The 72,089-nt window shown below is 43.9% G+C and overlaps 1 protein-coding gene across 1 annotated transcript; it reads right to left on the bottom strand.

The window, feature by feature from the left end:
* Positions 1 to 21,126: 21,126 nt before the first annotated feature.
* On the bottom strand, positions 21,127 to 41,727 carry ASIP (agouti signaling protein). Its single transcript, XM_050917502.1, has 4 exons — positions 41,658 to 41,727; positions 38,744 to 38,898; positions 25,869 to 25,930; positions 21,127 to 21,303 (listed from the first exon to the last, which is right to left on the bottom strand). The coding sequence occupies exons 2-4, from the start codon at positions 38,895 to 38,897 to the stop codon at positions 21,127 to 21,129; spliced, it is 393 nt and encodes a 130-aa protein (XP_050773459.1). The 5' UTR covers position 38,898; positions 41,658 to 41,727.
* Positions 41,728 to 72,089: the final 30,362 nt, after the last annotated feature.

Genomic DNA, 72,089 nt, shown 5'->3' with positions numbered 1-72,089 from the left:
TATAATCTGAGAGAACTGGTCATTTACACACTACATCCAGTCTCACTTAACTTATGGGTTCAGTCTTCAACCAGCTTCAGCTGTGGCTGCTTCCAACTAACAAGAGTTGTTTTGAGCTCAGCATCCAGGATGTTTGAGATCTTAAAAGTGCACTAAACACCCTTAGTGTTTAAAGTTCCAAATGTAACCCTCGTGTCTTTATACTGCAGCAGGGGCTGCTAACAGGGAGTTTTGCAAGGGAGTTCTCCAGGTGAAGGAGGAGCAAATCCAGCATCTGTGGGATAAGTGACTGTCTGTAGTGTGTGTGTGTGTTTGTGTTTGGGGGCGGGGTTTGCTGTGTGCTGAGCTTGTGTTTGTCAGTCTGTTTGTTTGGTTGTTTGAAGGACCCTGTGCTGTGGCTGGCAGTTGGAGGCCATGAGCTTCAAAGGAAGGTTTGAAAGCTCGAAGCCTCTGGTAATTGGCTGAGCCTTAATCAGTGGGCAGGGCATTAACTCAGGCCAGGGCTTTATAAAGCCATGCACAAGTGACCAGGGAGCTTGTGACCAGGGGCTGCTAACAGGGAGTTTTGCAAGGGAGTTGGGAAGGGAGGAGGGGTCCCTTGTCGGTCCTAGCTGTTCCCCTGTAGTCCCCTTAAAACCTATAATCCAAACCATATTCCAAAGCCCCTTTCTTTAAACCACCCTTTCATTAACTAGGAGACAATGCAGGCAGAAGCCCAGCAGCAGAGTGGGGGCTATCCAGTTTATTGCAATGAATGTAGCATGTATGATTACCTGCCTTGTGGGTGGGTGGCGTATGTGTGCAGTTGGTGCAAGGAGCTCCTGGCCCTCAGAGACCACTTACGGACTTTGGAGGCCAGGGTGGCGGAACTGGAGGAGCTAAGAGAGGCAGAGAGGTGTGTTGATGAGGCTTTCCAGGACACTGTAGAATTGTCCCACCTCTGCTCAGACAGCCTCTGTGCTGTTGAGGAGGAAGAAAGGCCCAGGGAAGCAGAGCAGTCAATGGGAGCAGAGGGAAACCTTCCCATAGTTGGGACCCTCCTTCCAGATGGTGCTGGGGTTGCCTCTTGCACTGAGGTTACCTCTCCGGCGGAGGGAACTCCAGTTGCTAGGAAAAGGCAGATGTTAGTAATGGGAGATTCGATCCTTAGAAACGTAGATAGCTGGGTTTGTGATGACCGGGAGAACCGTATGGTGACTTGCCTGCCTGGTGCGAAGGTTGTGGATCTCTCGAGGCATCTAGACAGACTTATGTGTAGTGCTGGGGAGGAGCCGGTGGTCGTGGTACATGTAGGTACCAATGACATAGGGAAGGGTAGGAGAGATGTCCTGGAAACCAAATTTAAGCTGCTAGGGAAGAAACTGAAACCCAGGACCTCTATAATGGCATTCTCAGAAATGATCCCAGTTCCACGCGCAGGGCCAGGTAGTCAGGCAGAGCTTCAGAGTCTCAATGTGTGGATGAGACGATGGTGTAGAGAGGAGGGGTTTACGTTCATTAGGAAACTTTTGGGATGGGGGGAGCCTATACAGGAGAGATGGGCTTCACCTAAACCAGAGTGGAACCAGGCTGCTGGCACTAAACATTAAAAAGGTTGTAGAGCAGTTTTTAAACTAGGAGATGAGGGAAAGCCGACTGCTGCAGAGGAGCATGTGGATTGGACACAGACTTCTCTTAGGGGAGAGTCTGATGATAGGGAATCTCCAGGTTATAGTCAGGAACAGAGGACGGAAGAGGATAATGTAAAGGCCGGATCAGATGATAAACAGTCACATAAAAAAGAATCTGACACATCAGAAAAGGGCAGATAAATAAACAGGGACAAGTTTTTAAAGTGCTTGTACACAAATGCTAGAAGTCTAAATAATAAGATGGGTGAACTAGAGTGCCTTGTAATAAAGGAGGATATTGCTATAATAGGCATCACAGAAACCTGGTGGACTGACAGTAATCAATGGGACACAATCATTCCGGGGTACCAAATATATCGGAAGGACAGAACAGGTCGTGCAGGGGGAGGAGTGGCACTGTATGTGAAAGAAAATGTAGATTCAAATGAAGTAAAAATCTTAAGCGAATCCACATGTTCCATAGAATTGCTATTGATAGAAATTTCACTCTCTAATAAAAATATAACATTAGGGATCTATTATCAACCACCTGACCATGACAGTAATAGTGATGATGAAATGCTAAGGGAAATTAGAGATGCTATCAAAATTAAGAACCCAATAATAGTGGGGGATTTCAATTATCCCCATATTGACTGGGAACATTTCACTTCAGAACAAAATGCAGAGATAAAATTTCTCGATACTTTAAATGACTGCTTCATGGAGCAGCTAGTACGGGAACCCGCAAAGGGAGAGGAAACTCTACATTTAATCCTGAGTGGAGCGCAGGAGCTGGTCCACGAGGTAACTATAGCAGGACCACTTGGAAATAGTGACCATAACACAATAGCATTCAACATCCCTGTGGTGGGAAGAACACCTCAACAGCCCAACACTGTGGCATTTAATTTCAAAAGGGGGAACTATACAAAAATGAGGGGGTTAGTTAAACAAAAGTTAAAAGGTACAGTGACTAAAGTGAAATCCCTGCAAGTTGCATAGGCCCTTTTTAAAGACACCATAATAGAGGCCCAACTTCAATGTACACCCCAAATTAAGAAACACAGTAAAAGAACTGAAAAAGAGCCATCGTGGCTTAATAATCATGTAAAAGAAGCAGTGAGAGATAAAAAGACTTCCTTTAAAAACTGGAAGTCAAATCCTAGTGAGGCAAATAGAAAGGAGCACAAACACTGCCAGCTTAAGTGCAAGAGTGTAATAAGAAAAGCCAAAGAGGAGTTTGAAGAACAGCTAGCCAAAAACTCCAAAGGTAATAACAAAATGTTTTTTAAGTACATCAGAAGCAGGAAGCCTGCTAAATAACCAGTGGGGCGCCTTGATGTCGAAATACAAAAGGTGCACTTAAAGACGATAGTCATTGCAGAGAAACTAAATGGATTCTTTGCTTCAGTCTTCACAGCTGAGGATGTTAGGGAGATTCCCAAACCTGAACTGGCTTTTGTAGGTGACAAATCTGAGGAACTGTCACAGATTGAAGTGTCACTAGAGGAGGTTTTGGAATGAATTGATAAACTCAACATTAACAAGTCACCGGGACCAGATGGCATTCACCCAAGAGTTCTGAAAGAACTCAAATGTGAAGTTGCGGAACTATTAACTAAGGTTTGTAACCTGTCCTTTAAATTGGCTTCAGTACCCAATGACTGGTAGTTAGCTAATGTAACGCCAATATTTAAAAAGGGCTCTAGAGGTGATCCCGGCAATTACAGACCGGTAAGTCTAACGTCGGTACCGGGCAAATTAGTCGAAACAATAGTTAAGAATAAAATTGTTAGACACATAGAAAAGCATAAGCTGTTGAGCAATAGTCAACATTGTTTCTGTAAAGGGAAATCGTGTCTTACTAATCTATTAGAGTTCTTTGAAGGGGTCAACAAACATGTGGACAAGGGGGATCCAGTGGACATAGTGTACTTAGATTTCCAGAAAGCCTTTGACAAGGTACCTCACCAAAGGCTCTTTTGTAAATTAAGCTGTCATAGGATAAAAGGGAAGGTCCTTTCATGGACTGAGAACTGGTTAAAAGACAAGGAGCAAAGAGTAGGAATTAATGGTAAATTCTCAGAATGGAGAGGGGTAACTAGTGGTGTTCCCCACGGGTCAGTCCTAGGACCAATTCTATTCAATTTATTCATAAATGATCTGGAGAAAGGGGTAAACAGTGAGGTGGCAAAGTTTGCAGATGATACTAAACTACTCAAGATAGTTAAGACCAAAGCAGATTGTGAAGAACTTCAAAAAGATCTCACAAAACTAAGTGATTGGGCAACAAAATGGCAAATGAAATTTAATGTGGATAAATGTAAAGTAATGCACATTGGAAAAAATAACCCCAACTATACATACAATATGATGGGGGCTAATTTAGCTACAAGAAGTCAGGAAAAAGATCTTGGCGTCATCGTGGATAGTTCTCTGAAGATGTCCACGCAATGTGCAGAGGCGGTCAAAAAAGCAAACAGGATGTTAGGAATCATTAAAAAGGGGATAGAGAATAAGACTGAGAATATATTATTGTCCTTATATAAATCCATGTTATGCCCACATCTCAAATACTGTGTACAGATGTGGTCTCCTCACCTCAAAAAAGATATTCTAGCACTAGAAAAGGTTCAGAAAAGGGCAACTAAAATGATTAGGGGTTTGGAGAGGGTCCCATATGAGGAAAGATTAAAGAGGCTAGGCCTCTTCAGCTTGGAAAAGAGGAGACTAAGGGGGGATATGATAGAGGTATATAAAATCATGAGTGATGTGGAGAAAGTGGATAAGGAAAAGTTATTTACTTATTCCCATAATACAAGAACTAGGGGTCACCCAATGAAATTAATAGGTAGCAAGTTTAAAACAAATAAAAGGCAGTTCTTCTTCACACAGTGCACAGTCAACTTGTGGAACTCCTTACCTGATGAGGTTATGAAGGCTGAGACTATAACAATGTTTAAAAGGGAACTGGGTAAATTCATGGTGGCTAAGTCCATAAATGGCTATTAGCCAGGAAGGGTAAAGAATGGTGTCCCTAGCCTCTGTTCATCAGAGGATGGAGATGGATGGCAGGAGAGAGATCACTTGATCATTGCCTGTTAGGTTCACTCCCTCTGGGGCACCTGGCATTGGCCACTGTCAGTAGACAGATACTGGGCTAGACGGACCTTTGGTCTAACCCAGTACGGCCGTTCTTATGTTCTTATGATTCATTCTTTTCCCCCTCAAGGAAAGGGAAAGAAGCAGTGGGAAGGAGACACAATTTTCCAGGCTAGAAACCTTGCATCTCTGCACATGTGCAAAGGACAGAACAAGAAAGCTAGAAGGTCCCAGAAACATATAGAAGTCAGGCATGGCAGTTACTGTATGTGTTCAGTAGTGGTTTCTGAAGCACTATAGAAAGTTTGCATTGTGGCCAATCCACTTGGCAGGTCACACCCAATCACTCTCCGAGAGCTGAGCCAGTCAGAGAGCACAGGAGTAGTGATGGATGTGGGAAAGGTCAATAGGAGTTACAGACCGTTCTGTGGGTTCAGTGGCTGGTCCACACAGGACCAAGAAATGAGTCTACTGTGAGGGGTGGCTCCCAATGCCCATACTTCTCTGGATATAAGTGAGTGTCATTCCAGCTTTCCTAAGGGAAGCTCTCCTTTAGGCTAATGTTTGGTCCACAGTGATGTATTTTATGTACCTAGAGGGAGAGTCGGGAGGGGAGCATATGTCAATCCTAGGTTATGTCTACACAACCGTTAGGGAGGTATAATGCCCAGTGGGGAAGACAAATGCACTAGTTCTGCTCAAACAAGTATGCTACAATAACAGCATGGTAGCAGCCCCGGGCTTGCCACACAGTATAATCTTCCCTGGATATGTACTTGGGCAAGCTAGCCTGTGCTACCATGGCCTCACTGCAGTTTTGTGGTTTAGATGTAGTCCTGGGAACTACTCAGCTTGTGGAACATACATTTAACTATTGACCAATAGCTTTAAACTGGGATTCAGTCTTTAAGTGACCAGGCAGAGCTGAGCAAGGAAGAGTTTGTACAGCCTTACCTGGTCTCAGGATATGTCTATGCAGCAGTAGATGTCTATGTACATCTACCTGAGTGATTCCCAGCTCAGGTAGATGTACATGTGCTAGCTCTGCTTGAGCTATCCTGCTTAAAATAGCAGTGTGGCCAAGGCCGCACGGGCAGTGGCTCAGGCTAGCTGCCTGAATACATACCCAGGTTGTCAGGCCTCTATAGTCACGCTTCTGTCTTTAGTTTGTATTGTCTGCCCATGCTGGAATGCACCCTCCCAGATACTGTGTAAAAATACCCTTATGGGATGAAGATAGCATCCTACAGAGCAAGAGTCTTATAGAGATCCAGGGAACATGTATTTTATATGCTGAGCCCAATCCCTGTACCACTTTGGCTACAGGCTACAGGTTCCTGTTTCACTAGCAATGGAGTGGCCAGTCAGCTATTCACCCAAAGGCTGGAATGCTACTCACTGTAGCATTTGTTTGCTAGCAGGGTTCTGAAATGTCTGAAAGGCTGCCCTGAGATGCTGCTTTTTTCTCAAGCTCTGAAGAGTCCAGGTGATGCACACTAAGTCTTATGGTCATGCTGAAGCCTGAGAAATCATCTGAGAGGGAAGATCAGAGGGGAATGTCTTTATATGTGCTAAAGCACAGAAGTGTCAGTGTTACATGGAACCCTTCCAATGAAAATTTAAGTGTGTGACAGCAACAAAGGGGAAGGGGGGGAGTATGTATGAGGAACACCAGAAGATTTACTATCTAGTAATTTTTGTTTAAAAGTTGTTCATAGTATTCTGAATAATATTTACTATGTTTTCTGTAGGCAGGAAACATTTCTTTTACTAAAGAAACCTATAGGGCAGTGCTTCTCAAAGTGGTGGTCCACGGACCGGTGCCAGTCTGCGAGCCATCGGCTGCTGGTCCGTGACGAGTTTCCTCATAAGAGTGTCAAATAGAATAATAATATGGCACCAGTCCCTGGCACATTGGGAAAAAAAAATTGCCGGTCGCCCACATCGGATAGCTTGAGAAGCACTGCTGTAGGGTACTCTCTCTTTGAAGTTCACTGGGAGCTACTAACACTTACTTATCAAGGTTCTCTGTACAATGACCCTGAGGCTGAACTCTGTGTAATGCTTTCTGAAATGCGGTGCATTTCAATTTAGTTACTTTGTCACTAGATTTAGTGACTTTTTGGTTTCCCTAGTGAGAAAATAAGTGACCAGTGACACATCTAGTGACTTTCACTGCCACTTACAGTGACATTCAGAAAAAAAGTCACCAGTAGTGCTAATAAAATCCATTCCATGCTCTTCTTACTACATTTGGTTGCACACCAAGTTATGTCTCAACTGAGCATATACTTGGAAGGAATTGCATTTCAGAGTTTTTGGGCTCAGATCACTATAATCTGCAAGCAAGGCTAATTAAATCCTTTGCTAAAGCAAGGCGCACTTTGGAAAGAACAGCACATTAGCCAGAGTTTAATTTTAGTTGAATGTGTTCTTTCTTGCTGCTCCATAGTAGGTAGCACACCTTGTCAGGCAGGGAAAGATGGCTAATGAAGAGGACAGGGCTCTGGGCTCTCCCTTTCACTAATCTGTTGGCTCATATCCAGGCTTGGCTGAAATTAACCAGACCCCTAGAATTCTCTGAATTCTCTGGACAGAGTGACCCTTAATAAATCTGGGTCTGGCATTTTGAAGGCAGTGTAGTTTTGCTGCTGAAACAATGACTAAACACGTCTGTATCGCAACCCAGATTTATACGGCTCATGTCGAGCATCAAAGGAAGCACATACACTGCACTGACATCAGTGTGGCTACTGAAAGTACATCTCCATTGCAATACAAAACAATTTCTCTGAGCTCAGGTCAATCGACTCAGGCTTACAGGACTCAGGCTGCAGGGCTGAAAATAGCAATGTAGATGCTTGAGCTGGGGGTCAGGCTGGAGCCTAGGCTCTGAGACCCAGCCCCCTCGTAGGGTTTCAGAGCCCAGGTTCCAGCTCAAGCCCCAATATCTACGTTGCAATTTTTAGCCTCGGAACCGAAGCCCCATGAGTCTGAGTCAGCTGACCTGGGCCAGCCACTGTGTAGCCATATTGCAGTGTAGACATAGTCTCTGAGTGCAAGTCAAGGCAAAATTTAGTCCATAGTTACTATTACATATAGCGGACTAATTGGTAAACACTTACAAGCCACGTGTGAGTCAATGTAAATTCCATGACTGCCTGCAGTTTTGTCAAATGTGAATATGTCATATGCCATGTTACAGGCACCATTGTTTTCTGTGCTACACTGTTTTTTAAGGGACCAAACTGAGTTGCTTTATTGTCTTTCTCTCTTGGTTTTAAAATAGCTTATAAGTATCTTGCATTGTTACCGTTAGAATGTTTTGCAGTTAAAGCAAACAGTGGATTTCCTCCTCAGTGGTTGAGAATTGCAGAGCTGCCTTAAGTTGGATGTAGGTGATAATGGAGAATTCATGTGTGCAAGGTCCCTAGCTCCCTCAAATCCTGATTCCCACAACTGGTTGTTTACTTGGGAAATTCCCAGAGGATGGCAAACTGCACTGTCAGTTTGGAGAAATTAAGGTCATGAGATCACCAATGCTTTTTACCAGATTTTACCCTAGAAAATTGTTAAAGATAAGTGAGTGCACTCCATCCAATACAGCTGTCAGTTAGGGTCTGATTCAAAGCTCATTAAATCAATGGAAGTCTTTCCATTGTCTTCAGTGGGAGTTGGATTGAGCCATTAGTGAATACATATGTATGTTTCTCTGTCTTTATGTACATTAAATGAATGATACATGGTGGTGTAGTCCCATTATGCAGAATATACCACCGTGTTGTGTAATCTGTATGTGACACCTTTTGGTGAACATTTTAGTTACAAAATATATGATTGGTTTTCATATCCCTTGTCTTATAAAGCCGGGTTCGTTTAGCACCTGGAATGCAGCTGAACAAGCCTGGACAGAAGAGGCAGAAAGCTCCCATTTCTGGCTCTGGAGAGTCAAGTGATATATAGAAGGGCTTAAACTCGCGCCTCATGCATGACTGAAAGTTCTCTGTCCCGCCCCTTTATTGTACTGGAAATATTGGTTAGGAGCCAATGAGCTGAGCAATTTTCATTCCTACTAACTTTAGCGTGCGCGGTACCCTAACTCCCATTGAAATCAATGGGCATTGGGGGTGCTCGGTATGTCACAGGGGGTGCTCAGCTGAGAGGTTCTGAAGACCTCAGGATCTTAGGTTGGAAGCTTTTTGGGACAGGGAGTGACTTGGCTGCGTGAGCAGGTTCTCAGCACACTCTAGCGAGGGTGCTATCTAGGGTGGCCAGCTTTCTAATTTGTGAAAACCAGACACTGAGTGCCAAAACCTCCCCCACCCACTGCTCCACCTCTTCCTCCAAGGCCTCCACCACTTTCCCTCAAGGCCCTGCCCCCGCTCCTCTTTTCCCCACACTGTCACTCGCTGCTCTCTCCACCATTCTCACTCGGCCAGCTGAGCAGGGCTCAAGGGGTGGGGGGGTGACTGGGGCAGGATTTTGGAGAAAGCCATGCTCCTAGGGTGAGTAACTGGGGCAAGATGGGGGAGATGCACTCTGGAGGTGGGGGGTGATTGGGGAAGGACAGTGGAGGGAGATCCGTTCTTGGGGCAGGACGAGAGCAGCCAGTACCTCTCTCTGCTGGAGTCCTTGCTGAGTGTTTGTTTCTCCAGGCTCCAGCAGCAACTGCTGCTCTTTCTGCCCTGCCCACCGGTGCTGGAGGCAGGTGGTTACTGCAGGTAACTGGACTTTTAGTTTCCGGTCGGCGGCATTATCCAGACCCTGCCAAGTTCCCTTTTCAACTGGACTTTCCGTTTAAAAATTGGACACCTGGCAACCCTAGCCCTACCAAATTCACGGTCCATTTTTGTAAATTTCATGGTCATAACATTTTTAAAATCTTGATTTTCATGGTGTCAGATATTTAAATCTTAAACTTGTAACAAAACCTCATCTCATTTCACGTACCTCCAAAAGAGCTGCTTCTGCCTCCACCCGTACAAGAAATAGGGCCACAATGACACATTTTTATGTGGACACTTTTTATTTTTTTTTCTAGTCACAGTCTGACTGCTAAATTAAAATGGATTTAGGGCTGAAAGCCAGATCAGTAATTTAGGGTAGAATATATTACAAGGTTGTTGTAATTATGCCCAAAACAAGTGGTACAAACTCAAGGAATTTGGAGATAAGGCTGAATTTATTATAAATACATGTAATGAAATGCACAGTTAGAGCAGCCAGAGAACCTTACGCCTCTGCAGAGACTCCAGTAATTTAGATATGGAGCTATCGTTCTGTGAACATACATGGCCTCACTGGCACCTGACTGCCACCTCCCAATGAGACCGGCCGTGTGACCTCCAATGTGCCATCTGTCATCAGGTGGTCTGCCTGTGTGTGTCCCCTCCATGCTGTCCCAGCTCTGTGCAGGTAGTTGGCACAGCAGACCTTGTTCGAGCTGCCCAATAACCACAGACTCAGTAGTACTGAAGGAACTTGGTCAGGTTTATTGTTAACAAAGCACGGTCCTAGTATCCCAAAGACTCTACAGGACCATGTATGCTCGTCAGAATGGACCAGCTCAGTCAGTGGCGGGACTTTCCACTGCTCCCTAGCCTGGCCAAAGACACTTCCTCTGAGACTCCATTTTATACACCAAGACAAACAAGTTATGTATTGCCCCTCTGACATGGTCAGTTACCACCCTCTGCCTTGTACCTGTTGGTTTGATCAAAATATCTCTATCCATCACACTGTCATCCTGACTTTATCTTCAACAGGGGTCAATATGTTCCTGTTATCTCTGGGGAATGTGTTTGTACCCACTTGGTATCGGGGTGTTCTAGTACCATCTTTCTGGAATGTGTTTACATGAGTGTCCTATGCCCAGTACTTCTTAGGAATGTGTGTTTTTGCAATATGAGCCCTGTTCTTGCCAGATTCTGTGAGCCTGCAAGCAGGCAGAGCCTGACTTCTGCTTGCTTTGCTTCTTTGCTTTATATTAGCAGGCTTGACCACTACTTTAGTTCAGGCCTCACTCCGGGCCTCTGATATAAGGGCTTATATCTCAGGCTTTCTTTCTACCACACCATGTGTTGGATGGTTTTACACTGAGGGGAACTGTGGGGGAGTGTTTTTGGTGGTTGTTTTTGTCATTAGGGGAAAAATCACCACGCTGTCTCAGAGACAGCTATTTTTAATGTGTAGGAGAAAGCAGCTGCTGATGGAGATGGCTAAGTGACTCTGAGACTGGATTAACCCATCAGTGAACAGAGACTTCATAGTGCAGGGAACCCAGGGAATCAAAATTCTTGGAGGGGGTAGGGTTGAAGCCCCAAATCTTGATTGAGTCCCAGGTGTCCTATATGATGGCCCCATTCATATGCATTGAGGTGGAGGGAGGCAGTTAGCCACCATAAAACAGAGCTTCCTCAGGATCAGTTTTGGACACAGGCTATACAAGTGGCCACTTAGGTTCCTCCGTTTGGCCTTGCAGGCCTCCATATTGTCCTGTACCTGACCTATCCCTCTGACAGTGGGTTATTACACCCTAAATCAGCCTTTGATGCAACTGCACAAGAGACGATGCCTTGTTTGCAGGGCTTAGCAGGGATTATTGCATCTTGACTCCATTGACTCCATTTCTGAGAAGATCCTGAAGGATGAAATAGGAAATTGCTCAATCTTCTGTTGGCCTCTCCCATGTGGTGACTGGCAGGGTTCCTTGCTACAGCTGCAAAACCTGCAAGACCTTTGGAGCTACTGTGACCATTAGGATGGTTGTTACACGTGCTATCTGCTGTCTTTACCACTGAGGCTAGATTTCCTGGTCTCATGATTTCCCAGTGCCAAGCTAAATTAGGATCCTGGATGGGATCTACAGCATCTGGTTTAAATCCAGACCAGCACATCTGGTAGAGATGGAGACATACCTATGAGCATTCTCTCTCTTCAAAGGGCATTCCCACTCTTTGGGCCTAATCTAACTCCAACTGTAGTCAAGCAATGGCAAAACTCATTCACCTCAATGGGAGCAGAATAAGGCTTTGTCATGGAGTTTTACTGGGTTCATCTCTATGTCTGGATTCCCAGAGACCATTGAAGGCCTGAAGTGTGCTTTACTGCCCAGAGACTGTGACCATAGACTTTGCCAGAACTATTCATGCCTTTGTCACCTCCAGGAAAGTGCATTGGCCCTGCTTAGAGTCACCATTGGCAGAAGCTGGAGCTAGTGCAAAATGAGGCCATGCCTACTTTTGGAGTGGGGTCTTCCTTTTCCCCGGTGCACACTGTCTCTAGGTGCTCTTATCCACCAACACAGCTCCAAATACCATCGCCAATCTCCCTTTCTACTGATAAACTACCCCCGCCCTCCAACACACAATTGCATAACAGTCCTGAGCTTTGACTAGCTGCTTGAGTCAAAAAGGGGCAACACATCTCCTTGCAGACTCCTGTACCCAGTGCAGATGACTCTGTCACACACACACACAAGCTGACTAGGAAAAAGCACTTAAGCATGTGTTTAGGGAAGTACATAAGTGCAAGGCTCATGCTGAAATGTGATTAATTTCAGTGAGTTTTACCGTGCACTTATTTACTGCCTTGAACAGGGATGCTTTCCAGAATCATAGCCCCAGGCAGGAAGAGAATTTAATCTTTTGTAAATTGCTGAGACAGTGTATGAAAGAAAGCCCGAAGTGTCTTTAAAAATAAGAAAGGAAGGAGTATATTTCTACTTAACAGAGCAAATGCAACTGGGCAATGATCAGCAGCTGCTTAGGAATATTATATTTCACTTCCCTACTCATCTCATGGAGACATAACTTGCCACAGAAACATAGGAACTGCCAGACCGGATGAGACCAATGACCTATTTAGTCCAGTATCCTATGACAGGGACCAGGACCAGGTACTTTAGAGGAAGGTGAAAACCAGCATAAATGGACAGTTGTGGAATAACCAAACAATAGGGGATTTTTTTTTCTGCCTCTAGGCAGGTAGTGGTTGGCTTGTGCCCTGCATGCTGAGAGTTTATAACCCCCTATGTGTTTATCCTGTCCAATGTAAGTACAGATGTGCTTATCTATGTGCTGAACCTTTTTTCAAATCTTACTAATCTACTGACCTCACTGGTGTCTTGTGTCAATGAGTTCCACAGGCAATGTGTTTTTATAAATGCCTTTTGATTTCATTGATTGTATTCTTGTTCTTGCTGCTAATGAAGGAGTGATCAGGAATGCATGCTCCCTTCTCCCGGCTATTTTGTACACCTCTGTCATATTCTTTCTTATTCGTTTCCTCCTGAAAGCAGACAATCTTCATCTCTTCACTCTTTCATCATAAGGAAGCCGTTCCAGCTCTCTAGTCATTGTCCTTGCCTTTCTCTAGACCTCTTCTACTTCTTCTTTATTTGGGTCATACCATTTCTGTGCTCTCTCAAATAACTTATTGGATCATGTCCTTTTAAATGCTATGATAAACACAATACACCCAATGGATTTCCAGCTGCTTCTGTGAGAGAGGAAACATGGCACAGCTATTGCCTCTCATCCAGAAACCAGGCTGCGTTAACTTTTTTTGTGGGCGTGGTTCCAAATATATTCGTGCACCCCTATGGGGGCAATGGAACATGGTGCGGGGAGGTGGGTCCTTGGAGCAAGGGGCTAGCCGGGGCAATGAGGCTGCCCCGCTCCACCCACTGCGAGTGCACTGTTTACAAGCTGGCAGTCGCCAGATGCACACTGGCTCACCCAGCCCTGTGCCGCCAACGTGCCCCTTCCCCGTGAGGGTGGGTTCAACCCCTGGACCTGCTATGCCCAGCACCATCCCACACAAATGCGTAGTGACCTGAACACCACCGCAGTTGCCCAGTATCCCACACAGACCCTTCCCTACCCGGCACTCTAACACACACACATTGCCCCATCCCACTGCCCAGTACTCTTCCCCACAGCTGCACCACAACTGCACAGTGCCCCCCCAAGACCCCCACTGCCTAGCACCTCGAAATACACAATCGTTCCCCACTGCCCAGCACCTCCCACCCTTTCACATCCCAGCCCCCGTGCCCTGCTGAGCCAGCACAGAGCAGGGATTCCCCCTCCCAGCACGGTGCTAGGGGGCAGGACAGCTGAAGCTTGGGAACAGAGAGCGGCACCATCCCCCAGGGCCACCCCCAGTCCTATCCACCTGGCGCCGATGGGCCTGGCGGTGGAGGAGGCATTTCCTTATCTGCCTGGGCGGGGGGCAGCCTCCAACTTCACCAGCCCGCTGCTTCCGCAGAGTGGCAGGGAGAGGTGGGCCTCACCCCTGGGGAGCCCAAAGTGAATGGTCACCAGCTGGAGCAACAGAAGCTGAGGGCTCCTCTCCACCCCGGCTCTGCCTGCGGCTACCTGCCAATGACAAGGGCAGAAAGGAGCCCTCAGCTAGCCGCCAGCTGAAAGGAGCAAGCAGTGGGCAAGGGGCAGAGGTCAGGGTGTGGGGAGGAGCTGGCAGGCAGGGGCAGAGCCAGAGAGAGAAGCCCTGGCTGGCTGGTCGAGAGGAGGGAGGCAGGATGGGGTGGGGCAGGAGCCAGGGGGTAGAGAGGAGCCAGCTGCTCTGGGCGCAGCGCAAGTGGAGCAGGCTGGGCCGGGCTCCTTTTGAGTATTGGCCCGTTGCCAGTGGTGCCATTGTAAACCCAGTACTACCCAGAAAATGCTAGTAACTGGGGCTGGCTGCACCACCCTCAGGAGGTGTGATTGCAGCGCATGTAGACGTAACCACGATTGCTTTGATTTAGCGAGATCCGAGGTAACCCTAGTAACAGTAGCAGTGAAGCTGCAGCATCATGGGCTAGCCCTGCCTCCCCAGAACCTTGGGTACATACTTGTGTGTCTGCCATCTTACTCCTACAGCTCCACGGCTGTGGTTCCTTGAGCTAGGTTTGATCGGATATAGCAAAGCTAACTTGGGTATGAATACACGTGCCGCCGTCACACCCCTGATTTCAATGTAGACATAAGGGGGAACAGCCCAGACAGTGAATGAACATCCTCCATTGCCCTGCACCTTAGCCATTTGTTTACACCAGTGCAAAGTGAATGCAATATTGCTGACTGGTGATTTTGGGGTCCTTTTCTACCTGTCTCAGGAAAACTTGTCTCCTGAGGTTGGCAATGTTATAGAATGTAAAGTGGATGTCAAATGCTGCAAAGTCAGAAGGGTGGCACGTTGCACGCACCTTGCACTGGTTTAAATGATATCACGAAGTGGGAGGCAGTGGTGCATCAAGCACTCAGTATCTAACGGGTTCTGTATAAACCAATCTGGCAATATATCTGCCTAGATTGATGAGAGGTGACACAAATTTTGTGCATCCCATTTCTGCAGCCAAAGAATTAGCAGCAACATAGAACAGAGAAAAGTAGAGACTTTTTCAAAGCCATGCAGCTGGACGCAGCATGGGAGAGCATACCAAAGGGAAGAGGAAATTGCTAGAAAGAAAAGCTGAGTCATCTTCCAAAATCATATTCTCTGAAACAGTGGTTCTCAACCAGGGGCATGCATGCCCCTGGGAGTACAAAGAGACAGGGCTGCCCAAAGGATTCAGGGGGCCGGCCTGGGGTCTTCGGCAACGGGGGGCCCCTGCTTCAGCAGTAATTCAGCGGCAGGGGGTCCCTCCGCTCTGGGACCTGCCGCCGAAGTGCCCCGAAGACCCATGGCGGGGGGCCCCTGCTGCCGAATTGCCACTGAAGACCTGGCACTTCGGCGGCAGGTCCCAGTGTGGAAGGACCCCCCGCCGTGGGTCTTCAGGGCACTTTGGCGGCAGGTCCTGAAGCAGAAGAAACCCCTGCCACCGAATTACCGCCGAAGACCTGGAGCGGAAGAAGCTCCAGGGGCCTGGGCCCCACGAGAATTTTCCGGGGCCCCCAGAGCGAGTGAAGGACCCTGCTCCAGGGGCCCCGAAAAACTCTCATGGGAGCCCCTGCAGGGCCCGGGGCAAATTGCGCCACTTGTCCCCCCTCCCCTGGGTGGCCCTGCACAGAGGTCTTCAAGGGGGTACATCTACCTATGTGCCTAATTTTACAGAAGGTTACATAAAAATCACTAGTGGTCAGTAGAAACTAAAATTTTATACAGACAAATTGAGAGAAAGTCAGCAATTGTTCCGTAACAGTGTGCTGTGACACTTGTATTTTTATGTCTGATTTTGTAAGCAAGTAGTTTTCAAGTGAGGTGAAACTTGGGGTACGTAAGACAAATCAAACTCCAGAAAGGGGTACAGTCATCTGGAAAGGTTGAGAACCACTTCTCTGGAGTATACGAGCCTTGTTCTTCATATTTCACTTAGCCTCCAACTTCTGTATCAGCTCCAAACTTGGCTACTTTGTGCTCAATCCCCAAATTGCATGTAACAATCCACCTAAAACAGTGTCCTGGAGTAACTGCCCCTCCACCTTGAAAATAGTCCATTTGTGACTCCCCACTAGTTTTCCATTGAGCAACCTCATTTAACTCTTCCCCAATACTGGCCAAAAACTCTGAAATGCCGTACTTTGCTCTTTCTACTTGGCATGGCACAGATCTTGAAAGACCCCAGAAGGATTTTCAAGCACAACTTCCCTGCCTGCCCTCTGCATCAGGGAGAAGATTCTCAGCAGGTGTAAATCAAAGGAGATAGGCTGATTTACAGCTCTAACCCTCTGTCAATCTACAAACTTTATCATCCATGTGTCTTCAATACATCCCACTCTGGTCTCTTCATTTTATGAATGAGGCTCTTCCACCTCAGAGAAAATGGCATTAATTTCCCTCCTCCCTGTTTAAAAAAAGCTCTTCAAACGGAACATGGGAAGTAATTGCTAGGTATGTGTTTTATTCGTTTCCATACTCTATAAATGCTCATTCAATGTGAGCAGTTGCTGAATGAGTAATGTAATTAAGGCTGATACAATCAATACTATTACATTGTCAAGTTCATTTGTGCCATTAATAAAAACAATCAAGCCGCTATTTATTTTGTCTTAATGACTGTAAATACTTTGTTATAAAGTATGCATACACACATACACACACAAATAACTATGCATGAGATATGAGCCTTTACCTTTCCACTAACCACAAATAAGCAGCTTCAGATTACAATGTTAGAATTCCATGTTTGGGTTTTGCTAGAGGTGGTAAAACTTTTCAACTGAAAAATTTTCCTGTTAGAAAACGTGGTTTAATTTACATTGAAAATACGAATTTAGACAAAAATGTTTGATTTTTCCAGCATTTAAAACAGAAAAATGTGTTTCGTTTCAATTTGAAATATCATTTCAGTTTTTGGAAACTCAGAAAGTTTGGTTTTCGGTTTTCGGTTTTTGAATTTTTATCTCCCTTTCCTTTTTTTTCCCCTCCCCCTCCCCCCCCCAGAAAAATGGGATGAAAGGTAAAAGAGTGTGTAAAAGTAGAGGATACCCATTTTTAATACATATTTACTGTTTTTCAATTTTTGAAAGTTAGAAGACAGTAAGTGAGTGAAAATGAGTAAAGCCACTTTTCACGCTTTAACTTTTTTCATAGGAAAAATGGTGGGCTTTCCGATCAGCTTTAGGTTCTGGGGAGATCATAAATCAGCCATCAGATTTTGTATGGTGAAACCTCAGCCTTCTTGTTGAAGCCCTGGAAGTTCTCTACTTTCCCTGTTTTTCATCCTTCCATATCAGTGCATTTTGTATGGCACCCATCATTCTTCAGGCAGTCACCCATCATCCTTCAGCCAAAAGGCCACATGGACTCCCTTCAGAGCCATTAATGTGCATCCTTAATCAGCCCGAAGGGGCACCGTGGAGAGACATAAGGCCCTTTTTCCACCCCCAATGTGGACTGTCCTTTGGGTACACTGTAGCTGTATATGGGTGTGGGCTGCTGGAAGTCTCTCCTACCCTTTCTTAATTTTCTAGTGCTTCCTGGTTTCATTTTGGGAAATATACCTTTATGGCACCATACAGCTCCTTTTTTAAAAAAGAGGATTTTTTGAAACCATTTTAATTAATTTATCCTTTGGGAATCATTAAAAATAAGTGAATAAATATAGATTTCATGTCTTCCCTCATTTTTAGAGGAAAATATGCATTGTTTTCCAATTAGTTTCTAACCCTGGCCTTTTGTGGAAATCTACACTCAAGAGTATTAAAATGTAAATTAAAGGTATAATAACAATCAAGAAGCACATGCATGTACATTTCTTTATCAAACTGGTGTCTATGCTGCGCTGTGAAGATACTGCATAGCAAGCTGGTGCACCGTGACATCCCATGTGCACCCTGCTGCAGTGCAATGGAAGTCCTGGAGTGTAGCTTGGCTAACTACTCCTTGAAAGCATGGTGAGCCAAGCTGCACTGCAGGACTTTCACTGCACTCTAGCAGTGTCCATACAAGATGTTACTGCGTGGCAAGATAGTGTGCTGTACATTCAGATCCTGGCTTGCTGCACAGCAACTTACTGTGTAGATATGGCTTTAGTAAAAGTTCTGGGTGAAGGCTCTGTCAAGTTCTCATTGTATCTGAGCACTGCACTCAAAAAAAGCATTTTCTTTGCACTCCACATTCCAAAATGTCATCTGACCATTACTGTGGTTGTAATGGCCAATTAGGACATTTTCTTCTGGTCTGTGGGAATACCATTTAGGGACATTATAGGTCAGATTCTGTCAACCTTACGTTGAGTAGGTCTATAGCAGAGTAAGGTAATGCTCAATGTGAGCAAGGGTGCCAGGATTTGGCCCTATGTGCCTGCATCTAGTATGTATGTTTTTTCTGGACTCCTTTTTTTCCATGCCCAAATTGTGTATAAACTCCTGAAGATGTACATCAGATTAAAAGAAACAACTATGAACATTTTAATGGACTCCAACCTTGCAAGATTTATGGCAGCCAGTAGGCGAAGGAATGCACCCTGGGGGTTGGTCTGTCTCTGTTTAACCTCTCCTAGGTTTTTCTCTTTTTTAACTTTACAGAGAGACAGATTGACAGACTAATCACCTGCTCTCCGTCAACACCTGTCCTGTGTCTTGAGCTCTGGATTTTTAAGTTCGGGTTGGGAGAGGGAGGCAAAAATTTATGAGCAGATGTTGCCAGGATGGCTTCAGAGAGCATCTATGTCTTTCACGTTTTCTCTGATTGCCATAGAACATACAGCCCTGTATTTGGCAATATTGGCTGAAAAAGAGTAATGTTACCCCTGTTGGCATCTAGGCAGATAATGAGCAGATGTAGGCATAGGACCCTCTCCAGGCAGCTGTCATATGCTTGGGGAAAGCAGGCATGGCAGGAAGGCGAGGGTGAGGCATGCTGGACGGACCTGCATTCTGATATAGCAGGCTGACAGACTGCTCATACAAGCACTTCGGGGCCGGGGGGGGAAGCCCTGGTAGTGTTAGTTGGGCCAATGGTACCAGTGGTCCATTGATGGCTGTCGGTGTCCATGAGAGGAGGGAAAGGGCTGCAGAAAAGAGACAAAGATGTGGAAGACATAGAGTCTGCAGTCAGAGAAGAGAGCGGGTGGACATAGAGAGCTGAGGTGGGGTGAAGACCACCCTCAGATTAAAACCAGTTTCCAGCCCTGCTCCCTCTCCCCACCATGACTTCCCAGGTCTATCCTTGATGATATGGGGGAGGATGATTCCCCACTGACAGCATTATGCTGCTGAGTGTCACCAGAAAAGACACGAAGACTAGGAAGATCTCTAAGATCAAAAGCTAAACAGGAGTTCCCCTTACAGTGAACTACTGCTGGTAAGTAAGATCCCCAGAAGTCTGGGTGCCCTGGAACTGGCTGTGCTGGTGCTGAGTAGTGTCATAACACTGCCTGGTCCTAGCTGGGAGGATAGGACCAAAACCATGTTATATCCCGGCTTTACTCCAAACTCCCTGGTCTATACTCCATGTGTGGAGAACTGGCTAACCCTAAAGCCTACACTTACAGCATAGTATCCTGGTTCTAATATAACATGTGGTGCTATCCCCACAGGTAAACAACTTGGTGCTGTGGTAAGCAGACTATGAAGAGCTACAAAGGGATCTCACAAAACTAGGTGACTGGGCAACAAAATGGCAGATGAAATTCAATGTTGATAAATGCAAAGTAATGCACATTGGAAAACATAATCCCAACTATACATATACAATGATGGGGTCTAAATTAGCTGTTACCACTCAAGAGAAAGATCTTGGAGTCATTGTGGATAGTTCTCTGAAAATATCCACTCAGTGTGCAGCGGCAGTCAAAAAAGCAAACAGAATGTTGGGAATCATTAAGAAAGGCATAGCTAATAAGACAGAAAATATCATGTTGCCTCTATATAAATCCATGGTACGCTCACATCTTGAATACTGCGTGCAGATGTGGTCGCCCCATCTCAAAAAAGGTATATTGGAATTGGAAAAGGTTCAGAAAAGGGCAACAAAAATGATTAGGGATATGGAATGGTTTCCATATGAGGAGAGATTAATAAGATTGGGACTTTTCCACTTGGAAAAGAGATGACTAAGGGGGGATATGATAGAGGACTATAAAATCATGACTGGTGTGAAGAAAGTAAATAAGGAAGCATTATTTACTCTTCATAACACAAGAACTAGCCACCAAATGAAATGAATAGGCAGTAGGTTTAAAACAAACAAAAGGAAGTATTTCTTCACACAACACAGCTAACCTGTGGAACTCTTTGACAGTGGATGTTGTGAAGGCCAAGACAACAACAAGATTCAAAAAAGAACTAGATAAGTTCATGGGGAATAGGTCCATCAATGGCTATTAGCCAGGATGGGCAGGGATGGTGGTCCTAGCTTCTGTTTGCCAGAAGCTGGGAATGGGTGACAGGGGATGGATCACTTGATGATGACCTGTTCTGTTCATTCCCTCTGGGGTACCTGGCATTGGCCACTGTCAGAAGACAGGATTCGGGGCTAGATGGACCTTTGGTCTGACCCAGTGCGGCCATTCTTATGTTATAAACACTAGGTCCACTGTTGTGTTAACCAAACTTGTTTTAATGCGGCCAGTTTCATACTGTAGATGGACACTGACAACCTAGGGCATTCAGCGCCAGTCCTCCTCATAGACACTTGCAGCCTGTGGTGAGATGTCACATTTCTGAAAGAAACAAATTTTCCTTGAACTGGAACCTGTTCCCCTTCAGTTCTGTTTTAAATACTCTGTCAGCCCCTCAGGCTCCTTCTCCCCTCCCTCACATTCCCTGTAATGATTTACTTGTGGGCCACAGTGCTTGTTCCATGAGGTAAACCCCAGCGTTCAGTCAGGTCTGGGGAATACAAAGCCAGCGAGAAAGCTTCATAGACTCTATACTTTGCTTGCAATACACACGAGAAAAACAGGTTGAAACAAACTCTGGAGCAGTTAATGACAGAGTTCCAGCACGGCCTTCCTGCTGTGGGTTTAGCAGTTTGGATTTCCTACTCGGCAGTAGCAGACAGTCTGAAAAAGCCGGCAGTGGCAGAAGGTGCAGACATCACAGCATGGGGGAGAGGGTGGCTTGCAGTTTTTCCAAGTAGCCACACAATTAGCTGGGAGTGTGGGCCGGGGCCTGCGGGATTTTCTTTTCTGGGTCTTTCTCTGCAAGACAGAAACGAAAACTTTTATTAACTCTACAGCAATCCTAGATCATGAATAAAGCATCAATATCTGAGGGTCGCTCAGAATACTTTGCCCATCTACAATGTCTTTTTATGTGAAGATCTGAGAATATGTTTCAAACCTCACAATGTTGATATCAGCCCTGTTTTATAAACACAGAAACTGAGTCACAGAGAGGTGAAGTGAAACCTGGGAATAGAACTCAGCTTTTCTGGCTCCCGAACTGGTGCTTTAAGCACAAGTCTAACTGCCTCTCTAAGAGAGTTTGTCAATTTTTCGAGCTATATTTTTAGTCTTCTAAAATTATTCCATAAGAGCAGGGTAAAAAAACAGCCACCACCCTGCATGTAGGCATGTGCAAACTGCTAGTCAAGTATGCACCCAATTCCTGCATGGAAACCCCTATTTGCAAGAGCAAATGCAAGTTTTTAGGTGAGCAGACAAAATCTCTTGCAAATCTTCTAGCCTACTTGTGGAGATATTTTGCAAATGCAGCTCCTCTTGTCTATGAGTCAATACAAGCAGAATCTTTCTGTCCCAGCATGCAAAAGGGGGGAGGCATCTGGGACCCCAAAGCTCCAGGTACATAATGAGTGGCATTCCCATTATTAACCCTCAATTTTGTTCAGAGAGCTAAGACTGAGGGTATAATTTTCAGAAGTGCCTAAGTAATTTAGGAGCTTACATCCTATTTACTCTAGCAGGGCTGTCCCTAGGGGGGTGCAGGACCCGGAACATAAGTACCAAATTTCTAATCTGCCGGGGGGGGGGTGCTCCCCCCTGGCTCTGCCTAGGCCCCACCCCCACCTAGGCCCTTTCCCCATTCCATCCCTTCCCGTGAGGTCCAACTTCCCACCCTGCTTCTTCCCACCCCCGCTCCATACCTGCCCCCTCTTCCCGCCCCTGCCCTGCCTCTTCCCGGCCCAGTTGTGCCCCCTCCCCCAAGTTGTGCCCTCCTTCCTCTCCCCTCCCTCCCAGCGCCTCCTGACACCGCAAAACATCTGATCCGCGGCAGGCATTAGGCGCTGAGAGGGACGGGGAGGTGCTGATTGGCAGGGCCTGAAGGTGGGCAGGACGTGCTGGGGGAAGGGAGGGGGAGGTCTGGTAGGGGGACTCCTCCTCGCCTCCCCTCGCCTGCCTGCCTGCCTGCCACTTGTCTCCCCATTTGCCTCTTTACCATGCTTGCCCATCCACCTCCCACCTCACTTCCCCGCCCACCTCCTCACAATTTTATTGAAGCCTGGGGCCCCTCGAGGCATGAGCCTGGGGCGATCGCCCTGATTCATGGTATCCAAGGGATGGTCCTGACTCTGGAAGGCAAATGGAGCTGCATATGAAAATGGAACCTCCCAAATTGTTATTTTTTAGGAGGAAAAAGACTTAACTGACAGAGTTAAATCACAAGAATTCACCAACAAGCCCCTGAGGAGACGTTCCAAGGGGGAGGGACCAGGCAGGCCACTACTCATAAAAACGGAAGGAAAAGCAAATACCCTAGCTTCATTCTGGCCTCTGTGCCACGAAAAGCCATCATGCCTGCTAAAGAGGCCTGTCCTTTCTCTACCCTCCTCCTGGCTACCACTGAGGTGCAGGTATCCAGCAATGTCCAACATTTAAGACTTGACATTTACAAGCAAGGAACCTCCAGCCAAGCAGCAAGTCCATCAACTTTAATCAGCTGCGATGAGAAAACCATTGGCTAATCTTTTCAACCACGGACGAGCTACTTGAGGTGCCTTTCCCTCGGCATTCTCGCACTTGCTTTTTTCATTCTGGGTGGTGAGTGTGTGTGCACACACATGTGCGAGAGCATGTGTGCAATGACTGCACAGAATTTATCTGAGAATGACACCTCTAGAATAGTTCCATAAATATCTAAACCAGCCCTAGGTTAAACAACCTCGCTGGCTGAAAGAATACATCCCTATGTATTTTATGGATTAGGAGTTGTATATTGAAACTATTTTTATCTACTTTCTTGTTTGCTAGTTGAAATTAACAAGTTTTGCCACCCTAAAATTTACTGAATGCTTCATGTAACCTTATGTTGTGGGGCAGAGCTTAATTCCTAATCACCTGTAATTTGGGCAGGCTACCTTAATTGGCAACAGAGCTGTAGTCTCAACATTAACTTTAACCTGTGAGTGGTTTGAGCCAGTGCTTAATGGGCTTGTCACGTCAGTTATGAAAGTAAAAAAATTCCTTGAGCCCTAAGTGAAAGATAAATTCCCTCAAACTGTTAGCCGTACGCAGCTGAGCATTTCTGATTTCTTCCAGAGGAGAGCCAATGGTTCACTAGCCTGTTTATGGTTAATATCCTAGTAGCTAACATCCTCTCCCATTCCTCGAAGTTTATAGAAGTGCGCATTTTTCATTAAAAATAATCCTTTGTAAGGGCCTGATCTTGAGAGATGCTGAGCACATGCCCTGGACTAAGTGGCAGCAGCTCAGCTTGTCTCAGGATATGTGTCTAATTTTGGATGTGAATTTTATACCTTGCTGAAAACCTTTGGGCACATCAATTCACGCACAGAACTAAGTTTACACCTGCTGATTGGCTGTTGACAGAGACAGGCCAAGGAGGAGCTATTCCGATCTGGATTAGGGTTAGGCTATGGTTCACAGTTGGAGATTACATCAGAGTTAGGGTTTAGTTTAGGATCTGAGGTAGGGCTGTTGATTAATCACAGTAAAAGCAAAGCTTTACTAAAATTAACAGTCCTCTTATACAGCTTAAGTCAATTGATGCTAATTTATAATGAATATAAAAATGATGAAGATATACATTGCTTTTATAAATGGAATAAAGGAAATTGGAATAAAGGTTAGGCATATAACTCCGTTAGGGTGTGTCCAGGCTGCCAACAGCAATTCTGGGCCCCAGAGAAGAACAGTCAATGGGCCTGCTGGGTGTGCTCTTCTGGCACTGCCAGCGCTTTAACATGCCCACCTGACTGCCTTCACCACTGCCAGTACCACCCTGTGCATGCCTAGGAGCCCTGCGGCCCACCTGGGTGATTTAAAAGGGCCCAGAGGCACCCGAGCCCTTTTAAATTGCCCAGGCCCCTGGGCAATTGCCCCCTTTGTTGTCGTCGTCCCTCCCCTTCCCTGCCCCTGTTGGCAGGCCTGGGTGTGTCTACCTGTTTTTAAGGCCAAATGCTAAAGGAATTGTGTAGAAAAAGGAAGTTTGATTCCTAGTCCAGAAATAAAATAAATAAATAAGGCTAACTGCTAAATTTACATAGGTTTTGAAAAGTTTTGATAAAGAAATCTATGTGCATGCTTCTTTGGATTGGTGTTTTAACAATGCCAGTATTATACCGTAATATGCTGCAATGTATAATTCCATAAAATGGGGTTAGAAAACCCTTCAGACTGGCTCAGGAAAACATGATCTAGTTTAAGATTCATATGACTCCACAATAGGCTATGTGGTTGGTAACAACCTTCTGATTAGCTCAATGAATCAGCATTATTTAAAAGCTCCCAGAACCAGGCTTTCTCCCTTTTGACTTGTGGTGATTGGTTGGGTAAGCTGCTTTTTTCTTTTCTCTGCCTTTTTTCTTTTTTATATATATATATATTTTAAACTTTCTTGGACATCTCGGAAAGGGGGCTACAGAACAACTGTGCACCACACACACGTAATTAACTGTAAGCTTACATTTTCTCTCTCTGTTACTATTTTTTAGCTTTTGTGCCATGATTTAATTTCTCTAGACTTGTGCTAACTGCACAATATTTTTTCTAAAAATTCTGAAAAGTTATGAAATAATATATTAACACTTCTCTTTTATTCTGTGTGGTCTTCTTGCATTTATTTAATTTACTTAGAATTGTACTAGTGGTTTTGTACGATTATTGAATTGACTTTATTTAGTACTGTCAGGAGCCACAGATATCGATCAAAAACATACAATGAGGAAAAGTATAGAGTTATTACTTCTGCCATAATAAGCTTACAGCAGTGGTCCCCAACCTTTTTGTGGCCAGTAGCACATTCATGTTTTCCGAAGAGTGTGGCTGGCACCAACAATTTTTCAAGGCTTATTTTGTATTTGTACATTAAATAATACGAAAAACATCATATTTAATATAACATAATATATGAATCCAGAGAGAAGCCAGAGAGAAGCTGTGAGGACAGAGAACACCGGCGCCTGCAGCCTGCGGCCTTGGAGTTCTCTGTCCCCAGCAGGCGCGGGGCTGGGGCTTCTCTCCAGCTTAAGCCGCGGTCCTGCTCCTGCCAGGAGCCGAGAATGCCAGCGCCCGCAGCCTGTAGCCCCGGAATTCTCTGTCCCCGTCAGGCGCGGGGCCACGGCTTGTCTCCCCTTCTGGCACTAGGCGGGCCCTGCGCCTGCTGGGAACAGAGAACACTGTGCTCACAGCCTGAGTTCTCTGTCCCTGTCAGGTGCGGGGCAGTGGCTTCTCTCCCCTGCTGGGCACTAGGCAGGTGCACATAAATGCCCCGGTGGGCACCATGGCGCCCACGGGCACCATGTTGGGGACCACTGTCTTACAGTGTTAAGAGAATAGTCACGCACCTTGGATTCTTTCTTCTTCTCTGCCTCTTTCCTGCTTACTTTTCGGGATGTTTTGGTTAATTCTTCAAAGAGAAAATAAAACATAGCATGAAGTTAAGTGTGTATTTACTGTGAGGCATATGCGATTGTTTAATTTAGTTATAGAATACTGTTTTTGTGCTAATGTCTTTACTGATAAGAAATAAAGTAGCTTCACTAACTTATCTTCTCAGAGCACAGTGTTTGTAAACTCAGGAAGCCCTTCTGTAGGAGCCATCCTTATATAAACATAGTGGGTCTGAGCTCTGAGGCCATGTCTATACTACAAACTGTGATTGATGCAAGTTATATCAGCATATGGTGCCAGTTAGTATATCGCTTGTGTACATGCATATCTGGCTGGTTATGTCAACACAGCATGCACTCACCAAGTGTGTTTGTCAATGAATAGTGCAGTGGCTACATATCCCAGTGTGCAACTCGCCATCGTTTTGTGCACTGTCTTCTGGGAAATTTTTGCAGTGCATGGTGGGACAGAAACTAGGCATACAAGGGTGACTGAGAGCTAGGGGTCAAGTTCCCATCATGCATTTTCTCCATCCCATAATGCCATCCATAGCCCATAATTTTTGCACCTTTTTTAAAAGTCCCACAAACCTGGATGGCAATTTTGCTGGCAAACATTTCTGACTGAAGCTTGGATCCCGCACAGCTCTGTACTATTGTCATGAGCCCTGCAAACACAGGGTGAATGCGCCTCCAGTATATTCAGAGATGCAGGAAGACAACCACAGCGATGGGGAACTGACCATTTTGCAGAGGACAGATTGCTTGGGACATTGCGCAAACGAGTTCAAGGTTGTCAGTGGTGGTCATGGAGCAGTTGCAGATAAGAGTGCCATGCCTGGGCCTGTGAAATGAGAACTGCCTGGTGCGATCGCATTGTAATGCAAGTTTGTGATGATGAGCAGTGGCTGCAAGAATTTTTGGATGAGAAGCTCCACATACCTGGATCTGTGTGTCAAGCTTGTCCCAGCCCTTCAGCACAAGAACACTAGGATGAGAGCTACTCTGACCGCACAGAATGAAATGGCAACACTGGATTGCTACTGGTCAGAGGGAAATCATTTTGGAGCTGGAAAATCCACAGTGGGGGCTGTTGTCATGCATGTGTGCAGGGCCATTAATCATCTTCTGCTACGCAGGATTGTGACTCTCAGTAATGTGCAGGACACAGAGCATGGATTTGTAGCAGTGGGGTTCCTAAACAGCAGCAGTGTGATAGATGGCTTGTATGCACATCCCTATTTTGGCCTCAGTCCACCTTGACTGTCAACAGAAAGTGTGACCATTGTTGGATCACTGGGATGCTTCCCCGATATCAGTGTGAGCTGGTCATGGAAGGTGCATGTCATTTGCATTTTTAAGAACACAGGACTGTTCAGAATAGTGCAAGCCAGGACATTCCTTCCAGACTGGCGGATTACCATTGGTGATGTTGAAATGCCCGTAGTGATTCTGGGGGGATCTAACCTATCCCTTGCTCCCCAAGCTCATGAAGTCATACAGGGGCCAGCTTGACAGCACCGAGGAAACATTCAATGACAGATGAATGTGCTTTCAGTAGCTTGAAGGGCCGCTGGTGGTGTTTACTGACAAGATTGGATCTCAGTGAGAAAAATATCCCAATGCCTAAAGCTGCCTGTTGTATCTTGCATATCTGTGAGGCAAAGGGGGACAAGTTGCCTCCGGTGTGGAAGGCAGAGGTGGGGTGGCTGTCTGCTGACTTTGAACAGCCAGACACAAGGTCCATTAGAAGAGCTCAGAGTGAAGTTATGTGGCTTAGGGAAGAGCATTTTAAGAGTCAGCCAACAGTAATGTGGTGAGGTGGATTGTATTCTACCTGGCTCTGAAGTCTAGGGGTCTCTCAGAAATTGTGTGGTGCTTGGTGTACATTGATGAATATAACACTGTCTGTTAATGAAGCTATTAGTGTTGTGATGCTTGCTGCACATTCATAATTATTACACTGTTTGTCACTGGCCCTATGAGTTCTCTTGCCCTGTACAATAACTAATAGTGGTTTTCAGTACCGTTAGGCATTGTGCAGCAAATGAGGTGTAGTAATGATGATGAATTAATTTCCAAAAAATAGAATTTTATTGAGTACCAAAAGCAATGCAAAATATGTGCAATTTAAAAGAAAATGTAATAAAGACTTCTCAAATAAAGTATTTATTTATTAATAAATAAGAACAGAACTTAACACGGGAAAGAACATTCACGTCAATTTCAGTCTGTTTATGCTACAGGCACAGCAACTGTGGCTCTCACAGGCTATGTATGTGAAATTGTGCTTGTCCTTACTGTTGCCCAGAGTGCAGTAGTAGGGGTACAGATGCAGCCATGAAGAATATTAGGGGGTGTAGGACAATGCTATGGCGGAATTATTGTTCGACTGCAAAGGGAGGGGAGCCTGTGCTTACAGAACTTGCAGGTCAACAGAAGTCTGTAACATCTGACTTTAGTACAATTTAGATGGGGCTACTATAAGGTGGGTGCATAACTGGCTGGATAACCGTACTCAGAGAGTAGTTGTTAATGGCTCCCAATCCTGCTGGAAAGGTATAACAAGTGGGGTTCCGCAGGGGTCTGTTTTGGGACCGGTTCTGTTCAATATCTTCATCAACGATTTAGATGTTGGCATAGAAAGTACGCTTATTAAGTTTGCGGATGATACCAAACTGGGAGGGATTGCAACTGCTTTGGAGGACAGGGTCAAAATTCAAAATGATCTGGACAAGTTGGAGAAATGGTCGGAGGTAAACAGGATGAAGTTCAATAAAGATAAATGCAAAGTGCTCCACTTAGGAAGGAACAATCAGTTTCACACATATAGAATGGGAAGAGACTGTCTAGGAAGGAGTATGGCAGAAAGAGATCTAGGGGTCATAGTGGACCACAAGCTTAATATGAGTCAACAGTGTGATACTGTTGCAAAAAAAGCAAACATGATTCTGGGATGCATTAACAGGTGTGTTGTAAACAAGACACGAGAAGTCATTCTTCCGCTTTACTCTGCGCTGGTTAGGCCTCAACTGGAGTATTGTGTCCAGTTCTGGGCACCGCATTTCAAGAAAGATGTGGAGAAATTGGAGAGGGTCCAGAGAAGAGCGACAAGAATGATTAAAGGTCTTGAGAACATGACCTATGAAGGAAGGCTGAAGGAATTGGGTTTGTTTAGTTTGGAAAAGAGAAGACTGAGAGGGGACATGATAGCCGTTTTCAGATATCTAAAAGGGTGTCATCAGGAGGAGGGAGAAAACTTGTTCATCTTAGCCTCCAATGATAGAACAAGAAGCAATGGGCTTAAACTGCAGCAAGGGAGATTTAGGTTGGACATTAGGAAAAAGTTCCTAACTGTCAGGGTAGTTAAACACTGGAATAGATTGCCTAGGGAAGTTGTGGAATCTCCATCTCTGGAGATATTTAAGAGTAGGTTAGATAAATGTCTATTAGGGATGGTCTAGACAGTATTTGGTCCTGCCATGAGGGCAGGGGACTGGACTCGATGACCTCTCGAGGTCCCTTCCAGTCCTAGAGTCTATGAGTCTATGAGAGATCATCTCCACTCATCCCTCATGGAGGCAGTCCAAGAATCTGTGTTTGCTGCTGGAGAAGCCCCATTATGTCTGGGTGCTTCTCCTTTTCCTGCTGGGACTCCCGGGCTTTTCTCCTCTCCGCTCTTTCCTTCTCCATAGTGTCTGAAATATTCATCCTCCAGGCCCTCTGTTCATAGTCTGATGCAGCATTAGCTTGCAGGATCTCTGAGAACATATCTTGCCTGGGTCCTCTTCTTACTTCTCTGTACTATGGTCAGGCATTCCATGGGTGGGGAGGGGGGAACCCCTTGAGGCCGCAACGGCAGCAGCTGCTAATAAAACACAAAGAGGTACCATTGTGTTTATAGTCACAATGGAAACCGAAAGTTAAGTTTCAGAACTCCCATCCTTTGCTCCCCTAAAGTTTTAAACAAGACTTTCTTATTGACCCTTCAGCCTTGGAGCACATCTGCACAGCCCAGCCATGGTACGTGTGGCCCAGCAGGGCCATGGGGAGAATGAGGAAGGAATTGTTCGCCTCCATGAAACTCCAGTTTCTGAGGGTACAAGTGCAGGGCACCGGCACTGAGCACTGGCACCATTTCCCATAGGCAGTGGTGATTTTAGCTGGTATCTCCCTCCTGAGGGTAACATAGGCACAGAGAGCACAGCTGCTGCTGGTGTCCCACTTGGGCCCATATGCCACTAGCCTGTGTTCTGCAATGGTGCCTGCTGAAGTCATCATGGACTGGCATGGGAAAGTGTCCTACTGCCAAGGAAGAAATAAAGCTTCTCTTCTAGAAGCCTTCATGAGAGGATTGCAGAGTATCTCCTTGAAAGTTTCATTGAAGTCTCTTAGGAGGATTCAAGGAACATCCCTATGTACGCAAACAAAATGCTCAGCATCCGCCTTTTACCCCCCCAGTCTACTTCAACAGGAGAATGAAAAGCAGATATCAACTCTACTTCTGTTTGTTTTACCACTACTTCTTCTAGTACAAGTAAATTAATGAAAAGTTGATACCTGTGTCCTGGTAAGCTGGAGTCGGGTGCCATCTGTACATTTAAACATTGTAGCACAAAATGCATTCACACAGTTCCCTGAGATTCCTGCCCCTTCCTTGGGCGTGCCCGTGCTTGGCTGCCAGCACTGGCTAGTCGGAGGTGGAGCCTCAAACAGGTCCTGGCTCGTGGCATAGCCGGATCCCCTGTCACATGTCCACCACCCTCCTCTTCCTCCTCACTGTCCACAGCAGGGATCTGTGTCTTGGGCTCCTTGGAGGTATCCATGGTGCTCTGTGGGGTGGTGGCGGTGTCTCCATCAGGTGTGACATGCAACTTGTTGTAAAAGCAGCAGATCTATGGTTTGGCACCACATCAGCTGTTGGCACCAGATCAACCATTGGCCTCCCTGACCACCTGATATGCCTGACACAGTTCCTTCACTTTCCTACAGCAGTGCTGCTGATTCCTGTCATACACCTTTGCCTGCATCCTCCATGCATTTCTGCTTATAGGTGTCCACATTTCTAGAATGGGTCTGTAGCTGTGCCTGCATAGCCTCTTCTCCCCACAGACCCAGGAGATCCAATACCTCCTGTCTACTCCAGGCAGAAGCATGGCTGGAGCTTGTGACTAACATGATCAATTGGGCAGCTGCACACAACAAAGAAGAACTGCTCTGTTAGCTATGCTCGCCAAGCTAGGCCATCAGGAAAAGGCATTTCAAAAATGTGTGAGGTTTTCAAAGGGTGGATGGGCATAGGCCAGGGTTATAATAGACCAGGGATGGCTAAGCCTCCCCTAGTGTTACTGCGGCCGCTGGACGCTGGCTGCGGGGTTTTCACTGAAATTTTTGTTTATTATTATGCCCCATGCAGGTTCTGGGGTGGCTGAGGAGGCGGTATGTGCTGCTCAGCTTCCTGGGTTCATCAGTCATCTCCTTGGACTCCAGGGCGACTGCTGATAAAACCAGAAAGCTGAATAACACATACCTTCTCAGCCACCCCAGAACCTGCATGGCACATATCAAAAGCTCAGGTTCTTCAGGAAGAGATGAGCTTTTCCTGTGGAGTGGTTTGGGGTCTCAGGAGGGGAAGTGTGGTGCGGCTTGGAGGGCTCCTCTGGCCACAGCAGGGAGGGGCAGGTGTCAGAGCTCCACTTGGCCCGGGGGGTCCTCCAGCCATGGGGGGGCTCAGAGCTCCAGCCATGGAGGCATGGGGAGGGGAGGCACAGGGCTTCTCTGGGACTCTGGTCACAGCAGGGGCCTCTGGTGGAAGAGGTGGAACTGGTGGGGAGGAGGGCTAGCCTCCCCTAAGGGGGGCTCCTCCTGCTGCACGTGGGGATGGGGCTCGTGGTCTCCATGACCCTTGGGCTGTTCACAGTTGTGACCAAAACAGTCAGTATCAGGCACTGTGGGACAGCTGCTGGAGGACTGTTAGGTCTACATATATCATGCAGTCTCTACACTCACAATGCATCCACCACAGTACATTGACCCTGGCTCAACACCACTTGGGGAGGTGGTGTTACTGCACTGCCGTACCGGAGTGCTTGCACTGGTGGGACACAAAACTGAGTGAAAGCAGGGCAGGAGCTGGGTTGTGGAAATGGGGCAGAACCTGAGGGGTGGGGAGTGGATAGAAGAAGCTGGAGTTTGGGTGTGTATCGGGCAAGAGGCAGGAGCCAGGGATGGGAGGCAAACAGGAGCCGAGGGAGACAGAGACAGGGTGAGGGCACAGGGGCAGGACAGTCCATAATCCATTACAAGCACACTCCCCTCCAGAACCTGCAATTGAACCCAGGAGTCCTGACTCCCTACAGTCCTCTACTGCCAGTGCATAGCTGTGGAACTCACTGGCAAGGTGTGTCTCATCTCCCACCAAAGGCACGTCCCACATAGAGGAAAACAGCTTACTACTGTTAACAGCTACTCCATTAGCTCAAGTGGCCGATGTTTATGCTGTGGAGCTAAAGAGCCAAACCCTGCTGATGACCAAAGTCGATGGTCTATATAGTTCCACATGACAGAATTTTTTTCAATTTTTAAAGAAATAATTAATTGATTTATTAGGAAATGACACCCCCAAACTATGTTAAACGAGCAAAGTCAAGCACTCAGAAGTTAGGAATTGCCAGATTTGCCCATGTGTGAGGGGACTATTGTCCCCTTACTAACACTCAGTGGGGGTGTTTTGGTTGGATAGCTCCCAGTACCAAAAGAAAGGGGAAGGGTCGATGGGAAATCAGGACCCTGAGACTAACAGTCCCCAGGAACAATGCAGAGAGGCTAATGCTCCAGGTCAGCCTGATTGACAGGGCGGGTAGACTAATCACGGAGTCAAGAGGCCAGGGTGGGTCCCATCCTCTGTGTGAGCTGGAATTGCCTGGGCCAGCAGAGTGGGGCTGAGCTAAGGAGAAAGCGGGGCGCCAAGCTGAGCTGGGGAGCAGAGCAGTGCCAGATCCAGAGGCAGGGGTGGTGAGTTATATGGACCTGTGGTGCCCATGCTCCAGGAATATTCAGGGCCCGGGAGCCAAGCTCCACCAATGGTTGGGGCCAGGTCTCCACCCCAATCCCGCCTGCCGCCCCCACGTGCCTCCCCTGGAGTGTCTCCCAGCCCTGCCTGCTGCCCCCAGGCGATTTAAAAGGCACCACCAGCACAGCGGGGCTAAGGCAGCTTCCTGCCCACCCTCGCTCCACGCCACTCCCAGAAGCAGGCGGCATGGGGGTGTGTGTCTCTGTGCGCTGCCCCCGCCCCGACTTTGCAGTTCCCACTGGCCAGGAACTGTGGCCAGTGGGACCTGAAGGGGTGGTGCCTGGGGGCATTGGTGCGCGGAGGCCCCCCAGCACCGCCCGCCTAGAAGCCATTGCCATAGAGGTGTGCTGGTTGCTTTTGGGAGCTGCCCGAGGTAAGCGACGCACCCCCTCTCAGCCCCTCCTGCACCCCAATCTCCAGCCCTGAGCCCGTACCCCACACCCAAACTCCCTCCCAGAGCCTACACCCCACATGCCCTCCCACACCCCAAGCCCCTGCCCCAGCCCAGAGCCCGCAACCAATCTCCCTCTCAGATCCCGCACCCCAAACCCCCTCCTGCACACAAACTCACTCCCAGAGCCCGCACCCCAACCCCCTGCCCTAGTTCAGAGCCCACACCCAATCTCCCTCTGAGAGCCTGCACCCCAAACCCCTTCCTGCACCCAAACTCTCTCCCAGAGCCTTAGGCAGCTGGGAGGGGAATGGGGAATGGGACTTGGAGCCATTCTGGGCACCACCAAAGGTTATGCAAACCTGCCGCCTCTGTCCAGAGGGGCCAGAAAAGCAGCCCAGGGAGCAGGTCAGAGCTGGGAGCAGAGTCACAGAAGCAGCCCACACAGCAGACCTGTGCTGGGAGCAGAGCTGCAGCAACCAGAGCCACGGGGGGCCAGAGACGCAGCCCAGAGACCTGGAGGCAGAGCAGCAGCAGCCGCCATGCTGAGGCAGAGTGGAGCTGGAGCTGAGGCTGGAGCAGTCTGGAGCCGGGTGCGGTGAGCAGCTGGGAAGAGCGAGGGGGACCCTGGGCAGTGGGCCCAGCTCAGGGAGACGTCCCCAGCCAAGAGGCTCTGCAGGCTGGACTTGGAGGGGGATCGTAACCCTGACAGAGCAAGGGTGACACTGGGGAGAAGGGTCCTGCCACCAAGAGCCTGAGGGCGCGTGGCCACCACCAGAGCAAGTGTCCGACCTGCAGCATCCCTGCAGCACAGCCAGGGCCTGAGAAGGAGGCCTGGGACATGTGAGGAACAGACTGAACTTCCCTTACATTCCAGAGATGTTGGTTGTGATGCCCCTGTGCCAGAGAGCAGGGTGACGGGTTTTCCTTTAACCTTTCCTGCTTTTCCTTATTTTTTAAAATTGCTTGTTGTTTAATAAATTGTATTTGCTTTGAACGGTATGTAATGATCAGTAGGTGAGGGAAGTGTCCAGTATGGAGGGAGCACCCCAGAGTGGAGACCCTCTAGCCCCTGCCCTAAGTGACCATGAAAAGGTTGGGGGTTGAGCCCCCCAGGAATCCTGGGCCCAGCCTTGTTGGGGTTACCAAGACTCTGCCACATAGGTGAGTGGAAGGGGAACCCTCGAGGTCAGGGAGGCCTGTGGGTAAGGGGAGTGGGAGGGAGGACTCAGATCCTTTCGCTAGCCCATTTCACCGGGTAGTGTATAAGCCAGGAAAGTTCCGCACAATAGCGGGACCATTCCCCTGCTTACACATGCAACATTAATTTGGCTCCCTTCTGCATATGCATTGTGATAGTTGTTAATTATGTGCTCACACACTAATTTCCCCCTGGCTGTGTTCCTTATTCAGTGCCCAGAACTGACCTGCCCTGGGAATGAATGAGAGCTCTGTAGTGAACGAAACTGTTGACTGCAGGACTCCTGTATCTTTTTGTTTTTTGGAAGGCATGTAGTGAGTGAGGCAGACAGAAAGGATAGTCTTGTGGTTCAGGCTGTCAAATGCTGCCCCCGAGAACTGGATTCTATCCCTGCCTCTGTGTCATGTGGGCAACCTCGTTAGCTGGATCTCTTGCTGATACTAACTTCTGCTCTGGTTATCTCTTCTGTAATTCATGCTCCCATAGCTTCTCTTCAGGGAATACACAAAGGGCAGATTGCTTGGGAGCTGACAGATTCATAAACTACTCCATGCATGATTAACAGGCCTCCTGAGCTCCTTTTGAAAATGCAAGCCACCTAGTGGATACAAGCCTGAATGACAGACAAAGCTACCATGTCTAAAGTCACCCCATGCTTCAGAAGTGATACTATAAACTGCCATTGCACAGGGAGGAAGGTGAAACTGTTTAAGCATTACAATGAATGATTATTAATTATTACATCCATCGCTGTAGTGCCCGAAGAACCCAATCAAAACTGTGGCTTTATACAAATACAAAGGTTAATTAAAGTGTTTATATTTTCAAAATAAAAGACTGGGTGTTTTTTAGGATTATGAAATATTTTAGGGTTATGGAATATTTCTACAACAGGCAAAAATGCATGATTTTACTTTAAATACGTGCTGGTCTTGCTACTGCCTGTTCTGATTTAACAGCAAATATGACAAATGTGGACATATTTGTCCGAGTGGAGGATTTTTTCCAGTATCTGAATAAGTTTATCATGAAACACTGAACAAGTGTCATTAACATTCTGAGAAAACGAAAAGTTCTGATACCATATATGCTTGTTTGACTTTTCTTTTCACTCGAATCAGTGTTCAGCTGGAATGTCTACTCCTCATAAGCTCAGAGCAAATTCCATTCAGTTCCGTAGGTTGTCTGGAACTTACATCTTGCAATTATAAGAAAATAATAATGAATGTTTTGGCTGATGAAATGAAAATCTGGGACATGTCAGGCACCTTGACAAATTCATCACATGAAAAAATATGATGGTCCTAGTAAAGTCAGGATGTATACAGTGTATGAGAGGTAACCCTTGCATTGAAAATATAGGTGATCAAGAATGCCATCCATATATTCCAAAATCTGCATGCAAATGGTGGTCACTTGTGAGCACATTGATTCAATTTGTGTGCAGTACCAGTAACTGCACATGCAAATAAGATAAGTAATTGCACATTCATCTAATCAGCACTAACCAAGTCCAACCCTGCTTAGCTTGAGAGATGTGATTTGATACCCAAAGTAGAATCGCTGCAGGCCATTTATGAAAACCTGATATTGCTTGTTGATGGGGACCAAATCTATTTTTTAATTTTCCTACTGTAACTGAATTGGGATTTGAGAACAATAGGCCAGTTAAAATATTTTTCTTAACCCAATATTGTCATGGAATAATTTTGAACAATTTGCCTTGATGTTTCAACAACCTCCTATTGTGATGTCACCTGCTATCCATTGAATTTAAGTGCCTAGGGAATGTTGTTCCATATTTTCTCTGTGTTTTTAAATGTAAGGTGATATGAGCATAGAGCTAAGGACGGAAGAGTTGTGCTGTATAGAAGGGAGAGCATAAATAATAGGTAACACATTTGTATCATTCTGCTCACTGTGTATCCAACCAGAAATTACACGGCTTGTATCAGGCAAGTGGGACTGAGTTAATGAAGGCAGAAGCTTCATCATAAACACTGAAATTGGGTGTTAGAACCAGCTGATGATGCAGAGAAATTTCCTCAAATAACAGACAATAACCGAAGCTCTTCCCAGAGAAAAACATGCAACAGTGTATTTCTCAGTTGGACTGATGATGTTGGTGTTCCAACTGGGAGGGTGACTAGAACCCCAAATACAGGAACACATACATGTAGCCACCTTGCTCTGGCATCTCATCACAGCTCACAACCTAATACAGCTGTGTAGCTGACTATCCTTCAAAGTGAGAGAAGCAGGTGGAGCAACTAGTCACAATCATTTGATCACCTTCCCTTTAGATTTCTTTACAATTGATATTTTGTATGTAAATACTGTGACATGGAAAGGGGCCCGCTTGAGAACCCTGGGAATGTTGCATTCTATTTGACTAGTGACATTGTATAAATAATGGTAATAATTAATATCAGCGTATGCATCTTTAGTACCTTTCATTGGGCAGCTCAAACATTTCATAGGTGCTGCAGGCTGATGAAACTCTCTGGTGTCCTCTGCTGTTGCTTACACATATCACAAGCAACAGCTTGATCACACACTTCTTTTCTTAAATAGGCTAGGAGATAACCCAGGTGGGCCCCTCGCCTCCACTCTAGCCTGATCCTCCCAGATAGGCCCCTTTCCTTTGCTCTCTAGTCAGCTCCCCCCACCCCGTACCCTTGTCACCCCCACTCCAGCCATTCTCCTCCTTTCTCCCCCACTTTAGGATCCCACAATTGGGTCTTTCGATTCCAGTTCCAGCCGACCTCCCTGCTTAGCCAGGCCTCCATTTGTGCATAAAAAGTTGGGATAACACAGAGCTCAGACCACATGAGCAATGAAATGTGCAGCCCTCTAAGTATCATCTTTAGGGTTCACAACGTACCTCCAGAGGCAGGTATTATTAGTTCCATTTTCCGGACAGGGAAGTGGTGAGATAACTTGGTCATGGTCACAGACGGAGTCAGTGGCAGAGCCAGAACAGAATCCTGAGCTCCAGACTCCCAGCCTTTTGCTGTGTCAATCAGCACATGTTTGCTCCTCTGCACAGCACAGCAGCAATGCGATAAGCCCCTCAGATCCTTCCCTGCCAATGTGCCTCAATCCTGACTTGAGAGGACCCAATTCTCCACTGCCCAGCACCCTCTGTAGTAATTTACATTGGTGTAAAGTGAGTGACAAGTGCTATTAAACAATAATGAGCATGATTCACACCCCTTTTGCACTCACTTTGGTTTTATGGCTACATCAGGTTAATAATTCATAGATTGCATGGCCTGAAGAGCCATTGTGACCATCGCGGGCAAACTATGGCCCCTCAGAGCTTTGGATCCAGCCCGCAGGGTTGCCCCCCCATGGCGCCAGGGGCCCCGCACTGCTCTCAGAAGTGGCCGGCACCACTTCCCTGCAGCCCCCAGGCGGGGGAGGAGACAGCTCCGTGCATTGCCCTCGCCTTCAGGCACTGCCCCCCGCAGCTCCCATTGGCCAGGAACAGGGAACTGCGGCCAATGGGAGTTTTGGGGGAGGTTTTTGGAGGCGTGGCAAGGGTAGCGCATGCGTAGCCCTCTGCCCTCTCCCTCCCTCAGGGGTCACAGCACTTTCTGGAGTGGCATGGAGCCGGGGATAGGGCAGGGAGCCTGTCCTGGCCCCAGTGTGCACTGCTGCCACCCTAGAGCCACTTTAGGTGAGTGGTACCAGGCCAGAGCCTGAACCTCTCCTGCACCCCAGCCCCGAACTCCTTTCCCTAAGCCCCCTGCCTGCACCTTGCATCCCTCCTCACCCCAACTCCCTGCCGAGTCCCCTGCTGCACCCTGCACCCCTGTGCACCCCAATCCCCTGCCCTGAGCCCCCTCCTGCACTCCACATCCCTCCTGTCCCCAACACCCCTCCTCTGCCCCAACCCCCTGCCCTGAGCCCCCTCATACACCCCTCCTCTGCCCCAATCCCTTGCCCTGAGCCCCTTCCTGCACACCACACCCTCTCCCACACTCCCTCCCACATCCCAACCCCCTGCCCTGCATACAATATCCCCACCCAGATGTGGCCCTCAGCCCAAAAAGTTTGCCCACCCCTTTTGTAGTCAGATGTCAACCTGCCCCATCTTAATTTATAGCCACACTGTTTTCTGCAAAGTGCTTCAGCTTGCCACCAAACAGCATTTTACTAACCTACTATAGAGATGGATGGGAGATCTGGGAGTTTCATTTTGTTGCTGGTTGCCAGATTGGTGTCTCTGTTCTCCTCAAAGATCATGTGTGAATAGGCAGTTGAAAGCAAAATGGAGCAGAGAAATAAAGCAAGGAAGAAGTTCTTATCTTCCATCCTGGGGAGAAAAGAAAATGTGCTTCCATGAACACCAAAATCAGTCACAAATTATAGAGGGTGCAAGGGAAGAGTGGGGAAAAGAGCTTAGAAATGGTTTACTACGGAGTGATACAGGTTCACAGACAAAATAACCTTCAATTTCACAGTATTGCTCTGTTTAATACCTTCATAGAGTAAAATGTTTGGAAGTGTTAAGTTAAATCATACCCTATGCTCTGCAATGAGTTTGCAATCACATAACTGCTAATGAATTAGGCACACGTCAGAATACAAACAAAATTTCATTCTCTAACTGTAGTGAAAGTTTTGGGGTTGCAAAAGATTTTCTAGTGAAATGCAATAAATTCCCAGAAGAATCTCAGACTTGGAAAATATGCTTATTGTTTGGATTTTAGAGTGGATCACTTCATATATTTGTAGCATTTTGCTGCTAGTAGAGGAACACCTAGGATAGGGTGCAAGTTATAACAGAACCTCAGAATTATGAACACCACCAGAATTATGAACTGAGCAATCAACCACACCCCTATTTGGAATCAGAAGTACGCAATCAGGCAGCAGCAGAGACCAGCCAAAAAAAAAAAAAAAAGCAAAGTTAAACATAACTTATTTAAAAAAAATAAAGGGAAAGCATCATTTGTCTTCTGCCTAGTAGAGTTTCAAAGCTGTATTAAGTCAATGTTCAGTTGTAAACTTTTGAAAGAACAATCATAATGTTTTGTTCAGTTACAAATATTTCAGAGTTATAAACAATCTCTATTCCTGAGGTGTTTGAAACTCTGAAGTTCTACTGTATATGCGCTCTAGAAGGGGTTGTTATTGGAGCTAGCGGGAAGTGTTCATATGAAAAAATGTGTGACTGAAAACCACCATTTTCTAAAAATATCTTTTTTCCCAGATGTTCAATTTTTGGAAACATTGCAACAGAAACTTGCAAAGTAGTAGTTTAGGCTGTTGGTTGTTGTATGATTTTTTTTCTTTTGCGGGGGAGGGTTTTGTTGCTGATTTTGGCTGGTTGACATTAGTGACATGGTGGAATTCATTCAAAATTAATTACCTACTCCACCTTGTTTTTGAACATTTCCTAGTTTTAGACTGTTCCATATGAGGTCTAACCTGTGCCTTGTATAATGGTACTAACACTTCCCTGTCTCTACTGGAAATATCTTGCTTGATGCATCCTAGGACTGCATTAATCTTTTTAATGGCCACATCACACTAGTGGCTCATAGTTGTCCTGTGATCAACCCATACGCCCAGGTCTTTCTCCTCTTCTGTCACTTCCAACTGATATGTCCCCAGTTTACAGCAAAACTTCATATTGTTAGTCCCTAAATGCATGACCTTAGACATTGCACTATTAAATTTCATCCCATTTCTGTTACTCCAGTTTACAAGGTCATCCAGGTCTTCTTGTATGATATTCCGGTCCTCAGTATTGACAATACCTCCCAACTTTGTGTCATCTGCAAATTTTGTTAGCACACTCCAACTTTTTGTGCCAAGGTCAGTAATAATAACATTAAATAAGACTGGTTTCAAGACAGATCCCTGAGGAATTCCATTAATAACTTCCCTCCTGCCTGACAATTCACCTTTCAGTATGATCCATTGTAGTCTCCCTTTTAACGAGTTCCTTACCCACCTTTCAGTTTTCATATTAATCCCCATCATCTCCAATTTAATAATTTCCCATATAGAGTTATATCAAATGCCTTACTGAAATCCAGGTAGATTAGATTTACTGCATTTCCTTTGTTTAAAAAATCACTTATCTTCTCAAAGAAGGAGATAAGGTTGGTTTGGCATGTTCTACCTTTTTGTAAAACCATGCTGTATTTTATTCTGATTACTGTTAATCTCCGTCCTTAACTGCTTCCTCTTTCAAAATTTGTTCCAAGACCTTGCATACAATTGAGGTTAAACTAACAGGCCTATAGTTTCCTGGATCACGTTTTTCCTCTTTCTTAAAAAGGGAGGCTCATGCATTAAGCTCCAGAGGTCTCAGGTTTGATCCCAGGCACTGATGACTGGGGCCTGTTGACATTACATCTGGAAATGAGATAATACCTAACACCTGTTGGGGATTAGTCCTGCCTTCCTTCAGGGGACTGGACTAGATAACCTATCCAGATCCCTTCTAGTCCTACATTTCTATGGTTCTATATAACACTTTCATCCCCAACCACTCCAACAGCCATATGGGAATTACTTAATCTACTCCTGAAATGCTGCCACCTCTGGGGTGAAGTGATGCAGCTGCTCAACAACATGCAGCAACACTAGAGAACAGTTGTGGGCAGGAAATGAAGAACAGTTTAGCCAGTTGAAAGTGCAAGGGGAACATAATGCAAGGAATGGTTATAACCCACTGGAATTTGGCCAGAGCGAAGTCTAGTCTAGCACCTTTTACTATTGTAAAAGGCTTGTTATGATATTAATCAACCAAAAGTATTCAAGACTTCAGCTTCATGTCTTGTCTGAAAGGCAAACACCACCATCCCTAATTTCGCAATAGATCAGATTCATATCTTGACATCCCATATCCCAGTAGTTCCTCCAGCAGTTCTGACATCCCTTTGTTTGGACAGCTGGCCCTAGTGAAGTTGAGGGTTGGTTTTACTTTTACTGTGTATTAGTTTTGTGCTGTGTCAGAATACTTGGAGCCCCACGTTGGAGGCACTGCCAGGCCACGAATTCATTGACAACTGTATCTGCCAGCACAAAATTCAAAGGAACAAAAAGAGCGAGGCCGACCTTTTCTCGTGATTTGGTTGCAGTAAGCGCAGTCAATCACATCAATAGCGGGACAAAGGAGGCAGAAGCTGTGGATTAAAGGAGAAAAAAGGGTTTCCTCAATATGTCAATTGCAGATAAAATTACCAAGCGTGCACTGCACTTTCATTTGTCGACTCAGCTGACATAATCTACTGTGGCCTGTCTTTAAAACATACTGTTGTGCAGTGTCAAATCATTTAGTAACAGCATTAAAAGATTTGAAAAAGGTTCATGCAACAAGTGCCTTTGCAGAGCCCTTAATTTCACCGCAGATCATTCATTATAAATGAGAATACATTGTCCATGGAAAAACACAAATTATGAACACAAAGAGCCAAGTCTTCCAATGTGTAAGGAGGGCTTTGTGGTACTTGATAGAACCTGCACATCTACCAATGTGATATATTCCATCATGTGCCAGCAATGCCCCTCTGCCATGTACATTGGCCAAACTGGACAGTCTCTATGCAAAAGAACAAATGGACACAAATCTGACATCAGGAATCATAACATTCAAAAACCAGTAGGAGAACACTTCAATCTCCTGGTCACTCAATAACAGACCTAAAAGTGGCAAATCTTCAACAAAAAAACTTCAAAAACAGACTCCAACGTAAAGCTGCAGAACTGGAAGTAATTTGCAAACGGGACACCATCAGATTAGGTCTGAATAAAGACTGGGAGTGGTTGGGTTATTACAAAATCTAAACTTAATTTCCCCAATACTGATTTCTCCCTCTCACACCTTCTTGTCAACTGTCTGTAATGGGCCACACTCTTACCACTTCAAAAGTTATTCTTCCTCCCTTGGTATCCTGCTGTTAATTGATTTGTCTTGTTAGACCGACCTCACCCTTGGTAAAGAAACCCCCATCCTTTCATGTATTTATACCTGCTCCTGTATTTTTCACTTCATGCATCTTTTGAAATGGGTTCTAGCCCACTAAAGCTCATGTCCAAATACATTTGCCACAAGGACTCCTCATTTTTTTTTGCTGATACAGACTAACATGGCTACCACTCTGAAACCTAATACATTTTGGTTTCTTTTTATTTGCCTTCAAATTTTTGAGTGTTTAGGCCACATTGGGATCACATTTTTAAGCACTCTCTGATCACGAAGACTAGGGATTTAATTTTTTTTGTACATGAAAGCTGAGATACTCAGGTATTCACACATGTCCAGCACTTGGGGCTTTAAGGAAAACAAATTATTGCAAGACTCATGATAAAATAGCCAGAGTTGGCAACATTGTGGCTAAACCAGTTTAAGTTCATCTATATTTAGGGTTTAAGCACACTGAATTTAAAACTGGAGTGAGTTCAGAATCAGGCCAAAAGTTCCTAAGTTTAATTGAAGATAAGAGGTACCATCAAACACATCCTTAAAAATCCCATGCATAAACAATATGGCAATCATGGGAAATGATTACATATATAATTTTGTCACCAACCTAATACTCACTCAGTTCACATACACAGATCATTAAACAGAAAAACTTTAAATGATCAGGACCCAAACCACCTTAAATCTGCCCTTGGATTTGCTTTAGCATTTTGTGACCCAGTCTAAACTCCATTGAAATAAATGGCAGTGTTTCCTTTGATTTTAATGGGAGTTTGGGCTTGTCCCTTATTTATCTTCATAACATAAATGTGGATGATGGTGTGTGTATGTCTATCTGTCTGCCTACTATTCATTCTGTGCTAGCAAATTTGATAGTTTGTTATGACATGAATATTTTCTGGTTTAGTTTAATGGTCACAATGTTATGATCCGGCTTAACTGTTATACTCATTCTATGTTTACACAGTAGCTTTATCTCTAATTATGTTTTCCAGCTGGGGGAATTATTTAATTCAGCAGGAAAAGATTGCTATTTCGATGTGCCTATATATGTCTATGTTGGATATTATGGAGAGCTATAACAACAAGAGAGAAACAGAGAGACATTCCAGATACTCTTGAATTGTTAAAATAGATTGATTTTTATGGGTTGCACAGAGTTTTATGGAAGGCCAGATTTTTCTACAACCTTTGTATGAATCTTTTATTCTGTATAGGTTCTTAAATCCTCCTCCTCATCTGAGTATCTGAGTCACTAAAGTTTGTATGTTCAATTTTTAGTGAAAGTATGTGATGAATGGATAAAATTCTGTGTAGAGGCAAAGGCGGTCATCTGCTTTGTTTTTTCAGTGACTAGTTCAATGAGTAGAGCTGTGAGTAAAATGGATTTTTCAGTTAAAAAAAATTAGTGTAGGATTAGAGTGAAAATTTAAAATGTTGAAATTTTTGGTAAATCAAAGCATCATTTTTTTGGCGGGCATACAAAATGTTTTGTTTTGACAAAAATCAAAATATTTAATTTCAATTTTGACTATTTTTAAATATTTTCAATTAAAAAAAATAAAATTAAAGGAAATCCTTGAAACCAAAAGTAATTTCAGGCTGAATAATTGAAATGTCTCATTTTAATTTTTCAGATTTTGGCTGAAGAGACACATTTGTTTCAGTGTCGCAGAATTTGCTAAAAAAAAAAAAGTTTCGGCCAAAAAATATCACCTAGCTCTGTCAACAAGGCTAAAACCTGATTAAATCACGGAGGAGCTCATAATGGAAATGGAAAGCATGGTACATAAGAATGGCCTTACTGGGTCAGACCAAAAGTCCATCTAGCTTAGTGTCCTGTCTTCCGACAGTGGCCAGTGCCAGGTGCCCCAGAGGGAATGAACAGAACAGGTAATCGTCAAGTGACCCATCCCATCACACATTCCCAGCTTCTGGAAAACAGAGGCTAGGGACATCATTCCTGTCCATCTTAGCTAATAGCCACTGATGGATGTAGCCTCCATTAATTTATCTAGTTCTTTTTTGAACTCTGTTATGGTCTTGGCTGTCACAATATCCTCTGGCAAGGAGTTCCACAGGTTAACTGTGCATTGTGTGAAGAAATACTTCCTTATATTTGTTTTAAACCTGCTGCTTATTAATTTCATTTGGTGTTCAGTTCTTGTGTTATGAGAAGTAGTAAACAACTCTTCTATATCTACTTTCTCTACACCAGTCATGATTTTATAGACCTCAATCATATCTCCCCTTAGCCGTCTCTTTTCCAAGGTGAAAAGTCCCAGTTTTATTAATCTCTCCTTATACAGAAGCTATTCCATACACCTAGTAATTATTGTTGCCCTTTTCTGAACCTTTTCCAATTCCAATATATCTTTTTTGAGATGGGGCGACCGCATCTGCACACAGTATTCAAGATGTGGGCCTACCATGGATTTATATAGCAGCAATATGATATTTTCTGTTCTATTATCTATCCCTTTCTTAATTATTCCCAGCATTCAGTTTGCTTTTTTGACTGCTGCTGCACACTGAGTGGATGTTTTCAGAGAACTATCAACAATGACTCCAAGATCTTTCTTGAGTGGTAACAGCTAATTTAGAACCCATCATTTTATATGTATAGTTGGGATTATGCTTTCCAATGTGCATTTCTTTGCATTTATCAACATTAAATAGTGTTTATCAACATGCATTTATCAACATGATAATTTTGAGTATGTAGTTATTGTGTGTGTTTTGATGCAGGGATAGACGTAAAGTTGACTGTGGCTCATTGAGAACATTTCCATTTAATGTTCTCTGAACTGAATGTTAAGTGTCATGTCAAAACCACTTATGTAACCTTAGCTTGTAATCATGTACTTTTGACTAAGTGAATTTTTAGAGGATATGTCAAATGATACCTAGATGGTAATATGTTTTCATGAACTTCTTGCATTGCAATTAGCAACCTCAAATGTATCTAATTTCCTAGATTTTATTAAAGTGATTTATTATGTTGTATTTTGAATGTTACTAAAAGTTGCGTTCAATCGTAAGTGGGAAGGGGGTTCTTAAAAGATCCCTAGTTATTTCAAAAAGGCTAGTGAAAAATAGAGATTCTTACAGCATATCTCTGAGAAATGCCCCATCCTTCTGGCAAAGTCAGTTGTAGTGACTTTGAAAATTATTATTTCTGTGTCTAACATTACGTGTTCCCTCAGCCAATGAATAGGTATCTTTTTCTAGTAACATTTCCCTATGGCAGATTTAGTTTTTGTGTGTCTCTATTGTCAGAAGACATAATGACATAATTTTGGAACAGGTTTTCAGTAATAGATATAACCTTTTTGACACAGTGAATTAAGTGTGGCTCTTTTGATATGCTAAAATAATTTCCTTTGTAAAGGACCCCTATAAGGTTTGGGAAGGATAAAAGGTCTTTATTGCTGGAATTAACTGTACTACATTTAAGATGCCAAGATGACTTCCTCTGCACTAAATCTTTTTAAAGTTTGGGAAAGGATAAGAGATCTTCATTGTTGGAATTAACTATTGTCACCTTTTCCTGATGTACCTCCCAGATAATGACATTTCTTTAGTTCTAAATTTGAATTGCGTTGAACTTTTAGATAATACTCATGTACCCATCTGGTCCAAGAATTCCTAGCAATCCACATAATCACTTTTGGAACTTTTTCTATCATGGAAAAGGAGTAAGTGCTAATGAAGATTTACCACAGAAAGGTATGCAGTACTTTGACCATCCTTTACTCATAATGATGGCTGTATTTTGAAATCCAAGGGGTCCCCCAAGGATCTGTCCTGGGACCAATGCTGTTTAACATATTCATAAATGATTTGGAAAAAGGGGTGAATGGTGAGGTGGCAATTACTCAAGACAGGTAAGTCCAAAACTGACTGCAAAGAGTTTCAGAGAGATCTCACAAAACTGAGTGTCTGTGCAACAAAATGGCAGATGAAATTCAATGCTGATAAATGCAACACAATACACATTGGAAAACATAATTCAATCCATACATACAAAATGATGAGGTCTAAATTAGCTGTTATCACTCAAGAAAGAGAACTTGGAGTCATTGTGGATAGTTCTCTTAAAACATTTGCTCAATGTGCAACAGCAGTCAAAAAATCTAACAGAATGTTAGGGACCACTAGGAAAGGGATAGATAATAAAACAGAAAATATAATGACATAATGTAAATCGATGGTGTGCCCATATCATAGAATCATTATGCCCTTCCAGCATGACTGTGAACCACTGATAACTACTCTCTGGGAATGATTTTCTAACCAGTTATGCGTTCACCTTATAGTATCTCCATCTAGGTTATATTTCCCTATTTTGTTTACGAGAAGGTCTTGCGAGACAGTATCAAAAGCCTTACTAAAGTCAAAATATACCACATCTACCACTTTCCCCCATCTACAAGGCTTGTTACCCTGTCACAGAAAACTATCAGGTTTGTTTGACACGATTTGTTCTTGACAAATCCATGCTGACTGTTATTTATCACCTTATTATCTTCTAAGTATTTGCAAATTGATTGCTTAATTGTTTGCGCCATTATCTTTCCAGTTACAGAAGTTAAGCTAACTGGTCTGTAATTGCCTGGGTTGTCCTTATTTCCCTTTTAATAGATGGGCACTATATTTGCCCTTTTCCAGTCTTCTGGAATGTCTTCTGTCTTCCATGACTTTTCAAAGATAATTACTAATGGCTCAGATATCTCCTCAGTCAGCTCCTTGAATATTCTAAGATGGATTTCATTAAGCCCTGATGATTTGAAGACATCTGACTTGTCTAAATAATTTTTGACTTGGTCTTTCCCTATTTTAGATTCTGATCCTACCTCATTTTCACTGGCATTCACTATGTTAGACGTCCAGTCACCACCATTCTTCTGGTGAAAACCGAAACAAAGAAGTGATTAAGCACCTCTGCCATTTCCACATTTTCTGTTATTATCTTTTCCCCTCCTCATTGAGTAATGGGCCTGCTCTGTTCTTGGTCTTCCTCTTACTTCTAATGTATTTGTTTTCTTGTTTCCTTTTATGTCCCTAGCTAGTTTGATCTCATTTTGTGCCTTGGCTTTTCTAATTTTGTCCCTACATACTTGTTGTTTGTTTATATTCACCCTTTGTAATTTGACTGAGTTTCCACTTTTTGTAGGACTCTTTTTTTGAGTTTTATCTTGAACACTGTGTACAGTTCTTGTCACCCCATCTTAAAAAAGATATGTTCGAATTGAAAAAAGTACAGAGAAGGGCAACAAAAAATGATTAGAGAGATGTAAGAGCTGCCATATGAGGAGAGATTAAAAAGACTAGGATTGTTCATCTTAGAAATGAGATGACTAAAGGGCGATATGATAGAAGTCTATAAAATCATGACTAGTGTGCAGTAAGTGAATAAGGAAGTGTTATTTACTGCTTCACATAACACAAGAACTAGGGGTCACCAGATGAAATTATTAGGCAGCAGGTTTAAAACAAACAGAGGAAGTACTTTACACAACACACAGTCAACCTGTATAACTACTTGCCAGAGGATGTTGTGAAATAACTAGGTAAGCTCATGGATGATAGGTCCATTGATGGGTATTAGTCAAGATAGTCAGGGATGCAACCTCATGCTCTGACTGCCCAAAGCTAGGACTAGAGGGCAGGGGATGAATCACTTGATAATGGCCCTGTTCTGTTTATTCCCTCTGAAGCATCTGGCACCGGCCACTGTCAAAAGGCAGGACATTGGGCTAGATGGACCATTGGTCTGTCCCTTACGGCCGTTCTTATGTTCTTAATTACTTTTTGTGTGCTCTAGACCTAGTTGTTCTAAGAAGCAATTAAGATGTTGAGCAATTGCTTCTCTAAATATTGTCCCACGTATGTCATAGTAAGATCTAATCCAAACCCAAATGTCAGTGCAAAAATCTTCCTTTCTCTTTGTGTCCTTGGAACAAACTCTGGCTGGCTTATGCATGAACACTCTTAGATAAACGAACACCTATGTCTGTTACAAAGGTGATATGAATTTGCCCAAGATGATTCTTACACCTAGCTCCATTATACATTCTGTTCCTGGTAAGAGTAGAAATAATTTACTGCGGGGAGGAAGGCCTTAGAGCAGTGATAGGCAACCTGTGGCCCGCAGGCCGCATGTGGCTCATCAAGATAATCTGCTGGCGGGCCGCGAGATGGTTTGTTTACATTGACGGTTTGCAAGCACAGCCATCTGCAACTGCCAGTGGCCGTGGTTCGCCATTCCCATTGGCTTCAGCAATGTTACTGAGCATGATCAGTAAAAGTCAAGCAGCAAATCTGGGGAGAGGGCATGTGACTCCCATGCTCCCCTCACCTCATGATGCCTGTGTCAGTGCTTGTGCTACATAATAAGCGGAATTGGTCAAGTTTTTAAAAAAGGCGCTTTAATTTTCCGAGGTTTCGGGCTTACTCTAGTTGGTGGTTGCTTATTTAGGCTTTTTTAAAATAGGTGACTTTAACACAAAGCTATAGTTTAAAAATAGTTGTAGGAATGGTTTTAGTGCTTGACTGGTGTCAATGTGACTGTGATGTCATTTGAATTTTAGAATCCTCCTATCCCCACTCCCATTCAACTACGAAAACACATTCAAATTCATGAACTTTCTGGTCCGCCCACTTGACATATCCTATGTTCCAGTTTTTCCCCCCACACCAGGGTATGCTTCAACAGTTCAACGTGGTAATGTACCACATTAAGGCCACAGAGACCACGGAGGATGGAGGCCTTTTTTTAATAATGTAAGAACACACACGTATTATTTTAATATTTTTAATGTGTACATTAATGTTGTATACAGCAAAACTAGAACTACTAAAAATGTGGAATTTGTAGAAACACCCCCATTGCCCTCCCTCTGAAACAGGTTGGGCTTATTTGGGCTTATTTTGAAGGGCATCAAGGGGGGGCATGGAGGGTCAAATGCCCCCCAGGGGCCTGCTGGGGACGGGGAGGAAAAGGGGCTCTGTCCTTCTCTCCCTGTGCCTCCTCTCCCTCCACTCCCTGCATGTTTGGCCGCTGTCTCTGGCAGCCGGGTCAGGGGGAGTGGGACGGAGCTGCGTCTGCCTGAGAGAGCCTGGCTGGGAGGCAGTGGCAGCATGCTCCCTTCCTGGGCTGAGGTGCTGGGGACATGGAGTCCAAGCATGCCGGTGAGGGAGAGGGGCTCTGGCTCGCTCGGCCCATGTCTCCAGCAGCAGAGCATGGGCAGGGTGTGGCCTGCTGCTGCCCCAGCTGCTGGGGACAGGTGCTGAGTGAGCCAGAAACATGCTGTGGAGGAGAAGTCGGTTTCCATCCCTTTTAATTCTAGGCTGCCAGCTGTCATAAAGTGAACCAAGTGGATGTTGTGTATCTTCCTTTGTTAGGGTGTCACTGTACCTTAAGGCACAGTGCCCACCATGGGGACTAGTGCCAAGCCCCACTGTTAGGATATAGATATTCAGGCCTGTCTGCAAAGGCCTATACTTTAAGAATTTAGGTGTATTCTTATCATGCAGCTAATTATAGAGGTATAAAAGAAAGAATAAAAAATCACTGTCTGTCTTTGTAATGGCCTCTCTTACTATGACAGTCTGAGGCCTGGTTCTTCAGCTAAGCAGCAGAGGCCAGCCATAAACTGGGAAATGTATGGTCACATCCTCACATTCCAAACTAGTCACATTGAAATAAGGCAATCTGGGGCTGTTAGGAAGGTGATTCGATTTATCACCTCCAGAGAAAGGAAAGAGCCTAAAACATGTAAAAGGAAATTTAGTTTGATAGTTTTCTGTCTGGTAAGAACTCACTTATCAATAGACACAGCTGGAGAACCCTTATGTCTGTATAGATGTAGTTGTAAAACCCTTATGTCTGTATAGATGTAGTTGCAAAACCCTTATGTCTGTATAGATGTAGTTGGAAAATCCTCACTTCTGTATTGTTTTGTATGTTTGTTTGCATGGTCTCTGTCTGGTTTGGTGATTGTTTCTGTCTGCTGTATAATTAATTTTGCTGGGTGTAAACTAATTAAGGTGATGTGATATAATTGGTTAGCTAAACATGTTACAGTATGTTAGGATTGGTTAGGTAAATTTTAGTAGAATGATTGGTTAAGGTATAGCTAAGAATATTACTATATAAATTAGAGGCAAACAGGAAGTAAGTTGGGATTCGAAAATAAGAAAAAGGAACTTGAATTTAAGCTTGCTGGAAGTTCACCCCAATAAACATCGAATTGTTTGCACCTTTGGACTTCAGGTATTGTTGCTCTCTGTTCATGTGAGAAGGACCAGGGAAGTGTGAGAGTGAAGGGATAAGCTCTCTAACACCCACTACTTCAGTGGGACCTTTGTAAAGCAGGCACAATGCTTCTGAAAGCTCCATGGGGTGTAAATAGAGTATTGCCACTGCATTACATCAAAGAGAGGCAGGGCTCTGTCTCTGCCCCCTACCTGCCTTCAATTACCACTTTGGTTAGTGAGAAGTCCTTGTGCTCCTCCCTCCAGGCTTTACCGCTAGACATAATTTTGCCCTTGGTGTTTCTAAACACAGATGGAAGGTGCTAGCGTGCAAAGCATCATTATTTGCAGATGGTACATTTGATTAGGAACACACAGGCTTTTGCAGGTCCCTATTTGTGTTCTATGCTATCTCCCATAGGCACCAAAAATAGGGAGATAGCGTTTTGGATTTCATCCTGTTTCTTGGGTTTTGGAGACTCAAGCCAGGCTTTTGGCATTATCCTAACAATGTGTGTGTTTCCTAGTCTATTCTTAACATTTTTTTAAAATGATAAATGAAAAAAAGTCTTTAATGATATGAAAAGTCATCCAACTTTTGTTTACTTGATCACACATATAAATATACAAGAAGGGGCTATAAAAATGACACGTACCAAATAAAGGCTATCTGTAATTATGGGTTTCATAAATATATGTTTGGGGACTATTTAAAAAAAATGGTATCTACTAGATTCTTTCTCAACTTTTAAGCCCTATTCCATAAATAGTAGTGCATAGCAATTTTAACAACTTTTGAGGCCTGATAACTGCTTCAGAGGAGTCAGTCTTCTTAAGGAGTATTTGCGGACTCGTAAACATCAGTGCCTTTCTAAAATAATCTGCTTGTATGCCAAACCCGTAGGCAAAAAATCCTCTGGAAAATTTCACAGAAAATAAAGCCTCTGTGCTCATTAAATCTGTGTCCTCAGAACATTAAGTCTCTCCTTCCTAATATGTCTTTTAAAGTCTTAGGGTAGGTCTGCACTTAAAGTGCTAGAGCAACACTATGCCACTGTAGTGCTTCAGTGTAGACACTACCTACTCTGATAGGAGAGGTTTCCCTGTGGCGTAGGTAATCCACCTCCAGCTTTAAAGTGGCCAAATGGATTAGGGTTTTTTTTTTTAATTTAAATTGGACCCTTACCCTCCCCTTGGGAGGTTCACTTTCATGATGAGACACTATGACAGATTTCAGGATGGAGTGAATTTTTAAACCAAAATTAGAAGATTGTAATGGAAACATTTACACACTCTTAATTACTGCTGAATGGCAGAAAATGCAACACTGCGATGATGAACTGGGGGGACTTGTTCCAGCAGAGTGAAAGGGGTATTGGGAATCTGTAATTTTTGCTTGATTTTAATGATCAGTGGGAAGCATGTGGGGCTAATCTGTAATAATTTATGAATACTGTATAGCAGCTGGTTATTGGGATAGTTACTGCATGGCCTTATTGGAATGTTTACTGTATGCATCTGTTGGTTTAATTTAATAGCAGTGCAGTCAGGACAGCACAATGGTGCCAGTTAAACAGCTTCCCAGTAAACATGTCTGTTAGCTGGGAAGACAGTTTTGCAGGCACCAGCAAAGTTACATGGTTTCCTTTTCTGTGGCTGGGTGCCAAAAGATCAGTAGGACACCAAACAGTTAAAAAGTGACTCTATAGAGAAAGGGGGAGGTAGTTATCGGGGGCTGTTTGATGAAGCAAAATCTGCTTGGGCCACTGCTATTGGGTAGTAGGCCTTAGAGTAAGATAGACATATAGAGAGACCTTCTGTTTTAAAATTCTCTCCCCCTTAGCTTATGCTTTGTTCATTTGGTTATATTAAACAGTATTGTGTTCTGAGAAAGATGTCTGGTCACCTGTTTTACCCGCTGATCACAGGCTTCTGAAGGCAAGTTGATAAATACAAAGTAATGCACACTGGAAAACATAATCCCAATGATACATACAAAATGTTGGGGTCTAAATTAATTGTTGCCACTCAAGAAGGGGTCTTGAAATCATTGTGGATAGTTCTCTGAAAACATCTGCTCAATGTGCAGCAGCAATAAAAAAAGCTAATGGAATATTAGTAACCATTAGGAAAGGGATAGACAATAAGACAGTAAATATCGTAATGCCACTATATAAAGCCATGGTATACCCACACCTTGAACACAGCGTGCAATTCTGGTCACCTCATCTCAGAAAAGATCTATTAGAGTTGGAAAAGGTACAGAGAAGGGCAAAACAAATGATTAGGGTTATGGAATAGCTTCCATACGAGGAGAGTTTAAAAAGACGGGGACTATTCAGCTTGAAAAAGAAACGACTAAAGGGGGATATGATAGAAGTCTATAAAATCATGAATAGTATGAATAAGGAAGTGTTATTTATCCCTTCACATAACACAAGAACCAGCAGCCAGGTTTAAAACAAATGAAAGAAAGTACTTCATACAACACACAGTGAACCCGTTGAACTCATTGGCAGGGGATGTTGTGAAGTATAACTGGGTTCAAAAGTATAACTGGGTTCAGAAAAGAATTAGATTTAGAGAAGTTCATGGGGGCTAGGTCCATCAATGGCTATTAGCCACGATGGTCAGGGATGCAACTGCATGCTCTGGGTGTCCCTAAACCTCTGAGTGCCAGATGCTGGGACTGGATGACAGGGGATGAATCACTCAATAATTGCCCTGTTCTGTTCATTCTCTCTGAAGCATGCAGCATTGGCCACTGTTGGAAGACAGGACACTGACTTAGATAGACCATTGGTCTCACTCAGTATGTCTGTTCTTATGTTCTTAGGTAATGAACCCAGTCAGACCTCCTAAATAATTTTTATGGATGCATACTGTACTGTAGCCCAGAGCCTAATCTAAGAATGGGAGAACCATGGGATTCCATCCCAAGACCTAACATCTGAGTGCATTCAATAAGACCAGAAGAAGGGACAGAGGAACAGCTGGTTGTATATCTCTGCCAATCAGACTAAACAGTTTTGCACTTAATGCAAATTAATTTCTCTTCTTTCAACTTGTCTTTTATCTTTGGGGTAAAATGCAGAAAAGGGAAAGAGGAACCGAAGTGTTTGCACGGTCTGCATTAGTGCATGAAAGAGATTGCAAACAGGTCCAGATATATCCTGACTTATGGGAAGAGCTCTGCCATATCCCCAGAGATCCACAGGAGGTCAAGATTGTCTCTCCAGAGTCCCTGAGTTGGCTCTGGCTCCAGTGGCGCCCCCTCAGGATCGCTTATAGTTCTAGGCCAATGGAGCTTGTAGGCCTGGCAGCCCCTGGGACCTGTGGAAGATAATACCACTGAGGGTTCTATCATCTTTTCTACTCCATTGCTGCAGGCTGTGTGTGTGTGTTGCGGGCAGGGAGAACGGGCTATTGGTGGCCTCCCATGCTGGTAGCCACCATAATCGCCACCCCCATCTCCCTTTGCACACTTCAGACCCATGTACAAGTCTCCCCAGGTTCTGGAGTAGGGAGGTTGGTGACAGTGCTGGGGACAACTGAGCAAGCCTTCCACAGAGGAGGAAGATCTGTGTGTGATGGGTTCCATCTATGCCAGGATTGGGAGTGTGAGGGGGTGTGTCCAAGCCAGGTATCAGTTGCTGGAACATGCTGTTTCACTTCTGGGGATGAAAACAGTATTTAATTTAATTGAATAATGACCTCTATATACTGAGATGATTTTAGTAGTGGTTTTGTAGGACTGCAGAATGGCGACAGGATAGCGCTCATACATTCCTCCTATAACCATACCATAGGGTGCCCAGATGTCCCAATTTTATAGGGCTAGTTCTGATATTCGGGGCTTTGTCTTATAGAGGCGCCTATTACCCTCCACACTCTGCCCGATTTTTCACACTTGCTGTTTGGTCACCCTACCATACTAGTGCCATCCTCTCTTTCCAAATGCGTTTTTTCCCCCTAGTCCCCAAATTTACACTCTCATCTTGCAAACGGATCCATGCAGGCATGCCTTGCATGGGCTCTGTGTTAGAAGGGCCCTGTCTCCGTGTAGGGATCTGCCCACAGGATTTGGGCCCTGCTCTACGAATATCTAATTCAGACTTCATTTGCCTAAGGCCTCTGCTTTGTAGTACTGCACATGCTGATATTTTCCTCATTTCAACTGCAAAGTGTATTTGCCTTCAGATAAACTATTCCAAATTGCAGTCTCTGTGCCAAAAGAGGGGGAAAATCTGTTTAGAAATAGTTTGAGTATGAGAAATAAATCCGTGCAGATTCGCCTTCAGAATGGATTCTTTGTAGCTGGTGTTAATTGATTACAGGAATGCATTAGACCAGGGGTAGGCAACCTATGGCACGGGTGCCGAAGGCAGCACGCGAGCTGATTTTCAGTGTCACTCACGCTGCCTGGGTCCTGGCCACTGGTCCGGGCGGCTCTGCATTTTATTTAATTTTAAATGTAGCTTCTTAAACATTTTAAAAGCCTTACGTACTTTACATACAACAATAGTTTAGTTATATATTATAGACTTATAGAAAGAGACCTTCTAAGAATGTTAACATGTATTAGTGGCACGCGAAACCTTAAATTAGAGTGAATGAATGAAGACTTGGCACAGCACTTCTGAAAGGTTGCTGACCCCTGCATTAGACTCAGGTCAGCTTGGCTACTAAAATGCAGATTTCTGTGTACGTTTCCTGGAAGCAAGGTTTATCGCCATTCCTGTGCAAGCTATTCAATAAATGTATTGCTCGCCATATATTTTTGCAAAGAATCTGGCCAATAAATCATGCCTGTAAACAAACACTGCAATTACTTCCTAGCCCTCCGAGCTGCTCTGAGTAGAGCCTATTGACTTCAAGCGGGGCTTTGTGTGGAAGCAGGAGTTTGCTTGCATGGCGTAGCCTGCAGGATTAGATATCCCAATCACAGGCACCTTAGAAATACATGAAATCGAACACCTAAAAGTGCTAATATTTTAAAAGGGAAAATAAGCCCTATAAATGCCATTCAAGTATTTTGGACTAGTAGAGCTTTAGGGACAGAGTAAAAAAAAAAAAAAGGTAAATAACAAGAAGAATGGCCCTTCCTAAATGGAGAGAATTGGCATGTCTGATTTTATAAATATTTAAATTATGCCTCATGCATTTGTGGGTATGAAATAACCCCTGATTTGTCTTAGCACAGATATTTATTGAAACAAAATGAAAACATGGAGAAAAGGAAACATTTCATAAGAATATGCCAGTGGCACAGAATTGTCAGAATATTTCACTTAAGTTCCTGGTAGAAAAAATTAAGAGCTATTAAAAACAATTAAAAGGAAAAGTGAAAATTGAAACCCAGATTTCATAAGCAAATGCAATGATATTTTTGTTTTTGAAAAAACAATGAGGAATCCTTATGGCACCTTAGAGACTAACAAATTTATTTGGGCATAAGCTTTCATGGGCTAGAATCCACTTCATCAGATGGATGAAGTTTTAAATACAAGAGCAGGTATAAATACATGAACGGCTGGGGGTTGCTTTACCAAGTGTGAGGTCAGTCTAACGAGTTTGTTTTTGAGTTAACAAGCTATGGTAGTTTAAAAAAAATTCCTTTGTTATGTATTGCATTTTAACAAAAACCCTATAGATAATAAAAGCCTTTAAATTTTATAACAGATGTTAAAACCTTCCACTTTGGCTCTAAACAGGGCCTGAGCCTGCAGAAACACTTAGACATTAGAAAAACTTTACTCGCATGGCTTCAGTGGCACCACTCTCAAGTTACTCCTGTGTCTAAGTGTTACATATAGTATGCTTAGGGCAGAATGAATGAAAAAATCTTCAGGGTAGCCTTGCAAAATTCTCTTAATTCACTTTTTGGGGGTAGTAATTTTGTGTGGGGGCCAATAACGTTCTCTGCAATTTTATATGGATGCTTATTATGTATTTCACTAATAATTTTTTTCCTGCGGAAAAAATAGAGAAATGAGCAGAGAAATAGAACTAAATTAGATTATAAGACCTGGGAACATAAACACCACAAATTCTTTTTCCAAAGGTGGTTTAAAAGTGAATGAAGATAAAACGTTGGATTATTGTTTGTTAAGAGCTGAAGATATGCTTAGTGCAGTACAGGACACAAAATGAAGAGGCTCATGCACAAACGGATATAGAAGAGTTAAAAAAAATCCCCAAAACTATACACAAAATGAAGAAATTAAACAATAACAAAATATACAGGCAAATAAGCAAAAAGTTTAGAAAGGGTCACAAAAGCTGCTGTAAAATTATGCCTTGAAGGACCTAACTGGTCCACCTTACTAAATCAAAACTGCTGTTGACTTTATGGAGTATAGAATCCTGTCCCAAAGCTTAACAGTGACAGTGTGAGTACAGAAGAAAGAAAAAAGTTCTCGCTGAACAATGCAGAGCACAGGTTCCTTTTATCACATGGGCAAATGGCAAAATTGATTGAAAAAAAGGAGGTGTAGTATACTGTGAGAAATTAAGTAAAAATAACTATAGAAAACATCGGGGAAAGCACTGAACTAGAGCGATAATAAAGTGAATGAATAAAATCTAGTCAATATAAGTTCAAACGACCTGATATGCCATTAGATCACAATGGATAGAAGTCAAGACAAAACTTCTAAATGGAAATGAAAATATCTTATTTAAAGAACATTACCTATTTAATGGTAAGAGTCCTGGAATAAAGTTAAAGTTATTGTTTCACTTGTATTAGGCGAACAATGACTAGCATAAAAAACCTAAGAAAGGAATTACTCCATTCATGACTTTTTTTATTTATAAAATTAATGAAGAAAGAAAAATGAATGTAAAAAAAAAGGCAGAAAATTTGACACTTTTTGATATTTAATATAAAAATACTCTCGACTTGGTGTGCTATAATAAAGTATGAAGAAAAAAACCAACATTTTTATGGGCACCCAGAGAATAAACAGAAACAACACCCTCAAAACCAACCAAACAAATCAAACCTAAAACCTTAAAGCAATTAACCACAGTTAAAAAAAAAAAGTAGAATGATTAAAATGGTATTTAAAAAGCTTAGTGTAAGTAAATAAATGTGTTCAAAAATACTAACTAAAGAAATTAAATAACTGGCTTCAGTAATGTTAACGTTCAGGGAACAATTTCAGATATAGCAGTGCAATATTAGTTTAGCACTTAATTAATATTAAAAAATATAATAAGTAGGTCACAAAAGTAATGAAAAATGGAACACATTTTGGTTTTTCAAAAGCAGATCAAAGCTTCTTGGGGAAATTGGAGAAATGAGAGAGCTGAATTAATTATTAAAGAGAGAGCCTCAGTAAAACTTGGAAAACCTAAAAGAATGCCACATAACGGGAATCAAAAAAGGCTAAATTACGGTAGATATGGAAGACACATTTAAGATTGAATGCATAAAACTGGAGCAAATAATAGGCAAACTTTTGTAAATAGAAGACATTAGAGTAAGGGAGATTTTTAACTTCATGGCTTCCCAGCCCATCCAGAGAATTCTTTGCGACTTGTTAGAAGAGAAAATCAGAGAATCACTTCCAGTGCCCAGAACTAAAATGCAAATGTTTGCTGTAAGTCCAAATTATAAGACTGAAGTTAAACACCCATTAGAAGAGGCTAATTATTTGTATCCTACCTAAAGAGCAAGTGGTCGTTCAATTAACCAGATCTAATGCAAATCAAAGCAGCTCGTCTCCTTTGTCCCGCTGGGCTGCAGAGAAGTATGGACAGAGCTCTTGGAATTTTTTATACTCCCCTTTGAGCAGCCTCCCATCAAGTATCACCTCCTCACAGAAAGCCATGCAGAAGCATTTATTGTGTTGTAACCGACACGATAATTATTCCTGGTGCAGACAGGCTTTTCTTTTCATGCTCCTTTGAATTCCTGCTGTCAGTCAGAAGGCTATATATTTACTGTTTTGCCCTGAATAGATTTTATGAGAAGGATTTTCTCCCCCCCCCAACTGCAAAGAGAAAGGATACTCTAATGGGCTGATCCTGCCCTTGAGTCTGGGAAATATCCCATTGACTTCAGTGGGAACAGGTTCAGCTGCCGTCTGTACTAATCAGGTAAAAATAATGACATAGCAGAGAAATAAGTAAAAAGGCCTATTGGTAAATTCTAAATCCTGCTGAATCCTTACTTACAGTCCAGTCCTAAAAGCCTTCATGCATTGACCTCCTATTCACTCAAATAGGCATTATGAATGCAAAACGTGTGCAGGATAGGATCCCCAGTCATTACTGACTTCAATGGGGGTGTTTTGCCTGACTAAAGGTGGGCTGGTTAAAGCCAGTAATGAGTTTAACCTGGCAAAAATCATGAGCCCAAGAAAAAAGTTTTTAAAAGGCTGTTTGGTAAATTCCCAGAAATAGGTTGATTGCTAAAAAGACTGATGAGCCGCAATGTGGACTTACATCAGACGTAGTACATGGGAGTCTGTTTTAAGATGATCTGTCTGAGCATTCCCTGATTAATTTCCAGGTTCCAGTTGTAAATTTCACAAATGCATTATTACCTCCTGTGTGCTGGCTTAGGGCCATAGTATGCTGTCAATCTTTTATATTCAACTGACTCATCTGTACGCATGTAGTTAGATGGCAAATATGATCCTTAATGGCCAGGACCCTGAGGAGACTACTTATGGATGTAAGCATTTGCAGGATCAGGGACTGAGAGTCTGATCCTGCATCCCTTGAAATCAGTGACAAAGCTCCCACCAACATCAGTGGCTGAAGAATCAAGCTCTAATTTCACAGCCTAATCAGTATGATATAACCCTCCCCCCTGGTGAAAAGTCTAGAAACCATTGTGTGATATTGGAATAGAATTGTGCCCAGTTTCCTTTTCCTGTGCAGCTCATCAGTGATGCATACAGTTTGCCATCCAGTCTGCCCTTTAGGATCGCATAACTTGTTCACAACTACACAATGTCTGGAAACAAAATTAGGCCTAGTGATTTGTTGTTTTTTTTAAAATTGGGATGGTGAGAAACAGAGGGACATGAGCCAAAGAAAGGGATAGAAAGATGGCTTGAGCTGTCAATGTGTGTTTACAAGATTTTAAGCAATTGCAACAGAGTAAAGTGTGGGAAAAGCCTAGTTTTGAGTTGGAACAAAAGACAATGAAAGCCCTAAATACTGGAAATCTTTGCAAACAGCAAAGTTTGAAAAAAATAAATTTCCTCTTTTTTTCCCTAATAAATACTTTTAAAGAAGAAAGTTCATATTGAAAAATGACTTTGGAAGTCGGGATATCGATGAAACTATGGGAGTGTCTGCCTTTGATGTCACTTCCCATGTCAGAAATACTCAGGAAAGGGTCTGACTTCTTTTACTTCCATATTTTTTTATTTAAAGATTCCATTTTATAGTGGCAGTAAGGCGTGCAAACCTGTGCCTCTTTAGCAGATTGTCTGATTTCCCTTTATCATAGCATAGTGGTAGAATCTCCTTCCTTAGAGGTTTTTTTAGGGTCGGGCTTGACAAAACCCAGACTAGGATGATTAGGTCCTGCTTTGAGCAGGGAGTAGGCCTAGATGACCTCCTGAGGTCCCCTCCAACCCTGATATTCTATGATTCATTCCATTTGCTTTGGTTTCAAATACTGCGCTCCTGTAGTCCTCCCAAATACCTGTCACTGCTGATTTACTAATACATTTATACTACTAGCAACATTGCGCTCATGGGTAGCCAGTACTGAATTTATGAGCCCAAGATGTGTGAATTGGGTACAAAGTGGGTGCAAAACTGAAACTGAAATTAATTTCAAAATGTCAACATTTTCCGTGAAAGGAAAATTCCATTTTCCGAACAGCTCTACTCAGCAGCTCTGCTGGTGGCTCAGTGCTGTTCTCGGCTCACAGCCATACCAGGGAAGCATACGACAGAGTCCATAATCCTGCGTGGCAGGACTAGAAGCAGGACATCATTCATTTGTGCAATAGTATTAATGATAGCACTGTTCTGTCTCTCATTCTATTTATTTACATACTTTCTTTCTTTCCTTATCCAATCTTATCTAGCTGTACTGCACTCATCAATGCGAGGGCCAAGTGCCTAAAATTGTAGCCTCTTGGAATTTTGGAGGGCTTTGGATTCTAACACCTAGATCCAAGCTCACCTCTGGTTTTGGGTACAAGTTGACTTTAAAACTAAAAGGGAAAGATTTAGTATTTCTATTATTATTATTAGTTGTATTACAGTAGTGCTAAGAAACCCAAACTGAAACTGAAGCCCCATTGCGGTAGGTGCTGGACATATGCATAGCAAGAAACGGCCCCTGTCCCAAAAAGCATATAGTCCAAATAGACAAAAGCAGAGAAAGGAGGTATTATTATCACAGGTTTACAGGTGGGGAATGCACAGAGAGTTTAAGTAAATTGCCTAAGGTCACATATGAAGTTCGTGACACTATGGACTCCTGACTCCCAGTCCAGTGCCTTGACCATAAGACTTCTTGTTTCCAGATCATAGACAGCCAGAATCTCAAAATATAACTGTTGTCATGAGTGCTCTACAATCCAGTCTGTCAAACAGCTTGCAAGATTTTGTTGCCTTCCTGTTTGAACTATAAAACCTAGCTTTATCCTGACCCAAATCCAAACACCACTTTCTTGACTCATAACTAGATACTGATCATTGTGAACCGATGAGGTCTTCAACTAAGAAAATCAGTGGTACGCTTACAAATGTCCTCACATCAGATATTAGAATTTTAAATCAATTATCAATCTTCCTTTTTGTCATTTACTGAGGTTTCTGTATAAATACTTTTCAAACAAGTTATCTCTATATATTTACTAGAATTTGTACTTTGTTTGTGGGCCAGATTTTCAAACAGTTAAAGGTACAGTTGTACATCTGCATTGTGAGAATGCATGTAATATGCATGTGGAATCACTCAGGGCAGGCTCCAGGTTTTTTGCCGCCCCAAGTGGCAAAGAAAAAAACCAACCCCCCCGTGATTGGTGGCGCTTTGATGGCAGCACTACCATGCTGCTTCATTCTTCAGCGGCAATTCGGCGGTCCCTTCCCATTGGCCACCCCAAGCACCTGCTTCCTGCGCTGGTGCCTGGAGCCGGCCCTGGAATCACTGCAACTGCACACAACAATTACCAGATTGTTTTGAAAATGCAGACACTTATCCAGTTTGCACAGTCAGTTTGTTTCTGTTTTTAAGAAGTACGCTGATTACGTGCACAAATTAGGGATGCATTTGTAGTGCTAAAGTGTCTGAAAATTTAGCTTTGCATGGTACATTGTTCACTTTCTGAAAGGGATGTAAAAAAATTCTGTAAGTAGTTTTTTCAAGACTTATTTAAATAAACTAAGGAAAATAAATACAAGAATTAAACAAAAGCAAATATGGAAAATTGCAACATCTCATTTTCAAAAGACCCCTGCAGCAAGAAGCAAAAAGTTCCTCAGAAATGCACTAAATTGGGGTTAGCAATAGACAAAGAGTAAAATTTACAAAAGCACACAGAATAGACAAAGAGTAAAATTTACAAAAGCACACAGGTGCCCAAGTGACATTTCAAAAATGACTTTGGCATGAGGCTCCTGAATCACTTAAATGCTTTGAAAATGTTACCCAAAATTTTAAAGTATGAGGCTGAAATAAGGGAATCCTTTATCATAATTGGACTATAAAGCTGATTTAGACTAACAGCTAAAATACAACCAGTTGTTCAGGTTCACCAGTACGTTCTTGATGTCTGACCTGCACACATTTAAATCTAGTAAAACTCCCATTGCCTTCAGTGGGGTAAGATTGGGGCTTTGTTGTTTTATGGCCACAAAGTGGCTGAAAGCAGGTAGAATGTGCCAGTGTATCGGGCTGACAACTCAGAGCTATGAAGAAAATCTTTATATTCTTAAGTCTATTAGTAATTAATATGAACAGTAAAAGCCTCATCCAGGGGAGGAATTAAACTCTGTTTCCATAAACTGCATTTTTTTAGTGGTATGGAGGGAGAACCCTCCATGACTTGCTCTGAACTGCTATTGCATGAAGTCGTCTTTGTTTCTAAGAGGCGCTTCACATCTGCTGAAACAGAAGATCAAAAGCGCATAGTGCTGAGAGCTCAGTTGACTCCCGGATTCTGCTAAGCCTGGTTGAGAGTCCATTCCTTTCCTGGCAGTTTTTTGATATTTAGAGCACCATAGCTGCCATAAACGACCATATGTTCCGCAATGTGTGTGCCAGGTTAAGGAAGAGAATTTCTTCTGCAGCTTACAGTAGCTGTTGTGGAACTGACCTGCAACACACCACTGCAGGGTAGGAGCAGAGTAGTGGCTGGGGGCTGCACCTGCTCTCCATAGGTGGGGCAGCAGATCCATGTAATTCACGGAACTCCTGGCCATGCCTCTAGCCCACTCCCATCACACTTTTCCTCGTACGAAGTGCACTGCAGCAGGCCTCAGGACCTCGGCCCGCGCTGTTTCCTGCAGCCCCCATTGGCCTGGAGTGGTGAATCATTGGGAGCCATGATTGGCTGAACCTGCAGACATGGCTGGTAAACAAACTGGCCCGGCCCGCCAGGTGCTTTCCCTGAACGAGCGGCAGCCCTAGGGTGAGAGCCACTGCTGTAGTTCACAGCAGTCCATGGATTGTCCCAGTATTCTTCCCTTGCATCCTCCTCCCTTCAGCAGAATCACAGTGCTATCCTGACATGAGTGTACCAGTCAAAACGTACAGTAACTCCTCACTTAACGTTGTAGTTCTGTTCCTGAAAAATACGACTTTAAGTTAAACGATGTTAAGCCAATCCAATTTCCCCATAAGAATTAATGTAAATAGGGGGGTTAGGTTCCAGGACAATTTTTTTTGTGCCATACAGTATAGTACCATAGTTGGGAGGTGCCCCTGCCTTACCCCACACAGGCACAGCCCACTGGCACTGGAGACAATGAGGCAGGCAAGGAGGCTGAAGGTGCTGTAGGCTAGGAGAAGCACATTGCGCAGCAGCAGCTGTAGCTTCTCCTACTCTTCAAGCACTAGGGGCGGGGGGCTCAACCCTTTGCCCGTCCACGCCACCCCTTCCTCCAAGCCCCCACCCTTAACCCGCCTCTTCTCCCCCCGTCCCTCTTTACTCCACACGTTGTGTCCTCGCTCCTCCATCCATCCCTCTTGCCTGCGGCAATCAGCTGGCTTGCAACATTCAGGGGGCAGGAGGGAGTGGGGAGGAGCAAGGACTCGGCATGCAGGCTCCCCCCTCTCTCCCCTGCCTCCTGCCTATGGCAATCAACTGGCTTGCGGAGTTTGGGAGGCAAGGGAGGGAGGGGAAGCCTGTGCGCTGAGTCCTTGCTCCTGCCCCCTCCCCCCTGAACGCTGCAAGCCAGCTGATTGCTGGGGGGAGGAGGGAGAAGGTGCTGATCTGTGGGGTCTGCCAGTGGGCAGAAGGTGCTGTGTGGGGGGTCATAGGGGAGCTGATAGGGGGGCTGCCAACTGTGGACAAAGCATGCAGCAAAAAGATGTTATAGTGAAGCAGTGCACAACTTTAAGTGGAGCATGTCTGCAATAGAGCAGGGATGTAAGATCGAAACGAAGTTAAGTGAGAGAACGTTACTGTAATACTTTATTGGGGGCCAACTCAGGCAAAACTCCTCATGAAGTTTCTCTAATGTGTATTTTTTCCATACTTCATTCTCTTTCCCTCTATCCCATTCTTTCCCCTTCCTCTCTTTTTCAATCTTGTTTGTGTCTCGCCTCCCCATCAGTCCTGGCTTTCATCTCTCTTCTCTTCTCCATCAGTCCTCTCCTTTCTTTGCTCATCTGCATCAAAGCTGTTTCAGGGAGATTTAAATTATACCATGCTTCCCCGACTCAACCCCTGGTGCTGTACCCCTCACAGGTTTTTCATCATCGGCAGCATTGGTTGTTCATCGAATGAGCAGATTGCTTGGCTGCCCTCGCCACGTCCCCTTTGTTGCTAGGCCTACTGAATTTTAGGGCTGCACTGGTCCCCTATGGTCAGCCTGGGAGAGGGAACACTGCAGCTGGGTTTATGCTGGCAAAAATCTTCCAGCCCAAGTCCTGCAAGATTGAGTGATAGGCTGCAGAACCTGACTGTACAGCATGAGAACTCATTCTCCTTACAAAGAAAAAGGAAGTCTCCTACGCAATGTGCATCTGAATGTCTGTCTTTCCCTGAGTCATGGCCTCCTAGACTGGATCTGGAGAAGCACCAACCCTATTACCTCAGCAGAAAGACATTTGTACAGCTTCCTTCCTGCCTCAGGGTAGCTTGATAGCATTTGATGCTGGGAGGAAGTAAGACATAATATGATACTGACAACTTAAAGTAACCAACTGTTTGGGTTTTTCTGTGTAGTAAGTGAGGGGTGATTTGAAGTAACAGCAACTTACCATTGAAATAGTATTTTAAAGTATGTTTGTTTAAAAGGTCAAAATGAAACAGCATGCAGGGATATGGCTGAAGAAGTGGACAGAGTGGAGGGTAACCTAAATGCAGAGGATTCATGGCCACATGGATGTCACAAGTAATGGAACTTCTCTCCTCAGAAAGGTAATACAAAGACTTCGAATCACAGTTGGATTCTCAATGCACTGCCGCACAGACTTTTTATCTCAGGGTGATACAGAATTTCTAATCTATTCTGGAATTTCTCAGGGGACTTTTAAAAAAAGACAGACAGAGGCTTGCTCCTTTATGTATCTCAGGAATAAAACTCAGCAGCCCCCTTGCAAGGCAAGCTGGGATAGCTGTAGAAGAGATAGGTTGGCTGGGCAGCATTTGCAGCATCTTCCCTCAGTATTTAGCTGTGCTATGCAATGTTCAGGATGTGTGTCCCTCCTCCTCTGTTTGACCCCACCCGTGTTTTACTTTGTCTGTGTCTGGTGCACGCACTGGTGGTGTTTTCTGTATTACGTCGTATGTTTAAAAACACACAATATCTTTGTGTTTCTTCTCTTTTCTCTTCCCCTTTTGTTTCCCTTTGTTCCTCTTTTCTTTCCACTATCTCCTTATCTTGGTTTAACTTTTCCTCCCTCTTTTTCTGGTCTGTCCCACAAATTTATTTTTCTGCAGTATATTTTTTTCTGTACTTCATTCTCTCTCCCTCCATCCTGTTATTTCCCCTTCCTCTCTTTTTCAGTCTTGTTTACTATCATGCCTCCCCATCAACCCTTGCTTTTCTCTCTCTTCTCTTCTCCGTCAGTCCTTCTTTCTTTCTTCTTCACTCATCCGCATCATTTATACCACTCCGCTCACCCCCGCCTTATGACTCAGACTCTGTTTCTTACTCCCTGGTTCACACAATGCACTGTGCATCCCCCTCCCCCAAATACACTGCTTTCTCCAGGTACACCTGGGGCAGGAGTTTGTTCTCCCCACAAATAAAGAGGGTGGAACATTTGGAAGCTCTCACATCTGTGAGACTACAATAAATATTCAAAGAAGGGATCACCTTGGATCCTTTTCTGGTTGTGTTGTTCTTAGTCATTGTGTTTGCTATTTGTGCATTAGTAGTGCATAATGTTAGCTGGAAATTCTACAAGCTAGAGATCATGTTTTGTAACCACCTCTCATTACTCCAAGAATAGTTGCCTCTCATGGATACAGGGGGCCAGAGTCTCCTTTCAGTTCCATCCTGGTTGACTTTGCTGCAGTTGCACCAGGGTAAAAGAGAGGCATATCTGGTCCATGATTAGATAGCGTAGTGGGGTGGCGTTTGTAGCTGGACTCAATGGGTAGTGAAAAAACACCTTCAACCAGAAGTTGATTTTAAGAAAGATTTTTAGTTTGGGAGTTATTGTTATTTATTGAGTGCTGGTAGTCTGTTTGGAGCTGCACGAATCACAGAACTTGTCTGCACTTGGATAAAAGGTGTTTCTTTTAACATATTAGCTAGGGCTGTCAAGCAATTAATAAATTAATTGTGATTAATTGCGCAAGATTAAAAAAACTAATGGCAATTAATTGTGTGATTAATTGCACTGTTAATAGTAGAATACAATTTATTTAAATATTTTTGGATGTTTTCTATATTTTCAAGTATATTAATTTCATTTACAACACAGAATACAAAGTGTACAGTGCTCGCTTTCTTTCTTATTACAAATATTTGCACTGTAAAAAACAAAGAAACCCAGTATATTTCAATTCACCTAAAACAAGTACTGTAGTGCACGCTCTTTATAATGAAAGTTGAACTTACAAACTTAGAGTTATGTACAAGAAATAACTGCGTTCAAAAATAAAACAATGTAAAACTTTAGAACCTACAAGTCCACTCAATCCTATTTCATGTTCAGCCAATCACTCAGACAAACAAGTTTGGCTACAATTTGCAGGAGATAACACTGCCCACGTCTTGTTTACAATGTCACCTGAAAGTGAGAACAAGCATTCCCATGGCACTGTTGTAGCCGGCATTGCAAGATATTTACGTTCCAGATGCGCTAAAGTTTCATATGTCCCTTCATGCTTCAATCAGCGTTCTAGAGGACATGCGTCCATGCTGATGACAGGTTCTGCTTGATAACGATCCAAAGCAGAGTGGATCAACGCATGTTCATTTTTCATCATCTGAGTCAGACACCACCAGCAGAAGGTTAATTTTCTTTTTTGGTGATTCTGGTTCTATAGTTTCCGCATCTGAGTGTTGCTTTTTCAAGTCATCTGAAAGCATTCTCCACACCTCGTCCCTCTCAGATTTTTGGAAGGCACTTCAGATTCTTAAACCTTGGGTCCAGTGCTGTATCTATCCTTAGAAATCTCACACTGGTACCTTCTTTGCATTTTGTCAATCTACAGTGAAAGCGTTCTTAAAATGAACATGCGATGGGTCATCATCCGAGACTGCTATAACAGGAAATATATGGCAGAATGCAGGTAAAACAGAACAGGAGGCATACAATTCTCCCCCAAGGAGTTCAGTCACAAATTTAATTAATTCATTGTTTGTTTAATGAGCATCATCAGCATGGAAGCATGTTCTCTGGAATGGAGGCCGAAGCATGAAGGGGCATATGAATGTTTAGCATATCTGGCACATAAATACCTTGCAACGCCGGCTACAAAAGAGCCATGTGAACTCCTGTTCTCACTTTCAGGTGACACTGTAAATAAGAAGCAGTCAGGAGTATCTCCTGTAAATGTAAGCAAACTTGGTTTGTCTTAGCAGTTGGCTGAATTAGAAGTAGGACTGAGTAGACTTGTAGGCGCTAAAGTTTTACATTGTTTTGTTTCTGAGTGAAGTTACGTAACACACAAAAATCTACACTTGTAAGTTACACTTTGACGATAAAGAGAGTGCACTGCAGCACTTCTACGAGTGAATTGAAAAATACTATTTCTTTTGTTTATCATTTTTACAGTGCAAATATTTGTAATAAAAATAATATAAAGTGAGAAGTGTATACTTTGTATTCTGTGTTGTAATAGAAATCAATATATTTGAAAATGTAGAAAAACATCAAAAATATTTAATAAATGTAAATTAATATTCTATTTAACAGTGCAATTAATCGTGATTAAGTTTTTTTAATTGCAGTTAATTTTTTTGAGTTAATCGTGTAAGTTAACTGTGATTAATCAACAGCCCTAATATTAGCTAAAACATGTTAGCTTGTTTGTTAAAATTCTAGTGTAGACAAGGCAGTTTCAGTTGAGGACCAGTCTACACTACTTCTTGCGTCGATCTGATTACATTGCTCAGGGGTGTGAAAAAGATTCCCCCTCCCCCCCGAGCAATGCAAGTAACACCAACCTAAGCGCTATCCACACTGCTGCTATGTTAGCAGGAGACGTTCTCCTGCCGGCACAGAGCATCTTCATCAGGCATGCTACAGCAGTGCAGCTGAGCCGAAGTTGTGCTTCTAGTGTAGACCTGACCTTCGTTGGTTGAGATAAACACTATGAAGGAGCCTAGGGTTGATAGCATATGTTAAATGCAAATCACCTTGTCTACACAAGGGTTTAACATGTGTTAGATAACATATGTTGAAAACACATCTTTTTCTCCTATTGTGGACATAGCTATGTCATAAACAGATAGTTAAGGGTTAATGTCTCTCTTACCTGTAAAGAGTTAACAAACAGGAAACCAAAAACACCTGACCAAAGGACCAATCAGGAAACAAGATACTTTAAAATCTCGGTGGAGGGAAGCCTTTGTTTGTGTTTTTTGGGTTTTGCTTTGTTCTCTCTGGGTCCTGAAAGGGACTAGATGTGCAACCAGGTTTCTTGCCAATCTCCCTGCTACCGTCTCTTATATATTCAGAATAGTGAGTATTAAGTAGAAAGGTGGTTATAGTCTTTTGATTGTTTTCTGTATTTGCAAATACAGATTTGCTGGAAGTATTTTAAATTGTTTTGCTGGGGGGAGGCTTCTCTCTAGTGTCTATAAGCTGAAAGACCCTGTAACTTTTACCATCTAAATTACAGAGACAGTTTTACTTTTTTTCTTTCTTTTTATTAAAAGTTTTGCTTTTTACGACCTGTTTGATTTTTTCCCCTTGTTGAGGCTCAAGGGAATTGAGTCTGTACTTAACAGGGAAAGAGAAGGGAGGGGAGAAAGGTGGGATCCCTTTGTTTAGATTCATGGAGCTTGAATCTGTCTATCTCTCCAGGATAGCCCAGAGAGGGAACGCCTGGGAGGGGGAAAGAAGGGGGAGAAAAAAACCTGATTTCTCTGTGTTGTGATTCAAGGAGTTTGAATCATGGTGATCTCCTAGTGTACCCAGGGCGGGAAAGATCTGGGAGGAAGAAAGGAGAAGGGGGGGAAATGGTTTATTCCCCTTTGTTGTAAGACTCAAGGAATTTGGGTCTTGGGGTCCCCAGGGAAGGTTTTTGGGGGGACCAGAGTGCCCCAAAACACTATAATTTTTTGGGTGGTGGCAGCCTATCAGATCTAAGCTGGTAATTAAGCTTAGAGGAATTCATGCTGGTACTCCATTTTTTGGACTCTAAGGTTCAAATTGGGGAATTATACCATGACATGGTGGTAGAGGTGGGATAGATGGAATCCAAAAGCCAGTAAGATTATTATTTTTCTTTTCTCTCTGCTAGCTGTTTGTAAGCAGGAGAGAGGGTTTTTTAAACTACAACCAGAGAAATTTTTTTTCCCTTGCTCCTTTCTGGTTGTCCAGAGAGACTGCCTGAGGGCACACACATTAAGGTTTAACAAGGGTCTTTTGTTAAACAAAGCAGGCTTAAGTGGTCAGCAAAGGACTCCAGCTGTGAGTCAACAGAGACCAGCAAAACACATCTGCAAATAATAGTGTTTTTCTTTTATTCTATTTTAAACGTGAAAGACTAAGTGAAAAGTGTTAGAAAGTCTGTTGCTAAGCAACCCTAAGAAGGCAACATATAAGCAGCAGTTCAGGCAGTAAACACCAGAGGGCACCCCAACACAAGAAAGCAGGAACCATGACTACCAAGGACCTGAAACAGGAACTGGCAAGACTGGGTGCAGAGGAACACCTCAGAGACGCCGACCACAAGTGAGACATGGAAAGAAAACAAAAAGAAATAGAAATAAGAGAAAAAGAGGTGGAGCTGAGAGAAAGAGAAGAAAAAATCAAAGAGGAAGCCCACAAAAGAGAACAAGAAGCAAAAGATGAAGACCACCGAAGACAGATGGAACTCCAGAGGGAGTCCTACCGGCAGGCCCTGGCATTAGAACAGGCTAAGCAACAGAACACAGCCAATCCTAACAACACTTCGCCAGTTGTTGTTCCACATCCCAAAAAATTTCCCACCTACAAGGCAGGTGATGACACTGAGGCCTTCTTAGAAAATTTTGAAAGGACCTGCCATGGATACTGAAAACCAGTACATGATAGAGCTGAGGCCACTGCTCAGTGGACCCTTAGCAGAGATGGCGGCTGAAATGCCTAAGGAGAACATGAACAATTATAAACTTTTTCAAACCAAGGCCAGATTCAGAATGGGGATAACACCTGAGCATGCCCATCGGCGGTTCAGAGCCCTAAGATGGAAACCAGATGTGTCATTCCCCCGACACACCTACCACATTGCAAAAAATTATGAGGCCTGGGTATCAGGAACAAAGGTTAACAATATGGACGAGCTGCACTTCCTAGTACAAATGGAGCAGTTCTTAGAGGGTGTTCCTGAGGAAATAAAAAGGTACATCCTAGATGGGAAACCCAAAACTGTAACTGAGGTGGGGGAGATTGGAGCCAGATGGATGAAAGTAACAAAAAAAAAAAAAAAGCTACTGTCAAGGGGAGCGAATACCCCAGGGGGGCACACCGACAATAAACCCTATAACCGAGGGCAGCCCAAGACCCCACCTACAACTCAAGGAAAGTCACAGACGCCCTATTCTCCCACCTCACCAGTCTCCAGTAACCCACCTCGGCCCAGTGACCAGTCAGCTGGGCGATGCTTTAAGTGTAATGAACTGAGACATATAAAGGCCAACTGCCCCAACCGAGTGCAGTTCATTACACCACCATCACACCAATGATCCCCAGGCCCAGATGCCTCTCAAATACCCTTGGAGCGAAGGGAAATTTTAAGAGTGGGCAGAAAAAAGGTTATTGTGTGGAGAAACACGGGGGCACAAGTGTCAGCTATCCACCAATCCTTGGTGTACCCCAAATTCATCAACCCAAAGGCCCAAGTGACAATCTACCCCTTCATGTCAGAAGCTGTAGACTTGCCTACAGCTGAACTGCCTGTCCAGTACAAAGGCAGGTCAGGAATGTGGACTTTTGCAGTCTATGACAATTAACCCATCCCCATGCTACTGGGGGAAGATTTGGCCAACCAGGTAAAGCGGGCCAAGAGGGTGGGAATGGTTACACACAGCCAAACCAGGCAAGCTTCCAGACCCATCCCTGTTCCTGAGCCGTCCACAGGGGCCCCGTCTGTGTTACCAGAAACCCAGACAGAGGTAGTGGACCCGGATCCCCTACCAACGACTGAAACAGCCACAGTGCCTCCAGTCCCAGACCAGAAACTGGAAAAGCAACCAGCACCAAAACCATTGCCAGCACTGACGCCAGCGCTTACAAACCCATCTTCAACCTCAACGCCAGAGGGCGCCAGCGAGCCTGAACTGGCAAAAGCAGCAGACGACCACACCCAAGAGGCTCATCCAGAGTCTGAAATACCACCTGGTGCCCCAGCGGAGAGCGGCTCACCAGCAATGGAAACAACCCCATCACCTACATCGCTTCCAGAGGGACCAAGCCCAAGTCCACAGTCTAAGGAAGAACTGGTGTCTCCAACTTCAAGGGAACAGTTCCAGACTGAGCAGGAAGCAGA

Source organism: Gopherus flavomarginatus, chromosome 11 (assembly GCF_025201925.1).
Source record: "Gopherus flavomarginatus isolate rGopFla2 chromosome 11, rGopFla2.mat.asm, whole genome shotgun sequence".
Lineage (NCBI taxonomy): Eukaryota > Metazoa > Chordata > Testudines > Testudinidae > Gopherus > Gopherus flavomarginatus.
Note: the sequence above shows the minus strand (reverse complement) of the source record. Positions and strands in the feature narration are given on the sequence as shown.

Coding starts and splice junctions, on each gene's coding strand:
- ASIP (XM_050917502.1), bottom strand. CDS start 38,897: ATGGAAGATAAGAACTTCTTCCTTGCTTTATTTCTCTGCTCCATTTTG. Junction 25,931..38,743: donor CCCATCCATCTCTATAGTAG/GTTAGTAAAATG, acceptor TTCTCTTTGAAG/AATTAACCAAAACATCCCGA. Junction 21,304..25,868: donor AGAAGAAGAAAGAATCCAAG/GTGCGTGACTAT, acceptor TCTGTCTTGCAG/AGAAAGACCCAGAAAAGAAA.